This window comes from Dendrobates tinctorius, unplaced genomic scaffold (genome assembly GCF_039654945.1).
Source record: "Dendrobates tinctorius isolate UK_male_01 unplaced genomic scaffold, ASM3965494v1 ptg000134l, whole genome shotgun sequence".
Lineage (NCBI taxonomy): Eukaryota > Metazoa > Chordata > Amphibia > Anura > Dendrobatidae > Dendrobates > Dendrobates tinctorius.
Window position 1 is genome coordinate 3,714,710 of NW_027361802.1, and position 72,089 is coordinate 3,786,798.

General features: G+C 47.0%; 1 protein-coding gene across 1 annotated transcript; it reads right to left on the reverse strand.

Annotated features, from left to right (window-relative positions):
- Positions 1-22,156: 22,156 nt before the first annotated feature.
- On the reverse strand, positions 22,157-54,695 carry LOC141048261 (WD repeat-containing protein 73-like). The gene is made up of 8 exons (XM_073543690.1): positions 54,491-54,695; positions 52,847-52,914; positions 52,484-52,572; positions 50,503-50,591; positions 29,665-29,732; positions 29,330-29,491; positions 22,602-22,967; positions 22,157-22,495 (listed from the first exon to the last, which is right to left on the reverse strand). Exons 1-8 carry the CDS (start codon positions 54,526-54,528, stop codon positions 22,239-22,241), a joined length of 1,137 nt encoding a protein of 378 aa, XP_073399791.1. The 5' UTR covers positions 54,529-54,695; the 3' UTR covers positions 22,157-22,238.
- Positions 54,696-72,089: the final 17,394 nt, after the last annotated feature.

A 72,089-nucleotide genomic window follows, 5' to 3' on the forward strand; every position in this document is an offset into this window, starting at 1 on the left:
GGGGTTCCACTGTTTTGGTACATCAGGAGTTTTCCAAACGCGACATGGTGTCCGATCTCAATTCCAGCCCAAAACGTCAAATGGCGCTGCTTCCCTTCCGAGCTCTGCCATGCGCCCAAATAGTGGTTTACCCCCACATGTGGGGTATCAGCGTACTCAGGACAAATTGCGCAATAACTTTTAGGGTCCTGTTACCCTTGGAAAAATAAGAATTGAGGGTGAAAAGATCATTTTTGTGGAAAAAATATGATTTTTTAATTGTATGGCTTTATGTTATAAACTTCTGTGAAGCCCATGGGGGTTCAAAGTTCTCACCACACATCTAGATTAGTTCCATAGGGGGTCTAGTTTCCAAAATGGTGTCATTTGTGGGGGGTTTCCACTGTTTTGGTACATCAGGGGTTTTCCAAACGCGACATCGTGTCCGATCTCAATTCCAGCCAAAAACGTCAAATGGCGCTGCTTCCCTTCCGAGCTCTGCCATGCGCCCAAATAGTGGTTTACCCCCACATGTGGGGTATCAGCGTACTCAGGACAAATTGCACAATAACTTTTAGGGTCCTGTTACCCTTGGGAAAATAAAAATTGGGGTGAAAAGATCATTTTTGTGGAAAAAATATGATTTTTTAATTGTACCGCTGTACGTTATAAACTTCTGTAAAGCCCTTGTGGGTTCAAAGTTCTCACCACATATCTAGATAAGTTCCTTGGGGGGTCTAGTTTCCAAAATGGGGTCACTTGTAGGGGGTTTCCACTGTTTAGGTACATCAGGGACTCTCCAAACGTGACATGGCGTCCAATCTGAATTCCAGCCAATTTTGCATTGAAAAAGTCAAACGGCGCTCCTTCCATTCTGAGCTCTGCCATGCGCCGAAACAGTCGTTCCCCCCCACATATCAGGTATCTGCGTACTCAGGACAAATTGCACAATAACTTTTGCAGTTCAATTTCTCCTGTTACCCTTGGTAAAATAAAAAAAATTGAACCTGAAGTATTTTTTTTATGAAAAAAAGTTAGATGTTCATTTTTTTTTAAATATTCAAAAAAATTCCTGTGACGCACCTAAAGGGTTAATAAACTTCTTGAATGTGGTTTTGAGCACCTTAAGGGGTGCAGTTTTTAGAATGGTGTCACTTTTGGGTATTTTCTATCATATAGACCCCTCAAAGTGGCTTCAAATGTGATGTGGTCCTAAAAATAAAATGGTGTTGTAAAAATGAGAAATCGCTGGTCAACTTTTAACCCTTATAACTTCCTAACAAAAAAAAATTTTGGTTCCAAAATTGTGCTGATGTAAAGTAAACATGTGGGAAATGTTAGTTATCAAGTTTTTTGTGTGCCGTATCTCTGTGATTTAAGGGCATAAAAATTCAAAGTTGGAAAATCGCAAAATTTTCAAAATTTTCGCCAAATTTCCGTTTTTCTCACAAATAAACGCAAGTTATTTGAATGAAATTTTACCACTAACATGAAGTACAATATGTCACGAGAAAACAATGTCAGAATCACCGGGATCCATGGAAGCGTTCCAGAGTTATGACCTCATAAAGGTACAGTGGTCAGAATTGTAAAAATTTGCCCGGTCATGAACGTGCAAACCACCCTTGGGGGTGAAGGGGTTAAGCAATTTAATCACTGTGTAGAAAAATGTTAATTAATCCCTCCCTTCCCATTTTTTTCTGAATCTCACAAATGTATTCTGTATACAAGCTCAGCACTAACAGAAGACATTTTCTATGTTTCTATGTTTTTACTTATACAGTATATATTATTGTATCTGTAAAGGATGAGATATTAATAATAACACAGTACCGGAGCATGTATATCAATACGACGTATTAAAGGGACGCACCTATTGTCATAAAGGCTGCATAAGTGCAGGACTATCAGGCCATGTCTAGGCCATGTGCTAGGACGACGTTTACACGTTGTAGACTTCTTTTCTGTGCTGGATTTCCCACACTTTGCCTAGTAAAGTTAAAGTCTGCAGGATTTTTACACAATTATGAGATTTCTTATTCCAAATTTGTATTGTTTTATAATACAGTACACAACTAAAACAAACATATCAACAGGTTCAAACAAACATGTACTAACACAGACGCCAGGGGGGTAGCCCCATCAGCCGCTCCAGTAGCCACTGTGCTGGAGGCTGCTTCATCTCTGATAAGTTGTTCAATCCTGGGGTTCAAAAGACTGTAGGCAGAGGCCGGAATAACTTTAAAAATTTCAACTTTATTTTCCTCAGGACACAGCACATCCAACACACCTTTAGGACTCTTGACACGGTCCCAACAATACATCTTCTACAGCAGCACCTAGCTTCTTCCGCTACCACAGGGTGGACCACACAATGACAATGGTACAAGGAGTCTGGTGAAAACGGCACTTCGACCTCTCTTCCTGCGACCGACTTCAGCCCAAGAAGGTACCCGTCTACTAGGTCGTCCACCCCATTTTGGTTTTACTGTCCGTGCACTCTCCGGTGGCCCACTTAACTACTTAATCAGCTCCCACACTCTGGCTGTCATCTCCACAGGGACGCTTCCACTGTCTTCCCTGTCTCAACAGCTCCCAGATCCAGGTTGACTTCTTCCACAGTGACTCATCCACTGGCTTCTCTATCTGGTCAGCTCCCAGTCTCAGGCTGACGTCTCTCCAGAGGCTCTCCCACTGGCTGCTGCTGTAGGAACTTCACTCTTCTTCTCTAACAAGGATGCCTGGGTGACTCTGATTCACACCCTGTGTGTCAGCCAGGCTTCTCAGGAGCAATGCCCTCTGACTAGTACCAAGGCTACCCCCGGCTGAACTGACCTACACCAGGAAAAATCTATCTCCACTCAGTTCCCTTTTAACCACTCCTCTAATGTCCCCCTAGTTAACCCTCTAGTGTCCTCCTAGTGGCTCCAATATGAATGTGCTCAGTGCCCCCATCTTGTGTCCATTCTCTATAACTACTCTATATAATGTACACAAACATGTCAAACATAACAAGGTAAATAATGACAGCAATATCTACAGGGCTAAGCCCTGGCACCTCCTTACAAACACACCATATGGCATAGTAACTACTGAAATGGAGAATTGTTTAGTTACATGAAAAACAAACAACTCCATACGGTATCAACAGTAGTTTGCAAAAGACAACTGGCAACCTGTTAAACTAAATAATAAGAAGAGAAAAGAGAAGTGTTTATAAGGACCATGAGGACAAATCACTAAGGCAGACGGAGTACGTACTAGGATACCGGCATATCAAATATCGTAAAAGGATAAGGTAGCAATTACTTTATCTTAGCATATTTTGGTACATCGATGAGGATAAGGATTCCCAATGAAACCATTTTGCAGCCACTTTGTTAGCTGCCTCTTGTGTATGGGCTATCAGAGATTCCATCCAGTGAACTCTAGCCACCTCCCCAAACCATTCCTCTAATGAAGGCGGGTCTAAGGGCTTCCAACAATTATGAGATTTTTCTCACTATCCCGTGTCTGTGCAGTGATGCAGCTACACAACAAGCTTTCCTGCACATGCTCAGTCCTCTCTACTTCACTACGCGTGCGCCATTGTGTTTTGGTTCTGGAACAGGTGTACACAGGGCCCGTATTTAGAGTTTATGCTGCCCTAGGCACTTTCAGTGCTGCCTCCCCCATTGATGAGTATGACTAAGGCTGGAGTCACACTAGCGAGGAATACGGACGAGTACTATGCGAGAAAAAGAAATCGCATAACACTCGGACCAGTATTAATCTATGGGGCAGCTCACATCGCTTTTTTTTCTTGGCTGTATTATACGTGCGAGTGATTTCACCCGTATATCGGCCGAGACTTGCCAATGCAAGTCAATGGGTGCAAGAAATAAATTAAAAAAAAATTAAAAAAATTAAAAAAAAAAGGTAAATGATAAGATAATAACACACAGGCGCAAATCCACTAGACCAGGAAGCAGGAATGCAATATTCCCAGATGCAGCAGGTGATTAACAGGCTCTGTGCAGGTGCCTGTTTAGAAAAACAGAAAAGCTGGTAGAAAATGATATCACACCGTGCAATACTGGGAAACTCAAAAGGGTGAATCAGATTACTCACTTGTAAATGAAAAAATGGAATGTCCTGAAGCTGTTTGCCTGTACTTGAATATATATGATGCCTTTTAATTAGATGAAAAAGCTGTTAAAATAGAATAAAAATACAACCAGTGATAAAGAAATGAACACTAATGTTTGCCTGAAAGTGAATCCCTAAAGGGTTAAAAACACTGACCTGAACTTGTCCACAATAGTGCATCAGACTAAGTGGACGGCATACCATGAAACAGCTGTAGTATGGATATCAGAAAGAAAGGTGCCTCAAAATCTTGATATGATTTAAAATGCTGAGCCAAAAAATAGATAATGAATAAAGGAAAATACCACCGAATATTAGTTGACTGGTTAGAGGCTGTATGCTAACCTTGCTGGGTGCTATTTTCTAAGCGTCCTCAGTTGAACCAGGAATAGCCTGAATGCTGTGCAGATGCACATGGAGGCAGACCACCTGCAACGTGGATGATTATCAGTAACGGCCTGTGCCCGCTAACGTGGTGCAGGAATATGTGGCACTTACTTGGCTGGCAGGTGATCAGTGGTGCAGGCGTGAGGGTGATAGCCGCTGCTGCTAAACTGTGAAGCAGTGAGAGCCGCCGCTGCCTCGCGTGCTCCGGCCGTGAGCAACGCTAAGGAGATCGGCGCGTGGTGGGGCGGGGTGTAGCGTGACGTCACACTTGGGGAAGGATGGTGGCTCGCAAGTGGTACAAATCTGACGCGTTTCGAGAGAAGGCTTCTCTCTTCATCAGGGATGTGCCTCCCAGTGTGTGAACCATCCTTATATAGCATCCTAAGCCTGTATAGAATGATCACCTGACCCATAGGAGCCTGGCTTGAACTCCTCCTATCTTATATAAATTGACTAGTGTGTCTGCACAAACAAAGCTGATTGTGGCTACTTGTGATTGACCCTTGGTCAAACAAAGAGGGCTTGGAGATAAATCATGTTGGTTCCAAAACTTTTTTTGTAAAATGGACATGAAAAAATAAAAAATGAAAAATACTAAAAAATGGGTAATAACCTTTATTCAGACACATATTAAAAACTATGACTGAAAAAATAAAAAATGTACTAAAAATGTATGTGCACCTATCAACGCCCAATCATAGCGAGCAGGGTGCCTTATTAAGAACTGAATTTGAATCCATGCACACAATTCATGGGCTAATCTCGTAATCAGATGCTGGCAGAATACTGGAAATATATTCAACCTTCAGATATTAAATTCAGTTTGAACCCTATTAGTTTGCTCGATAGGTTCAAAATGTCATAAAAAATATCATAAAAAATGTATGAATTATACACTGGGGGAAAAAAAAAACTTTGGAAATTTTTTTTGAAAAAAAACAACTTTTTTTTATTAATATTTGCCATATCATGAGGTTGGCAGATCATGTTTAAGGATTAAGAAGTGTGAACATACAAAACATATCAAAAATATGTATTAAAACATCCATAAAAATGCCTTGCGAGGGAAAAAGGGAACCTAAATAATTGTAAATATTAAAAGGGCGTAATGCCCTTAGAATAGGTGTGCGAAACATAAAAAGGTGAAGAAGGTAAAAAGGTGAAAAAGATAAAAAAGGTGAAAAAGATAAAAAAGTTAAAAAAGCAGAAGAACTAGAACGCATATAGTTCTATTTCATGATTCAAGCCTATTGGGGCCAAACTATCCAGGGTGTATATCCATCTGGATACTACTCGAGACATAGCTTTGAGATAGCCAAAAGACGAAAGGGGAACAGCATCCACTCCAGGTGAAGAGGTAAATATCTTTTATTCCGCCAAAAATAGATACAACGTAGACCTTATGGTCGAAACATTGTATCTATTTTTGGCGGAATAAAAGATATTTACCTCTTCACCTGGAGTGGATGCTGTTCCCCTTTCGTCTTTTGGCTGTACGTTGGTCCCTTTGGGTCCTGGGATCTTTGGAACGTGCATCCTATTCAATTCGTGTGCTGTTGGCTGCTTCTTTTCTGCATAGCTTTGAGATAGTCACCCCTTCTGAGGTTTGGCCGGACTATTTGTATGCCCATAAAGGAGACTCTTCTACATGATCGCTTATGAATGTCAGCAAAATGACGAGATAGTGGGTGTCCTTTGTATCCTTTTCTAATATTATCAAGCTGCTCCTTGATTCTGACCTGTAGGGGTCTCTTAGTTCTTCCAACATAGATTTTACCACAAGGACATTTTAAAATGTATATAGGCACCCTGCTCGCTATGATTGGGCGTTGATAGGTGCACATACATTTTTAGTACATTTTTTATTTTTTCAGTCATAGTTTTTAATATGTCTCGGAATACAGGTTATTACCCATTTTTTAGTATTTTTTATTTTTTCATGTCCATTTTACAAAAAAGTTTTGGAACCAACATGATTCATCTCCAAGCCCTCTTTGTTTGACCAAGGGTCAATCACAAGTAGCCACAATCAGCTTTGTTTGTGCAGACGCACTAGTCTCTTTGTATAGGATAGGAGTTCAAGCCAGGCTCCTATGGGTCAGGTGATCATTCTATACAGGCTTAGGATGCTATATAAGGATGGTTCACACACTGGGAGGCACATCCCTGATGAAGAGAGAAGCCTTCTCTCGAAACGCGTTGGATTTGTGCCACTTGAGAGCCACCATCCTTCCCCAAGTGTGACGTCACGCTACACCCCGCCCCACCACGCGCCGATCTCCTTAGCGTTGCTCACGGCCGGAGCCCGCGAGGCAGCGGCGGCTCCCACTGCTTCACAGTTTAGCAGCAGCGGCTATCACCCTCACGCCTGCACCACTGATCACCTGCCAGCCAAGCAAGTGCCACATATTCCTGCACCACGCTAGCGGGCACAGGCCGCTACTGATAATCATCCACGTTGCAGGTGGTCTGCCTCCATGTGCATCTGCACAGCATTCAGGCTATTCCTGGTTCAACTGAGGACACTTAGAAAATAGCACCAGCAAGGTTAGCATACACAGTGGCATGCAAAAGTTTTGGCACCCCTGGTCAAAATTACTGTTATTCTGAACAGTTAAGCAAGTTGAAGATAAAATGATCTCTGAAAGGCCTAAAGTTAAAGATGACACCTTTGTTTTGTATTTTAGGCTAAAAAGTAATACACATTGTAATTTTTTTCACATTTTAAAAATTACAAAAAGAAAAATGGTCCGATGCTAAAGTTTGGGCACCTTTGGAGATTTGGTATGCTCAGATAACTTTGACCAAGGTTTCAGACCTTAATTAGCCTGTAAGGGATACGGCTTGTTCACCCTCAATGTTAGGAAAGGCCAGCTGATGCAGATTCCACAGGTTTAGAAACACATAGCCTCCTCTAACCTTGTGCGAAAAAACAGCCACCATGGGTTCTTTTAAGCAGCTGCCTAGCACTCTGAAAATGAAAACGGTGGAGGCCCACAAAGCAGGAGAAGGCTATAAGAAGATAGCAAAGCGTTTTCAAGTTGTCCTTTCCTCAGTTCAATATGTAATTCAGAAATAGCAGTTTACAGGAACAGTGGAGGTCAAGATAAGGTCTGGAAGGCCAAGCAAAATTTCAGAGAGAGCTGCTTGTAGGATTGCTAGAAAGGCATATCAGAACCCCCACTTGACTGCAAAAGACCTTCAGAAAGATTTAGCAGATTCTGGAGTTGTGGTAATTGTTCTACTGTTCAGAGACACCTTATCAAATATGGCCTTCAAGTAAGAGTCATCAGAAGAAAACCTCTCCTGCACCCTCACCATAAAATTTAGCATCAGGGGTATGCAAAAGAACATCTAAACAAGCCCAATGCATTTTAGAAACAAGTCCTGTGAATCGTTGAAGTTAAAATAAAACTCTTTGGTCGCAATGTCAAAGGTATGTGCAGAGAAAAAATTGCATAGAATTTCAGGAAAAGAACATCTCTCCAACCATTAAGCATGGGGATGGATCAATCATGCTTTGGAGTTGTGTTGCAGACAATGGCACAGGGAACATTTCACAGGTAGAGGGAAGAATGGAGTCAATGAAATTTCAACAAATTCTTGATGCAAACATAACACCATGTGTAAAAAAGCTGAATTTGAAAACAGGATGGCTTCTACAAATGGATAATGATCACACACATCAAAATCCACAATAGACTACCTCAAAAGGCGATAGCTAGAGGTTTTTCAATGGCCCTCACAGTCCCCCGATTCGATCATCATTGAAAATCTGTGGCTAGTCCTCAAAATAGCAGTGCATGCAAGACGACCCAGGAATCTCACAGAAATGGAAGAATTTTCCAATGAAGAATGGTTGAAAATCCATCAAACAAGAAATTGGCTGGCTACTAAAAGCGTTTACAAGCTGTGATATTTTAAAAGGGAGTGCTACTAGGTACTATCTATGCAGGGTGCCCAAACTTTTGCATTGGTCCATTTTCCTTATTGCAATTTTTAAAATGTAAAAAATGACAATATATAATTTTTTTGGCCTAAAATACAGAGAAAATGTGTCATCTTTAACTTTAGCCCTTTTAGAGATCATTCCATCTTCAACTTGCTTAACTGGTCACAATAACAGTAATTTTGACCAGGGGTGCCCAAACTTTTAAATGCCACTGTAGCCTCTAACCAGTCAACTAATATTCGGTGGTATTTTCCTTTATTCATTATCTATTTTTTGGCTCAGCATTTTAAATCATATCAAGATTTTGAGGCACCTTTCTTTCTGATATCCATACTACAGCTGTTTCATGGTATGCCGTCCACTTAGTCTGATGCACTATTGTGGACAAGTTCAGGTCAGTGTTTTTAACCCTTTAGGGATTCACTTTCAGGCAAACATTAGTGTTCATTTCTTTATCACTGGTTGTATTTTTATTTTATTTTAACAGCTTTTTCATCTAATTAAAAGGCATCATCTTATTCAAGTACAGGCAAACAGCTTCAGGACATTCCATTTTTTCATTTACAAGTGAGTAATCTGATTCACCCTTTTGAGTTTCCCAGTATTGCGCGGTGTTATATCATTTTCTAAAAAAAATAAATAAAATAATCGCACAGCACTAACACCATCCGAGTGCTGTCCAATTTTTACGCACCGGTGTCCTTTGAAAAGCTGGCAATTCATGTCCGGTGTACAATAAAATCACACTAACAGAAAAGATAGAATAGATATATACACACAAAATACACACACACACACATTATATATATATATATATATATATATATATATATATATATATATATATATATATATATATATATATATATACACACACACACAGTGGGGCAAAAAAGTATTTAGTCAGTCAGCAATAGTGCAAGTTCCACCACTTAAAAAGATGAGAGGCGTCTGTAATTTACATCATAGGTAGACCTCAACTATGGGAGACAAACTGAGAAAAAAAAAATCCAGAAAATCACATTGTCTGTTTTTTTTCCATTTTATTTGCATATTATGGTGGAAAATAAGTATTTGGTCAGAAAAAAGAAATCAAGATTTCTGGTTCTCACAGACCTGTAACTTCTTCTTTAAGAGTCTCCTCTTTCCTCCACTCATTACCTGTAGTAATGGCACCTGTTTAAACTTGTTATCAGTATAAAAAGACACCTGTGCACACCCTCAAACAGTCTGACTCCAAACTCCACTATGGTGAAGACCAAAGAGCTGTCAAAGGACACCAGAAACAAAATTGTAGCCCTGCACCAGGCTGGGAAGACTGAATCTGCAATAGCCAACCAGCTTGGAGTGAAGAAATCAACTGTGGGAGCAATAATTAGAAAATGGGAGACATACAAGACCACTGATAATCTCCCTCGATCTGGTGCTCCACGCAAAATCCCACCCCGTGTGGTCAGAATGATCACAAGAACGGTGAGCAAAAATCCCAGAACCACGCGGGGGGACCTAGTGAATGAACTGCAAAGAGCTGGGACCAATGTAACAAGGCCTACCATAAGTAACACACTACGCCACCATGGACTCAGATCCTGCAGTGCCAGACGTGTCCCACTGCTTAAGCCTGTACATGTCCGGGCCCGTCTGAAGTTTGCTAGAGAGCATTTGGATGATCCAGAGGAGTTTTGGGAGAATGTCCTATGGTCTGATGAAACCAAACTGGAACTGTTTGGTAGAAACACAACTTGTCGTGTTTGGAGGAAAAAGAATACTGAGTTGCATCCATCAAACACCATACCTACTGTAAAGCATGGTGGTGGAAACATCATGCTTTGGGGCTGTTTCTCTGCAAAGGGGCCAGGACGACTGATCCGGGTACATGAAAGAATGAATGGGGCCATGTATCGTGAGATTTTGAGTGCAAACCTCCTTCCATCAGCAAGGGCATTGAATATGAAACATGGCTGGGTCTTTCAACATGACAATGATCCAAAGCACACCGCCAGGGCAACGAAGGAGTGGCTTCGTAAGAAGCATTTCAAGGTCCTGGAGTGGCCTAGCCAGTCTCCAGATCTCAACCCTATAGAAAACCTTTGGAGGGAGTTGAAAGTCCGTGTTGCCAAGCGAAAAGCCAAAAACATCACTGCTCTAGAGGAGATCTGCATGGAGGAATATGCCAACATACCAACAACAGTGTGTGGCAACCTTGTGAAGACTTACAGAAAACGTTTGACCTCTGTCATTGCCAACAAAAGATATATCACAAAGAATTGAGATGAAATTTTGTTTCTGACCAAATACTTATTTTCCACCATAATATGCAAATAAAATGAAAAAAAAACAGACAATGTGATTTTCTGGATTTTTTTTTCTCAGTTTGTCTCCCATAGTTGAGGTCTACCTATGATGTAAATTACAGCCGCCTCTCATCTTTTTAAGTGGTGGAACTTGCACTATTGCTGACTGACTAAATACTTTTTTGCCCCACTGTATATACACATACATACATACATACATATATATACAGACTGACCACAGAAGGTAAATTACTTATTGTCAGCATTCTGCAGCCCAGATATGCACTGAGATTATGTGAAGAGCCCGTACAACCCCTTTAATACCCATGGATCTTCCCAGGCTATGGATATCAGCCCGCAGCTGTCTGCATAGCCATTACTGGCTATTAAAATAGAGGGACCCCCCAAAAAAAAAAAAATTATGTGGGGTCCCCCAATAATTAATAACCAAAAAAGGCTATGTAGACAGCTGCAGGCTGATACTCATAGCCTAGAAAGAGGCAAAGGTAATTGCCCCCCCGGCTACAAACACCAGCTCTCAGCCGCCACAGAAATGGTGCATCTGTAAGATGAGCCAATTCGGGCACTTGGCCCCTCTCTTCCCACTTGCCCTGTAGCGGTGGCAAGTGGGGTAATAGTTGGGGGGTTAATGTCACCTATGTATTGTAAGATGACATTATGCCCAGCTTAGTAATGGAGAGGTATCAATAAGACACCTATCCAAATCTATTACTAATCCTACAGTTGTTACAGGTTAAATATAAACACAGCCAGAAAAAGTCTTTTAATGAAATAAAACAATAAACACAGTTTGCAATCTTTATTAAACAGCTAATCCATGTGACGCCCCCCGATCTCCTGTAATAAATAACAAAGCAACAATATACAATATCTGTCCGCCGTTGTGTCCCATGCAGTAATCCATATCTGGGGAAATACAGTTTGCAACCAGGACAGTGCTAAGATGCTACCTGCCCAGCTGCAAACTACTGGTGAATGAATGAGACATTGCCGGCACAGCCTCAGTTACTATCGGTGATGTTACAGAGCCTGCCCTCCCTGCCAGCCTGACCCGCGCTGAACTCTGCAGCGTGGGAAAATGAACAGGCATTTTCCCACGCTCCAGAGTTCAGCACGGGTCAGGATCGCAGGGAAGGCAGACTCAGCGACATCACCGCTAGTCACTGATGCTGCGCGCCCTCACAGGCTGACCTGAGCTGAAGTCTGGAGTGTTGGAAAATGCCAGTACATTTTCCCACACTGCAGAGTTCTGCGCAGGTCAGCCTGTGAGGGTGCACAGCATCAGTAACGTCACCGCTAGTCACTGAGGCTGCGCCGGCAGCATCTCATTCATTCCCCAGTGGTTTACAGCCATGGCACACATCTTGGCACCATCCTGGTTGCAAACTGTATATTCCCCAGATATGCATTACTGCGTGGGACACAACGGCAGACAGGTATGGTATATTGTTGCTTTGCTATTTTTTGTTTTTTTACAGGAGAACGAGGGCGTCACATGGATTAGCTGTTTAATAAAGATGGCAAACTGTGTTTAGTGTTTTATTTAATTAAAAGCCTTTTCTGGCTGTGCCTTTAACCCCTAAACAACTGTAGGATTAGTAATGGATACCTGTCTTATTGACGCCTCTCCATTACTAAGCCGGGCTTGATGACACCTTACAATACAAAGGTGACATTAACCCCCAACTGCTGCCCCACTTTGCCACTGCTACAGGGCAAGTGGGAAGAGATGGGCCAAGTGCCGGAATTGGCTCATCTAAAGGCCCCATATCACATAGTGAGATCGATGAAGCGTCACTGATTTTGTGACGCAACAGCGATCTCGCTACATGTGACACGCAGCAGCAACCGGCCCCCCTACTGGATATCGCTGATCATGCAGGAATGTACTGGGCCATTTTTTGATCATTGGTGTCCCGCTGGCCAGCATGCATCACTGTGTTTGACGCCAACGAGCTATCTTGTTGGCGACGCAGAACTGGGGGACGCAGGCGGGAATCGTCAGGAAAGCTGCTGTGTGACAAGGTCCGAACGACCACCGAGGTCGTTATATGGATCGCCGGATTGTTACTGCGTCGTTGACTAGATCTGACTGTTTGGCAGCTTACTACCGACTATGTAGCGACGTACCAGCGATCCTTACAGGTCGTATCATTATCGGGATCACTGGTGCATCGCTATGTGAAAAGGGACCCTTACAGATGCCCCATTTCTGGGGTGGCTGAGAGCTGGTGTTTGTAGCCAGGGGGGAGGAGAGATACTGTATATATAGTTTTAAAACTATGGGTATTACTATGCGATTTTAACATGAGCTTTTACATAGAGAGAACTGCTGTATGTAAAAGCTCATGTTAAAATCGCATTGCATGCGGATGTTATACAGATACTAGATGTGAGGAAATCGCATCATCGCAATGCATACGGATTACACATGGAAAACACTCGGGTGATTCTCGACCGCCAAAATCAGACCGATTTTTTAGATGTTAAGTGTGACTGTAGCCTAATGCAGACACTGTCGGCAGTGACTTAGGCTACTTTCACATGAGCGATTTTTGCCATTCGTGGCAGATCACTTACGGCAACACTGCATTTGGCCTCATTCATTCCCTACGGGGCTTACGGACATGTGCGGCACTTGCGGCTTTGCTGCGATCCGGCAAATGCGGTACTTGCAGCAACGGAAAAAAAAAAAACACTGCTAGCAGTGTTTTTTCCTCTCACCGCAATTCCAAAACCGCAAGTGCCGCACATGTCCGCAAGTAGCCATCACTACCTGTCTCTAGTGATTCAACTGCAGGGCATGCTGGGATTTTTAGTCCTACAACATCCCCATAATTAGAATGACAGGACATGTTGTACCTTTAGTTATCCTGCAGCTACAGAATAAAAGCCAGGGAGTGAAGGCACAAGTCCCCCTTACACAAAACCTTTTTGAGAATGCTGGAACTTCTGGTTCTACAGCAGCTCCAGAATCATAAAAACAAGACATGCTGGAACGTGGACAGGGGCGGACACATGCTGCAGAGGCCCCCTTATAGTGGTCAGGACATGGTTAATGTCCTGTTTCAGCGATGTCCCTCTCAGCCCCTTCCCCCTCTATTCATATCCTCATGATTGTCAGCAGCAGGGCACAGGCAGCAGAGGGAATCACAGCTGAGGCTGTGTGACGCTCCTTCCCTACCCGCAGACAGCAGCATCAGCACTAACAGGTGAGGGGCAGAATCCTGTGTAGTCTGCAGCAGAGCGGCCCGGTCTCTCCTGCTAGCGCTGAAGCTGCCACCGGCTGTGTGAGTAATTATGCATCACGATTACTGTGTGATTGGCAGGCGAGTCTGGCTGGGACTAGTAGTTGTATTGTCTGACCTGGACACAACAATCTCTGCATCATCCTCCCCCGCAGCTGCTCTATCAGCGCTGTCTCTGGACTCAGGTACTGGAACTGAACTTGGCGCCACAGCGAGGAGGGGGCGGGGCCTGCAGTGTAACATGTTTCCTCTTCCTTCCTGTGCAGTACAGACAGCAACATGTGGGATCCGAGAGCCCCGCAGCAGCCGGAAGACGTAGGTGGGAGTGAGGGTGGGAAGATTGTTATTAGGTGGGCGGGCCCCAGACTATATGTGGGGGAAAAAAACGGGAAAAAAAAAAAAAAACAACCTTGCTCAGGTGCCGCCCCCCCGCATTCTCCCGCCCTAGGCACGGGCCCTCAAGTGCCTAGTGGCAAATACTGCCCTGGGTGTACAACAAACTTGTATCTTCTGTAGATGTTCCGCAGTGCGCTCTGCTTCACTGCGCATGTGCCTTTTGGTTCTGGACCAGGTATACAACAAACTTGGATCTTCTGTAGACACTCCCCTGTGCGCTCTGCCTCACTGTGCATGCGCCATTGTGTTTTGGTTCTGGAACAGGTATACAACAAACTTGTATCTTCTGTAGAAAGTCGTCAGTGCACACTGCTTCACTGCGCATGCGCCATTGTCTTTTGGTTCTGGAACAAGTATACAACAAACTTGGATCTTCTGTAGACGCTCCTCAGTGTGCTCCGCTTCACTGCGCATGTGCCATTGTATTTTGGTTCTGGAACAGGTATACAACAAACTTGGATCTTCTGTAGATGCTCCCCAGTGCGCTCTGCTTCACTACGCATGCGCCATTGTGTTTTGGTTCTGGAACAGGTGTACAACAAACTTGGATCATCTGTAAAAAGTCCTCTGTGCGCTCTGCTTCACTGCGCATGTGCCATTGTATTTTGGTTCTGGAACAGGTATACAACAAACTTGGATCTTCTGTAGATGCTCCCCAGTGCGCTCTGCTTCACTACGCATGCGCCATTGTGTTTTGGTTCTGGAACAGGTGTACAACAAACTTGGATCATCTGTAAAAAGTCCTCAGTGCGCTCTGCTTCACTGCACATGCACCATTGTATTTTGGTTCTGGAACAGGTATACAACAAACTTGAATCTTCTGTAGCCATTCCCCAGTGCGCTCTTTGCATGTGCCATTGTATTTTGCTTCTGGAACAGGTGTACAACAAACTTGGATCTTTTGTAGACATTCCTCAGTGCGCTCTGCTTCACTGTGCATGCATTACTACTTGCCTGAATTTCAATTTTACAAGTTTTATCATGTGTAATGTTTTAATGACACCATGACAAGTGCATTCTGTTTCCTTGCACATGCGCTGTAACTACAGGACAATGGCACGTGGATGGGATTTCAAAGGCTCACTGTGACGCAAGTCACTTCTCACGGCTAAGCCGTGAATCAGAGTGCTCAAGGAGTCTAAGGTCAGAAGCCAGGAGGGTATGTCATAAATAGAAGGGACAAAAGCGTACTCAGGTGAAGTTCTGAGGTCAGAGTACTGGGAGGATAACGGATCAGAGCTGAAGGGGTTAAACAGGCGGATGGTCAGAACGAAGTCCAAGGTCAGGCAACAGATCAAGCATACAGAACTCAAGGCATAGGGAAACCTCACAAGCAGAATGTACGTCTGGCAGAGTTCAGGGAGACACAGCTAAGTTAAGAAGCATGGCAATTAACTGGAATAATGAACACTTGGAAACAGCCGATGCCTCAGTCTCAGATTGGATAGTTGAGCTGTCAATCAACACACTGACAGATCAGCATGCCCCTGTACCAAATTGGATGGCCAAGCTGTCAAAGTACAGACAGCTTCAGAACGCCCCTATACCAGATTGGACAGCTGAGCGGTCAGTAACTGCATCCCAGAGACACTGAGTGGTGGAACTGTGACAGCAACCATTCTTCTAGGGAGGACCACTGGACCCTCAGGCTTCCCAGGAAATTTTAGATGGAAAGCCCTGACTAACCGATCGGCCTTCACATCTCGAGAGGGGACCCAGGATCTGTCCTCTGGTCCATATCCGCTCCTGTGGATGAGGTAATGGAGGGAATTACTGACCCACCGGGAATTCAGAACTCTCTGAACCTTATACTCCAGGCCACCGTCTACTGAAAGCGGAGGAGGCGGTGATGAGGGAGACAATGCAGAAAGGACATACTCCTTTAATAGGGATTTATGGAATACGTAAGGGATGGAGGAAGCTTTAATCTAAATGCCACAGGATTGACCACCTCTAGGATCTCATATGGACCAATAAACTTTGGACCCAGCTTCGCCGACGGCACTTTAAATTTAATGTTCCCAGAAGACAACCAAACCTTTTCTCTAATCTTAAAAACAGGACCCACCGAACGTCTTTATCAGCCTTTCGTTTTTGAGCAATCCCAATATTCTTTTGAACCTCCCTCCAGACATCCCCAAGTCTCTGCAATACGACCTCCACCCCAGGGCATTCAGAACTAATCCTAGAAAACTCACCAAAATGGGGACGAAAACCATAATTTCGGAAGAACGGTGAGGTTCCAGTAGACTGATTTACTCGACTGTTAAAAAGCAAACTCAGCGAGAGGTAAAAATGAAGACCAGTCCTCCTTCCACAAAGCACCTTAAAATTTGTTCCAATGCTTGATTTGTCCTCTCAGTCTGACCATTGGTTTCAGGGTGATAAGCAGATGAAAATGACGAGTCAATCCCTAGTTTACTGCAAAAAGCTCTCCACAATTTAGAGACAAATTGTACTTCCCTATCAGATACAATGTTCAGTGGGATCCCATGTAACCTTACAATGTGAGAAATAAACACCCTGGAGAGTGTCTCTGCAATAGGTAATCCTGACAAAGGAACAAAATGAGCTTGTTTTCTGAATCGATCAACTACCACCCAAATATCGGTCTTCCCATCAGACAGAAGCAAATCTGTAATGAAATCCATGGACAAATTAGTCCACGGTCTTTCATGAATAGGCAATGGAGCCAATTCTCCATCCGGCCAGCTATGACTGACTTTGGCGCATGCGCAGACTTCACAAGCAGATACAAAATCTTTAATATTATGTATGGATGACCACCAAAAAAGTCTAGCAACGGATTTTCTTGTGGCAGAAACCCCAGGATGGCAACTTAAAGCGGAATCATGAAATTCCTGTAACACCTGCAATCTTAGGTACAGAGGTACACATAATTTGGACGCTGGGGAAGTTGAAGGAGCCAACGACTGGATTTTACGAATCTTATCTTCCAATTCCGGGCTTACCATAGACACCACAATACAGTGAGGAATAATAGCAGATGGCGGTTCTGCAGGAGAAATGGAATCTAGACTACGAGCGTCAGCTTTCACATTCTTCCTTGCCTGAAAGTAATGGAAAAGTGAAACCAAGAGAAAAACAAGGACCATCTGGCTTGTCTAGGAGTTAACCTTTTAGCCGTTCAATGCAAGCTAAATTCTTGTGATCACCATAACTTGATGAACCGCCCCCCTCCAAAAAATGCCTCCATTCCTCAAAGGCCAATTCGACGGCAAACAACTCCTGATTCCCAACATCATAATTTCTCTCCGCCGGTGAAAATTTTTTATAAAGAAAAGCACATGGACGCAGGTTAGTCAGAGTTTTAGGCCCCTGCGATACGACTGCCCTGATTGCACCAGGTGACCAAACCTTGAGATTCACCCCCTTACCTGTAAGGTCAGTAAGTGGTTTAGCAATCTGTGAAAACCCCTTGATAAATTTTCTATAACAGTTGGCGAATCCCAGAAAACGCTGCAAAGCCTTAAGATCACAAGGTTGAACCCAATCAATTATTGTCTGCACCTTTACAGGGTCCATCTTAAACCCTTCTGCTGACAAGATAAACCCCAAGAAAGAGATTTCTGGCATAGATAAAAACACATTTCTCTATTTCTCTGATTTAGCAAACAGAGCGTTCTCCCTCAATCTCTGTAACACAACACGGACATGTACCTGGTGATTGTCCAAGTCTGGCGAGAAAATTAGAATGTCATTGAGGTAAATCAAAGAAAATCTTTCAATGCAATCAGAGACAATATCATTCATGAAATTTTGAAACACAGCAGGTGCCTTAGATAATCCGAAAAGCTTGACATGGTTTTCAAACAGACCCTCAGGCGTTAAAAATGCCGTTTTCACTCATCACCCTTCCGGATCCGTATCACATTGGAAGCCCCTCTAAGATCAAGTTTAGATAACACCCTGACCCACAGAAGCTGATTGTATAGGTCGGGGATGAGTGGAAGTGGGTATTTATAATTGTGATCTTGTTTAGTTCTCAGAAATCAAGGCAAGGATGGAGACCCCATCTTTCTTTTTAACAAAGAAAAATCCAGCAGCTACAGGGGAGGAAGGATGGATATGACCCTTCCGTAAACTTTCGCTAACATATTCTTTCATGGTGGCCCGCTCAGGCCCCGTCAAATTGTAAAGGCGAGCTTTTGACAACTTGGCGCTAGGTATAAGATCAATAGCACAATCGTAGGGACGATAGGGAGATAGTATCTCCGCCTCTTTTTTCGAGAAGACATCTCTGAAGTCCTTCAGGTACCCCAGAAGACCCTCCAGACTAGGAGAGCATATTTCTACATTTTCTAGACATTTCTTGGAACAGTTGGGGCTCCATTTCACAATCTCCTTCAGACACCAATCAATAACTGGATTGTGAATCTGCAACCATGGAAACCCCAGCACCAATCCAGCAGGTAAATTATCTAACACAAATCAGGAGATAGATTCAGTGTATAAACGACCTGGATTCTGTCAGGTTCGTCATATATGAGACCTAAACTGTCAACAAAGGCATCAACAGAAAACTGTTCTGGGGCTTGTGGGGACAAAGAAAATGCCCAGGCCTGAGGACCCCCTCGCAGTAGGGACATGATTATTCCCACCTGCTGGAACTCTTCCCCTGACGACCGGGGACACAGGGTCAAAAATAACTTGCAGCTCTCCCTGAATACCCTAAACTGGTCTTTCTCTCCCAAAAATTTATCAGGGAGGGATATCACAGGTTCAGGATAAACCAACTGTACATCAGAGGATACTGACGTCACAGCCACTGCTGGCAGTGGGGGGCTTTGGGAGGTCTTCATCAAGTTATTTATCTGACTCTGCAACTGATATTACGATGACTAATCCTTCTCTAGATCCTGTGTCATCTGCGTCAAATTCGCCACCTGGTCACAAAGCGTGTGAACAGGATCCACACTGGCGAAAAAAAAAAGTATTGGCCAGACGTAATGTGACGCTAGTCACTTCTTACGGCCAAGCTCTGAGTCGGAGTGGTCAAGGAGTCCAAGGGTGTTCTGACCTTATAGACCCCTCTCCATTACTAAGCTGTGGGCTGGATGTCACCTGACAATACAAAGGTGACATCAACCTCACAAATATGAACCCCACTTGCCACCGCTACAGGGCAAGTGGGAAGAACCTGGTAAAGTGCCACAATTGGCGCATCTTTGGATGTGCCAATTGTGGGTGGGGCGGTTGGGGGCTGCTACTTTTAGATTGGTGAGGACCAAAATCCATGGACCTCACCAGCCTGAGAATACCAGGCCGCAGCTGTCTGCTTTTTCCTTGGCTGGTTAACAAATATAGGGGGACCCCATGCCATTTTTTTTGGAGGGGATCCCACTATTTTTGCTAAACATCCAAGATAAGCAGACTGCTGCACTCTGGTATTATCAGGCTGGTAAGGTTCATGGATATTGGATCCTTACCAGCCTGAAATACCAGTCCCAGTAGTCTGCTTTACTCTGGCTGGTTAACATATATAGGGGGACCCCACACCATTTTTTTAAAATTATTATTAATTTAAAAGGAGGGGACCTCTCTCTGTGCTTTCCTCCACTTCCTGTGTCGTGTACATCCGGCTGTGTCACAAGATTCACCATTATGTAAATTAGTGCACATCCATAGGAAGCTGCGTTCCCGCACTTAATACGCATGTGACGAGGAAGATAATGCTGTTTTACCGCATTTAATGAAAGTGTATGGGTAATTTACACAGCGGAGTCTGAGCGTCTCCACTACATAAATTGACATGCTGTGGTCTGGAAAGACACGCCGCATGTCTGTCCCTGCGGGTGAGCCGTGGGCGTCGGTACGTACATAGTGGACATGAGATTTCTTGAAATCCCATCCACTATGCTGTTACATCTGGATGCTGCAGGTTGCGGATGTATGCAGCGTCAAACACGCAGCATTTACTGACCGTGGGAACATACCCTTATGGAACCAGGGCCTCCATCGTCGTGGGATTATGTGAAGCCTACGACCACTCTAATATTTCGGTCTTGGAGAATTATGTTTTTCTTATTTCACAGTACAAATCTATAAGGGTCTCACGAGAAGGAAATATCTCACAGGAATACACTGTATACACCCAGGCTTCCGTCTCTTTATTTTTCTGTATTCTCTGCAAGCGGAGGTGACATTCTTATACGGGATGTGTCACGAGAAGGTCGCATGAAGGTCGGACAGTGCAGAATGAGCCGAAACAGCAGAAAAGAGAAACAAACAAATCACTGAATGTTACACAACCGCTATTCTGCTGGGCGACCTGATGTCCTACAGACCCGGTCAGCAGCCATATGGATGTCATCGCTGCAGTACTCCGCAAACTGGCCATTTTACTCTGAGAAAGTCAAGATCTATGACGGCAGCCATGTTACAGGTGTGGAACAAAAATACCAGAGTAAGAACGGTATCAACAGTAGAAGATAACAGTTTATTAATTAAAGAAATATGTAAAGTGAATCAACAAAAAAGAGACGTACAGCCCATCAATATTCGGTGACTGCCCATCCCCTCCATCGGTTCTTTTAATTACATGCCCAAAGTCTGGGATTTTGTTGGATTCTATTTGAGTGTATCAGTAGCCAATTATACCAAACTGGTAATGATCATTTCCATATCCAGGTTGAAACACATTAACTGAAACAGAAACAGCTGTGTAGGAGGCTTATCATTTGGTGAGGAACAGCCAAACTCTGCTACAAAAAGGCGAGGTTGTGGAAGACATCACAGGTCATACACCACAGCAAGGCTGAGACCAGCAACGAGACAAGGTAATTATACCGCATCAGCCAGGTGTCTCCCAGGCAGACTGGGGATACACGATGTGCTGGTCAAGATCTGTAGAAGCACCAAAAATGGACGACATTGAGGACTATAGATGCACTGGCGAAGGAAACTCAGAACTGGCAGCAACCAGTGGGACCAGCTACACCTACCTAGAGGAAGCCTGGACCAAAGTCTTTATGGAAAAATTCCAGGAAGTCATGATGAAGGTGACGACCGGTCACCAGATACTGATGATGGAAGTGACGGCCGGTCACCAGATACTAACGATGGAGGTGAAGGGCGGTCACTAGATACTAATGATGGAAGCGAAGGGCAATCACCAGATATTGATGATGGAGGTGACGGGCGGTCACCAGATACTGATGATGGAGGTGACGGACGGTCATCAGATACTGATGATGGAGGTGACGGACGGTCATCAGATACTGATGATGGAGGTGACGGCCGGTCATCAGATACTGATGATGGAGGTGACGGTCGGTCATCAGATACTGATGATGGAGGTGACGGTCGGTCACCAGATACTGATGATGGAGGTGACGGTCGGTCACCAGATATTGATGATGGAGGTGACGGGCGGTCACCAGATACTGATGATGGAGGTGACGGACGGTCATCAGATACTGATGATGGAGGTGACGGCCGGTCATCAGATACTGATGATGGAGGTGACGGCCGGTCATCAGATACTGATGATGGAGGTGACGGTCGGTCACCAGATACTGATGATGGAGGTGACGGCCGGTCACCAGATACTGATGATGGAGGTGACGGCCGGTCACCAGATACTAACTATGGAGGTGAAGGACGGTCACTAGATAATAATGATGGAGGCGAAGGGGGATCACTAGATACTGATGATGGAGGTGATGGGCAATCACTAGATGCTGATGATGGAGGTGGCGGCGGGCGGTCAAAATTCCAAATTCACACCATTTTTATTTATGTAACAAAATTTCTTTTAATTAGCAAAGCTAAAATATTATATACAATAAATATATTAACCCTTCCTTCTCCTTAATTATCACAATTATCATTATCCGCTCCGCATGGGCCGTCCAGCCAGTCCCAGATATGTAATGAGCTGTCATTAGCGGCGGATACCAGCATCCTCTCTTTCCACGGGTGCCAGGAGTGGACGGTGACCCTGGGGACGCTCCCATCCTCACACTGTCCCATAGCGGAGTGACCCCTGTGAATGAACAGTGCATCCACCTCCTTCATGACGGCGTCCCATGGTTCCGTATTGTAAATCTGGACAGTTCCATCAAGGCCTAAGAAAAATAAAGACTCTATGTGATCAACAGATGCCTACCAGTGAGAGCAGGGTATATAGGTGGGTGGTCACTCCTCTTATGCCACCCATAACAAACATTTTACCTGAGATGGAGATGCAATCTTCCAGTCGAGGGGCCCAGCAGATACACATTAGATCCTCGGGGGTGGGACCATTGGATGACTTGACTTTGCCACATTTCAGTGGAGCCCCCATATCACGAGTATCTGTGATGGTGATGTGGCCTTCAGAAGACAGACTTGCAATCTTGGTACTGGTGTCTTGGCTGTCTGTCTGTACAGTGGCAACCCATCGTCTATCCCCAGACATACTGGGGGCCACGTTTCCCTCACTGGCGATCCCCGGTTGCCGGATGTCAGCAATTATCTGCCGGCCGTTCAGACAGCACAAGTGGACGGTACTAGAATCCAGAAAGGAAAGTGATCCGATCGCCTCGTTGCTAGATACACCTAGGGAAAGGAAAGAAGCTCATTTGCAGCTCAGACAGTGGGTGAAATAAGTATTGAACGCGTCACCATGTTCCTACGGAAAATCTATTTCTAAAGGTGCTATTGACGTGAAATTCTCATCAGATATCGGTAACAATCCGTCCAATCCACACAGGCAAAGAAATCACCATAGAAGTCCATAAACATTGTTTAATAATGAGAAATGACAGAGGGAAAGACTAATGAACACATTTACTGAAAATTATTTAGTACTTTGTACAAAAGCCTTTGTTGATGATGAAGCTTCAAGATGGCTCGTGTGGAGAAACTAGTCGCAGACATTGCTCAGGTGTGGTTTTGGCTCATTGCTAAAAAAAGAAAAATAAAGCACGTTCAAGCGATTAAGGTTTGCTCAAAAATATTTAGACAAATCTGTGAAATACTGGGAGAATATAGTATGGTCAGATGAGGTCAAAATTAAACTCTTTGGATGCCATAATACACACATGGAGGCCAAAAGGTACTGCATATCACCCCAACATCACCATACCAACAGTAAAATTTGGAGGTGGAAACATCATGGTGTGGGGCTGTTTTTCAGCATACGGAACTGGCGAACTTCATATAACTGAAGGAAGGATGAAAGGACAAATGCATTGAGATATTCTTGATAACGAAGATGGGCATTTCAGCAAGAAATTGATCCCAAACACACAGCCAAGGAAACTCTAAATTGGTTTCAGAGACAATAAAGCTGCTAGAGTGACCAAGCCGATCACCGCACCTGAATCCAAAAGAAAATGTATTGAAGGAACTAAAGCTCAGAGTTCAGAGAAAAAGCCCTGTTACGAACTGGTCACCGAGGAGGATAGCCGGGGAATAGGCTAGGCCAGCAGGAAACCAGAAAGGTTGGTAACTTAGCGGATTGCAGACCCCTAATCCTAACACAACTAGCAGTAGCTATGGGGCGTACCTACGATGCCCTAGACGCCTCGGCACAGCCGGAGAGTTAACTAAGCCTAAAGCAAGAAAGGGGAAAGCTAAACTGCCCTGGAGTAGAACCCCAAAGGAATAGATAGCCCCCAAACATATATTGCCGGTGAGAAGCACAAACACAGGCAGAAAATAGACTGAGCAAATGATGGGGCCCAAACTGTCTAGATAGTATCTTTCCTGTCCTATTCTATCTGCAATCACGCAAAAACCCTAAAAAATCCAACACGTCTGATGTACAAAAAAACACTGAGGTCTCACGACCTCTCCCCCACTAGATCAGCATTCTGGTGTGAACTGGAAGCAAAGCAAAAGAGACTAATATAACAGGGGATTAGCAATACTGAACAAACTGACACAAGCTGTAACATATGGAGCGGGGTGCAGCACTGCCCCAGCAGGGAACACGCTGAACCCACACAGCAAAGCAGAAAGCAGAGAAAGGCAAAAATCAGATCAGATGCAAAGGATTCAGCAAATGAACAACTTATCTGAAAAATGCAGGATCAGGCAGGAGACAAGCAGACCTCAAAATGCACAGGAAGAAAACCAATCACCAGCAACAACTGAGAGAAGCTTGCTCACTTAAATCCACCCAGTCAGTGACCCCTGACCTCCACTCATCCTCTTCAGGTGATAGATCTCTGTCAACCCGGCCAGCTCCACTACCCGCAGCAACCAACAGAGGGAGCTCAACCTCAGGAGTCAGGTCCAGAGCGTTCACAATATAATCAAACCACTGTGTTGGGGGTGTTGGGGGGAAGGGTGGGATGGATGGTGATACAGTTGTTTTTCACTTGTTTATTATAACGAAAATGTGAATAAAAACTATCCGATTAAAAAAAACCACTGTGTTGGACACTTGTTATTAGAAAAAAACGGGACGGCTTAATCTATAAAGAAGCCTTTATTTTAATCAGTTGGCAATAGAAAACAATGTGCAAGAAAAAAAGAAAAGTGCCTATATGGCACACCAATTCATTAAAATCAATTTGTAAATGTACATGGGACCTGTCAAATCCTTTGCATAAGTATTTAAATAAGTTCTAATATAATGTATTATATATATGCAATATATGTCATAGCTACTATACCGCAAAAATAAAAAATATTTTATAGTGAAATTGTAAACCGTGCAAAGAATAATTTAATATATGTGAATAAATAATTACAAATATATTCAATACGTTGTGAAAAGTGCCACGTATTTTAGATAAAACAAAATCATACAGATATACCTCCACTGAACATCAATGTGTAACTCCACTGTGGAATGCGATAGTAAGCCAATTGCACAGAAACAATATATAAATATATTACATACCAGCGGTATAGTTACAGCCCCGTGTGGTGGTGCCAGGCACTCCCCGACGCGCGTTTCGTAACTAGCGTCCTTCGTCAGGGGGGTGACATACTTCCGAAATGTCCCGGTTTAAATAGGGATACATCAGGTAAAAGATAATGAACGGACACCAACCGGCACATGTGCAGCGGGGGCAACCCGGAAATCCATGAACAGCGCAGCGTCATGTGATCTGACGCGTCAGTGAGAAAACACATAGAGACGCCCACTGCCATGGCTCCCGGAGCACATACCGCGCATGTCCGATCATGATGTAAGCCACTGCAATTACTAAATGAACGTAAACATAAACAGTGTTCACACCCACAACCTGGCCGCATTAATATGGGACTAAAAAGACAAATTAAAGCATATAATCTGCACGTGAACGATAAAACTATAACAATATCATGTGTTGGGTGACACAAATAAGTGAGATCAGGAAATCAAAAGTGAAAATTTATTATAATAGAATAATTTACAGTGATTAATACAACAAAAGTGAAAATAGGTGTGTGTAAAGGGAGTGCAAAGAAAATTATATATATATATATATATATATATATATATATATATATAATCACAATGATAATGATATAATATAATAATCAAATATACCTAATAAATCACATTTAATTAGCATAATATATATATTAGAACTGACATCTCAATCCAAATCTATACATGAATACCATTATCATGTAGATACATATAAATCCAAAACTCATAATACATAATAAAAACAAAGGGAATCTATAAAGTCAAAAATAAAAATAAAATATAAACAATAAATATAAAATTAAAAAATAATAAAAAATTATAATAATTATTTAAAAAGTAATAAAATAATATAAAAAATGAATAAAAAAATAAAAAAAAATAATATATATAATAAATACTAATATATATCTCTCATGGATTGACAGGGATGTAATCCACATGTTTAGATTTCCCAAAATTAATTCACAATTGATATTTAAATGACATATATAATAGTCCATCATGTCAATACTCAAAGCACTTTTATTGTACAAATTCTTCATAATCCTTTCTTATTAATCCTTCATGTTTAGAAAAATCTTCAAAAAAGACCAAATTGCTTCCTGGACACAATCTTTCAACATAAATGCTATAATAGAAATTAAAAAATTAAAAGTACCTAAAAAATGCACAAAAATTTTTTTTTATTAAAAATTTTTATATAAAAAAAAAAATCTTTCTTCTATCAAAAGAATTTTTTCACATGAAAAAAATCTTTTGATAAACACCGGTTATAAAAATGGGACAAAGGATATATTTTCATTGAGACCAAATGGAGACACAGTATTTAGTGTCCAAATCCACTTGGTCTCGAGTCTAGCCAAGGATGTGCTGATATTACCTCCTCTTATAGTAGATTTAATCTTATCAATCCCTCTTAAGAGTTTTGGATTTATATGTATCTACATGATAATGGCATTGATGTATAGATTTGGATTGAGAGGTCAGTTCTAATATATACATTATGCTAATAAAATGTGATTAGGTATATTTTATTATATTATATCATTATGATTATCTATATATATATAATTTTCTTTGCACTCCCTTTACACACATACACCTATTTTCACTTTTGCTGTATTAATCACTGTAAATTATTCTATTATAATAAATTTTCACTTTTGATTTCCTGATCTCACTTATTTGTGTCACCTCACACATGATATTGTTATAGTTTTATCGTTCATGTGCACATCATATGCTTTAATTTGTCTTTTTGGTCTCATATTAATGCGGCCAGGTTGTGGGTGTGAACACTGTTTATGTGTACGTTCACTTAGTAATTGCAGTGGCTTACATCATGATCGGACATGCGCGCATGCGCGGTATGTGCTCCGGGAGCCATGGCAGTGGGCATCTCTATGTGTTTGACGTGCAGGGTTTTCTTACTGACGCGTCAGATCACATGACACCGCACTGTTCATGGATTTCTGGGTTGCCCCCCCTGCGCATGCGCTGGTTGGTGTCCATTCATTATCTTTCACCTGATGTATCCCTGTTTAAACCGGGTCATTTCGGAAGTATGTCACCCCCCTGACGAAGGACGCTAGTTCCGAAACACGCGCCGGAGAGTGCCTGGCACCACCACACGGGGCTGTCACTATACCGCTGGTATGTAATATATTTATATATTGTGTCTGTGCAATTGGCTTACTATCACATTCCACAGTAGAGTTACACATTTATGTTCAGTGGAGGTATATCTGTATGATTTTGTTTTGTATAAAACTAGCTGAAGAGCCCGGGCATAGTAACTAACTGTGGTTAGTTATAACAAATTATAATTATCCTCCATCCTATAGTCCCATGCCAATATACCCATCATACATATACACCCTCCCATAAGCTCGTGCCCATATACCCATCATACATATCCTCCATCCCATAGTCGGGTGCCCATATACCCATCATACATATACTCCATCCCATAGTAGAGTGCCCATATACCCATCACACATCCTCCATCCCAGTCCCGTGCCCATATACCCATCATACATATCCTCCATCCCATAGTCCCGTGCCCATATACCCGTCATACATATCCTCCATCCCATAGTCCAGTGCCCATATACCCATCACACATCCTCCATCCCATAGTCAACCATTATGACATCAAAATGAGCGGCGGGGCTTGCAACCTATGATGAATCAGCATCGCCATGGCAACCATTATGACATCATGAGGGGCGGGGCTTAATGCGCACACACTTTTTCCCCATTATGTAGATAGGGGCAAAATTGTTTGGTGAATTGGAACGCGCAGGGTTAAAATTTCGCCTCACAACATAGCTTAGGACGCTCTCGGGGTCCAGACGTGTGACTGTGCCAAATTTTGCGGCTGTAGCTGCGACGGTGCGGATGCCTATCCCGGACATACACACATACATACACTTGAGCTTTATATATTAGATACGTGGCACTTTTCACAACGTATTGAATATATTTGTAATTATTTATTCACATATATTAAATTATTCTTTGCACTGTTTACAATTTCACTATAAAATATTTATTTTTATTATTATTTTTGCGGTATAGTAGCTATGACATATATTGCATATATATAATACATTATATTAGAAATTATTTAAATACTTATGCAAAGGACTTGACAGGTCCCATGTACATTTACAAATTGATTTTAATGAATTGGTGTGCCATATAGGCACCTTTCTTTTTTTCTTGCACATTGTTTTCTATTGCCAACTGATTGAAATAAAGGCTCCTTTATAGATTAAGCCATCCCAGTTTTTCCTAATAACAAATGTCCAACACAGTGGTTTGTCTATATTGTTAACCGAATGGTATGTCATTCATTTAGGGTGACACATCTGTATTACACTTTAAAGCTTAGATCTGGTGCACTATTTTAATTGGATTTTATTGTGTATTTATATAAATATTTGTGCACTATTAATTTAATTTTTCTTCAGTTGTGTCCGATCGTTACTAATATACCAGAGTGTTCACAACAGAGCCCAAAGGACCTTCAGGATGTGAAGAGTGTTTGTGTGAAAGAATGGGACAAAATCACAGCTGAGCAATGCCTGCATCTAGTTTCTCCTTACAAGAGGCATCTTGAAGCTTCATTATCGACAAAGGTTTTTGTAAGAAGCATTAATTACATTTTAGTAAACGTGTTTCCCTGTGTCATTTCTCATTATTATGGACATCTATGGTGATTTCTTTGCCTGTGTGGATTGGATGGATTGTTACCGACATCTGGAAGAATCTCATGTTAACAGCACCTTTAGAAATAGATTTATTTAGAAAATTGGTGACGAGTTCAATACTTATTTCAGCCACTTCAGACACAACTAAAACTGTGCTTGCATTTTTGGCATCGCAACAGTTCTGCGCAGTGGCCAAGATTGAAGAGAAAACAAGCAGCATTATGAATGCAGCTCTGGGGTTTGTGGTAAGAGCAGTGCTCATACCAAGGACTACATCACCTACAATGCAGCACAGCACCCCTCCATGTATAAGGCTACGCCCCGCCACTCACCTAATGTGTAGAGGCGCCCGGCTGTCTCAATCTCTGTGACGTTGACGCCATTGACATGAGATCCGTGAACCACACAGGGCGATGCGGCGCTCGACACGGCAATCTTCGTCCATGTTTCTTGGCTGATAGCGGACAGAATGGACGTCGTCGGCTGAATGACATCTGTAGAGCAAGTAACAGAATGTAAAGGCAGAAAGCAGCAGCTACCAGAGAATAATAGCTGTACACAATGATATATTATAGGGAATTTATCTCATAGAAAGGAAAACATCGGACATCACAAAAAAGAAGATCAGGAGCTAAGAAAAGACATGACACGGGAAGATGACTACCACCTTTATCTTCAGCTCCGATCTGCCAGATCTGAACGTGGGACGGAGACGGAGAAGTGGTCGCAAGGAGCCTGAAAGAAGGAACACCGGAAGAGGTCACCTGCACAGATATACACAGAGCCTTGAAAAAGTATTCATACCGCGTGATCTTTTACACATTTTTTCACATTACACCCAAAAACTTAAATTTATTTTATTCGGATTTTCTTTGACACCAACACAAAGTAACAAGTATTTGTGATGTGTACAGGAAATTATACAGCGTTTTCTAAATATATTAAAAATATAAATCTCAGCATTGCGCCGTAGATTTGTAGTCAGCCCTCTAATAAAATCTTGAGTGACCAATCACCTCCAGAAGTCACATAATTCGTACATTGCGTCCACCTGGGTGTGATTTCTTCTCAGTATAACTACCGCTATTCTGTGAAGGCCTCAGAGGTTTGAGAACATTATGGATCAAACAGCATCACGCAAACCAAGGAGCCCACCAGACAGGTCAGGGAAAACAGTAAAGCTGGGTTAGGTTATAAAGAAAAATAGTCCAAGCTCTGAACATGTTGCAGAGCGCTGTTTAATCCATCATCCAAAAATTGAAGGCGTATAGCACAACTGCAAACCTACCAAGACATGGCCGTCCACCAACTGACCTGACATCCCAAGCAAGGAGAGCACTGAATACAAAAGCAGCCAAGAGGTCCATGGTCACTGGAGGAGCAGCAGAGATCCATAGCTCAGGTGGGATTAATCTGTCCACAGGAAAATTATTTTAGTTGTATATTCCACAAATCTGGCCTTTATGGAAGAGCGGCAAGACAAAGCCATTTTTTAAAGCCTGAAGAAGTCCTGTTTCTAGTAAGTCATGTAGAGGACACCGTGAGCATGAGGAAGAAGGTTCTCTGGTCAGAAGGGACCAAAGGAGAACTTTATGGTCTAAATGCAAAACACTATGTGTGGTGGAACACTAACACTGCACAACACCATGAAAACACCCTGATGGCAGCATGATGCTGTGGGGAGGCTTTTCTTCAGCAGGGGCAGGGAAGCTGGTCAAAGGTGATGGGGAAAATGGATGGAGCTAAATGCAGGACAATTCTGGAGGAAAAAAACTGTTAGAAGCTGCAGAAGACTTTAGACTGGGGCGTAGGTTCCAGCAGGACAGCGACCCTAACCAACCTGCCAGAGCCACAATGGAGGGTTAGATCAGAGCATATTACTGTGTGCGACCTGCGCTGTCACCGTCCAGACTGCAGAGAAAGTTGAGAGAGACAGACCCCCAAAAGACTGCAGAGAAAGGTGGGAGAGACAGACCCCAAAAGACTGCAGAGAAAGGTGGGAGAGACAGACCCCAAAAGACTGCAGAGAAAGGTGGGAGAGACAGACCCCAAAAGACTGCAGAGAAAGGTGGGAGACAGACCTCAAAAGACTGCAGAGAAAGGTGGGAGAGACAGACCCCAAAAGACTGCAGAGAAAGGTGGGAGAGACAGACCCCAAAAGACTGCAGAGAAAGGTGGGAGACAGACCTCAAAAGACTGCAGAGAAAGGTGGGAGAGACAGACCCCAAAAGACTGCAGAGAAAGGTGGGAGAGACAGACCCCAAAAGACTGCAGAGAAAGGTGGGAGAGACAGACCCCAAAAGACTGCAGAGAAAGGTGGGAGAGACAGACCCCAAAAGACTGCAGAGAAAGGTGGGAGAGACAGACCCCAAAAGACTGCAGAGAAAGGTGGGAGAGACAGACCCCAAAAGACTGCAGAGAAAGGTGGGAGAGACAGACCCCAAAAGACTGTAGAGAAAGGTGGGAGAGACAGACCCCAAAAGACTGCAGAGAAAGCTGGAGAGACAGACCCCAAAAGACTGCAGAGAAAGCTGGAGAGACAGACCCCAAAAGACTGCAGAGAAAGGTGGGAGAGACAGACCCCAAAAGACTGCAGAGAAAGGTGGAGAGACAGACCCAAAAGACTGCAGAGAAAGGTGGGAGAGACAGACCCCAAAAGACTGCAGAGAACGGTGGTCCTACAAAGTACTGACTCGGGGCTGAATACAAATGCACGGCACAATGTTTAGATTTCTATTTGTTATCATTCCTTTTACATCACAGATACTTGTCACTTTGTGTTGGTGTCACAGAGAATCCCAATAACTTACATTTAGGTTTGTGGAGGAAAAAAATGTGGAAAAGTTCACGGGGGATAAAGACTTTTTCAAAGCAAATTAACTACTACATTTATGCCCCTATTAGGACACATTGGAGTGAATTAGTCGTTGGTAGCTACAATGTAATTATTCCTCTTCTCCGCTCACTGGTGTCAGAAACCAGAGGACCTCAGTATACAGACAGCAGCGAGAGGGAAACCAGGACCGATCATAACAGGAAGGGCCGAGCGGGAAATTACTGCTGGATCCTGTGCAGATCAGATACTGGGAGAGTTCGGGCCGCACCACAGAGCAGAGGGCACAAGCAGCAGTGTCACCCCCCGAGCACCGACACCTGCGCACCCAGAGCAGAGCACAGCACTGCAGCTCCGTATACAAAGAGCAGAACTCCCATCATCCATACACAGACACCGTGAGAAAGCTCCACTGATAATGTATGCACACAGTGACTGCACCAGCAGAATAGTGAGTGCAGCGCTGGAGTATAATACAGGATGTAACTCAGGGTCAGTAATGTAATGTATGTACACAGTGACTGCACCAGCAGAATAGTGAATGCAGCTGTGGAGTATAATACAGGATGTAACAGGATATTTTCTGGGACTTTGTGGATAAGTTTTTGATCATTTATCTGGATGATATTTTGATCTTTTCCAGTGATTGGGATTCTCATGTGGAACATGTCCGGACTGTGTTCCGGATTTTGAGGGAAAATTCCCTGTATGTTAAGAGATCGAAGTGCCTCTTTGGTGTACAGAAGATTTCATTTTTGGGATTTATTTTGTCCCCGTCTGCTATTGAAATGGACCCGGCCAAGATACAGGCCATTAATGATTGGGTTCAGCCCACTTCTTTGAAGGCTCTCCAGAAGTTTTTGGGTTTTGCTAATTTCTACCGTAAATTTATAAATAATTTTTCTGGTATTGTTAAACCACTGACTGATTTGACCAAAAAAGGCGCTGATGTGGTGAATTGGTCTCCAGAGGCAGTCTCGGCATTTCAGGAGCTTAAGCGGAGATTCACTTCTGCTCCGGTTCTACGGCAACCTGATGTTTCACTCCCATTTCAGGTGGAGGTAGATGCTTCTGAGATTGGTGCAGGAGCCGTTTTGTCCCAAAGAGATCCAGTGACTTCTAAGATGAATCCCTGTGCCTTCTTTTCTCGAAAATTCTCCCCATCTGAACGTAACTATGACGTGGGGAATCGAGAATTGTTGGCCATGAAATGGGCATTTGAAGAGTGGAGACATTGGTTGGAGGGAGCTAGACATCAAGTTTTGGTCCTCACCGACCACAAGAATTTGATTTATCTTGAATCAGCCAGACACTTGAATCCTAGACAGGCTAGGTGGGCCTTGCTTTTCACGCGTTTTAATTTTGTGGTCTCTTTTCTTCCGGGCACTAAGAATGTTAAGGCAGATGCCCTTTCTAGGACTTTCTTTGTGGATTCTCATGATGTGACCTAGCCTATTACCATTCCACCATCTCTCCTAATTTGAGATGTACTCTGGAGGAATTTCAGGAGGATAAACCTGAACGATGCCCTGTGGGAAAATTGTATGCCCCTGACCAGTGGAGGAAAATAGTAATGTCTGAAATTCATTGCTCCGCGTTGGCTGGTCATCCAGGTATCTTTGGTACCAGATATTTGGTGAGTCCGTCTTTTTGGTGGCCTGTCTTATCTCGTGATGTCAGGAATCTTGTGCAGTCCTGTGGGTCTTGTTCTCGGTCCAAGCCCTGTTCTCGTGCTAGTGGCTTGTTGATGCCCCTGCTGGTGCCCAAGAGGCCATGGACCCATATCTCAATGGATTTTATCTCTGATCTCCCTGTCTCTCAGAGAATGACTGTTATTGCAGTGATCTGTGATAGATTTTCTAAGATGGTCCATCTTGTACCACTCCCAAAGTTGCCATCTTCTTCTGGGTTGGTGCCCTTGTTTTTACAAGTGGTTCGTTTGCATGGGATTCCTGAGAACATTTTGTCAGATAGAGGGGTCCAGTTTGTTTCCAGATTTTGGAGAGCTTTTTGTTCCAAACTGGGAATTCAGTTGTCTTTCTCCTCTGCATTTCATCCTCAGACCAATAGGCAGACAGAGAACAAACCAGACTTTGGAGTCCTATTTGAAATGTTTCATATCTGCTGATCAGGATGATTGGGTCTCATTTTTGACCTTGGCCGAATTCGCGCTAAACAATAGGGCTAGTTCTGCCACTTTGAGGTCTCCTTTCTTTTGTAACTTTGGGTTTCATCCACGATTTTCTTCGGGGCAGGTGGAAGCTTCTGCCTGCCCAGGTGTGGATTCTGTGGTAGAGAGAATGCAGCAGATTTGGGACCAAGTAGTGGATAAGTTGTCCCACTCTCATGAAAAGGCCTAACAGTTTTCCAACCAGCATAGGACCATTGGTCCCCCGGTTTAAAGTGGGTGATATGGTTTGGTTGTCCTCAAAAAATATTCCCATGAAGGTTGCATCTCCAAAATTCAAGCCAAGGTTTATTGGACCTTATAAGATTTTGGAAATCCTTAACCTAACCCCGTTTCTTTCCATTTGGCTCTTCCAGTTACATTTAAGATTCATAACGTTTTTCATAAATCTTTGTTGAAAAGGTTTGTGGAGCCAGTAGTTCCCATGACGGCGCCCCCTGACCCAGGCTATGCAGCAGCAACAGGAGGCCATGCGGCAGCAGCAACAGGAGGCCATGCGGCAGCAGCAACAGGAGGCCATGCGACAGCAGGCTATGCAGCAGCAGGCTATGCAGCAGCAGGAAACCAATCAGCTGTTGATACAGCATATCACGACAGCGCAGACAAAAGGAGCTGACCGGGGAATCCATGAGGTCTGGAAAGCGGTTCGTATAGCGATTCCCAAGATGGAGAAATCGGATGATGTGGAGGCGTACCTGGAGATGTCCAAGGAGTCGCTGAGAGAGAGAAGCTACCCCGGGACCATTGGGCGGATGTCCTCGCTCCGTTTCTGACCCCAGGACCTTTGAAGGCGTTTCAGGACCTAACCCCAGAGCAAATGGCGGACTACACGGTCGTCAAGGGTGAGATACAGGCAGGTCTTGGGGTAAATGTGTTAGTGCGGGCCCAGCGGGTACACCAGTGGGAGTTTAACCCCTCCAAGCCGGCCCGGTCCCAGTATTACGACCTGTTGCACCTGTTACAAAAGTGGTTGCAGCCTGAGGTGTTGTCCCCCACGGCCATGCTGGACCGCATAGTGACTGATAAATTTTGGAGGGCTTTGCCCCACTGCCTCCAGACATGGGTCGGACAGGCATCCCCTACTAATGCCATGCAGATGATAGACCTCATAGAAAGGTATGGGGCTACCAAAGAGCTACAGGGAGAGACCCCCCGGAAGGTAACAGGAAGGTTCCCTAAGTCCCCACCCCTGGTTCGGCGAGCGGAGCCCAGGAGGGCCGCTCAGGACTTATCTGGGGAAGGAGCCCCATAATCTGCTGGCAGTGACAGGAACCAGGTCATAGGAGAGCTGACTGTCCCCACCTGACTGAGCCCATGGACACAAATTTTGGGTACCGCCAGTCCCACTATGCAGAACCGATGTGTGCAATGGGTACCCCGAAAGGTCCCAATATGGAACATTTATGTCGGGTTGAAGTAGAGAGCACCCCGGCTGCGGTGCTATTGGACTCAGGGAGTCTTGTAACCCTGGTACGAGCCAGCTGGATACACACCGAGTATACGGGTCGGAAAATTGGGGTGTTGTGTATACATGGAGACTTAAAAGACTATCCCACCGCACTAGTGGTAATCAGCACGCCAGCGGGGAGGCGGTGCCACGAGGTGGGGGTTGTGACTAATTTACATTATGAAGTGATAATTGGAAGAGACTTTCCGTTGTTTTCTGTGCTGTGGCCGTCTGTTGTCCCACCCACTGAGCAACTGCCGACACCAGAGGCAACCAGGTTACATTCTCCAGAAGTGGGGCATGAACCTGGTGGCCCGGAGGAAGAAGTGCTGGCTGTAGGAATAACCTTCCCTTCAGTGGAGGAGGGGGAGAATTCTCCCAGGGAAGTACTGGCTGGAGAGGTGGAAGACTTGCCGCCGGGACCTGAGTTGTCAGACTTGAATGTATCAGGTGACAATTTTGGTACAGCGCAACTCCGAGACCTTACTTTAGCCCGGGCCAGAGAAAATGTACTGTTTGTCAATGGGGAACCCCAACAACCTGGGGCAGATACAGTGTTACCATGCTTTGAGCTGAACCAGGATTTGTTGTACCGAGTGGAGAAAATACGGGGGGAAAAGGTAGAACGATTACTGGTACCTCAGACGTATCGGGGGCTGGTAATGGATTTAGCGCATGCGCATGTACTTGGGGGGCATTTGGGCCAAAAGAAAACCCTAGACCGAATTCTGCAGCGATTTTACTGGCCAGGGGTCCATGAAGAAGTTAAACAGTACTGTAGCTCCTGTCCAGTGTGCCAGGTAACCAGTCCCCAGCCTCACTTTCGGAGCCCTTTGGTGCCTTTGCCAATTATAGAGGTGCCCTTCGAGAGAGTGGCCATGGACCTGGTGGGGCCTCTCAATAAGTCGGCAAGGGGATATCTGATATCCTGAGGCCATTCCTCTGCACCACACATCAGCTAAGCTTATAGCAAAGGAACTCATGGGTATGTTTTCACGGGTGGGAATTCCGCAAGAGATTTTAACAGACCAGGGAACCCCCTTTATGTCAAAAATTATGAAGGAAGTCTGCCGGTTGTTAAATGTTAAACAGTTGCGCACATCGGTCTATCATCCCCAAACAGATGGTCTGGTAGAAAGGTTCAATTAGGCCGGTTTCACATTAGCGCTTTTTCAGCGCACGCACGGCCGGGGGTAGCTCCGCCCCCGAGCCGGCTCTCTGCCCGGCGTGCCCGCCCCTTGCTAGTAGCGCCGCCTACTAGCGGACAGCGGCGCCTGCGATCGGCGCACCCTATCTTTAGCATAGGGTGCGTAGATCGTGCGCAGGCCGTGCGCTAGTTGCGCTTTGACCTGTGCTGCGCACTTTTGACGGTGCGCCGTGCGCGCCAAAATCCGAAAAGTTTGATTTTGGCGCGCACGGCGCACCGTCAAAAGTGCGCAGCGCAGGTCAAAGCGCAACTAGCGCACGGCCTGCGCACGATCTGCGCACCCTATGCTAAAGATAGGGTGCGCCGATCGCAGGCGCCGCTGTCCGCTAGTAGGCGGCGCTACAAGCAAGGGGCGGGCACGCCGGGCAGAGAGCCGGCTCGGGGGCGGAGCTACCCCCGGCCGTGCGTGCGCTGAAAAAGCGCTAATGTGAAACCGGCCTAAGACGCTGAAGAGCATGTTAAAAAAGGCAGTTCCCAAAGCTGGGAAGGACTGGGATCTCTTATTGCCATATTTGTTGTTTGCATTACGGGAGGTGCCTCAGGCATCTACGGGGTTCTCGCCCTTTGAACTATTGTACAGCAGACATCCACGGGGCTTACTCGATATAGCCAAAGAGGCCTGGGAGAAACAACCTACCCCCCACAAAAGTGTGATAGAACATGTTGCAAAAATGTAAGAGAGAATGGAGACAGTCCTACCCTTGGTCCGGGAACATATGGAGGCAGCACAACGGTCACAGAGTCAGGTCTATAACCGGGAGGCTCGGGTAAGAACCTTTAGCCCTGGGGATCGGGTGTTGGTGCTTGTGCCTACCGTAGATAGCAAATTTCTCGCAAGGTGGCAGGGACCCTACGAGATCATGGAGAAGGTGAGGCCAGTAGACTACAAGGTACACCAGCCAGGACGGAGAAAGCCAGAACAGGTTTACCATAATAATTTGCTTAAACCCTGGAAAGATAGAGAGCACCTTGGTGAGGATAGTCCGCTGCCAGCGTTTCAGATGGAAAAGGCTCCGCTACCTCGGGGCGAGGCAGAAGCCCAACCCGCTGTCAAAATTGCAGATACTTTGTCTCCTAGGCAGGTTCAGGAGGTCCGGGAGTTCATTAGCCGAAATACAGATGTTTTTTCGGAGCTCCCTGGACGCACCTCCCTAATCCAACATGACATTGTCACAGAGCCACAGGCCAAGGTCCGACTAAAGCCTTATCGGGTGCCTGAAGCCCGGCGACAAACCATCTCGGAAGAAGTAAAAGCTATGCTACAGTTAGGGGTCATAGAAGAGTCTCAAAGTGAGTGGGCCAGCCCAATAGTCCTAATACCCAAGCCTGATGGGTCTCTAAGATTCTGTAATGATTTTAGAAAACTCAATGACATATTCAAAATTTGACGCCTACCCCATGCCCCGCGTTGACGAGTTGATAGAGCGTTTGGGCAAGCACGGTATTTTACAACGCTGGACCTCACAAAAGGGTATTGGCAAGTCCCCCTAACAGAGGCGGCGAAGGAAAAAACGGCTTTTGTAAGACCTGAGGGGCTGTTCCAGTATAAGGTGTTACCCTTTGGGTTGCATGGCGCACCAGCAACGTTCCAGCGGTTAATGGATATTGTGCTCCATCCCCATCGCCGCTATGCCTCAGCCTATCTAGACGATATCATTGTGTACAGCACCGACTGGGAAAGCTACTTCGCAAAAGTACAGGCAGTGATAGACTCTCTGCGACAAGCAGGGCTAACTGCCAACCCAAAGAAGTGTTCCATAGGTTTGGAAGAAGCTCGGTACTTGGGTTATGTCACTGTGAGAGGAGCTCTCAAGCCCCAAGTAAACAAAGTAGAGGCAATCCAGAACTGGCCCCGTCCCCTCACAACAAAACAGGTAAAAGCTTTTTTAGCTTTGGTGGGATATTATAGGCGGTTCATTCCCAACTTTGCAACCCAGTCCGCGCCTTTAACAGATTGCTTAAAAGGGAAAAAATCTGTGATGGTTGACTGGAATCATCAGTTAGAGGAGGCCTTTACAAAGTTAAAATGGGCACTGTGTGGTACACCAGTCCTGATCACTCCAAATTTCAAAAAAGAGTTTGTTGTGCAGACTGATGCCTCTGAGGTAGGGCTCGGTGCCGTGCTGTCTCTGGAAGTTAACGGGGAAGAGCATCCCGTTAGTTTCCTAAGCCGGAAGCTTACCCCAGCTGAAACCCGATACAGTATTGTGGAGAGAGTGCCTTGCCATCAAGTGGGCACTGGAGTCAATGCACTACTATTTGCTGAGGAGAACATTTCGGTTGGTGACAGATCACTCCCCTCTTACGTGGATGAGTCAAGTTAAGGAGAGGAATGCCCGAGTCACCAGGTGGTTCTTGTCCCTGCAAAATTTTAAGTTTTCAGTGGAACATCGCGCAGGCAGACTACAGGGGAATGCAGATGCCCTGTCCAGAGTTTACTGTATGTCATGTGTCCACCCCCTTAGGGTTGAACATAGGGGGGAGGTATGTGGTACAGTAAAGGGTGTTTTACTGGATGGGAGATATGTTTCTCCCAGCAGATTAATGTTTGGCCGGGTTTATTCCTAAAGACAGGACCTGCGATGATGTCAGGGTCACGTGATCAGCCCATGTGATGTCTATCTCACTGGTGGGAGGGGTTGGGCCCTATGTAATGGAGGTTGGTAATTGCCACAATGAGAGTGTGCTTCTGGAAGCTACAGGAACTTGGCTGGACTCAGCCTGAAACTTGAATACAGGATCCCCGTGCTGCAGGACTATAGCAGCAAGACTCGGAAGAACCCCGGGAATGGCACCTGGCGGATGCCGCAGGATCTGGCAGCCGCTTAGTTAAGCCCGTCCTGTGAAAGGGGTGAGTCTGGGACCAGTGGTTCTCCAAGTTGGAGTCTGTTTGGTTTTTCCTTATGTTCTGTTAACCTGCTGGTTACTAAGTGACATTAAACCACTGTAACTGGACTTTATGCCTGTGTGTTGCCATGTTACTGCCGCCCTGCCATTACCAACCAGAGCGAATCCCTACACCCTGTACTGGTTAAGGGAATTTGGAGTATGAGGTAGAGAAGATATTGGATTCTCGTCTGGCTAGACAGAGACTTCAGTACTTGGTCAAGTGGAACGGTTATGGCCAGGAGGATAATTCTTGGGTCTCTGCGTCTGACATCCATGCCAAGAGATTGATTTGTGCCTTTCTCCGGGCCCATCCTGATCGGCCTGGATGAGGGTTCGGTGACCCCTCCTCAAGGGGGGGGGGGTACTGTTGTGAATTCGCTTTCTGGCCTCCCTCTGGTTATTACTGAAGGTAGTGGAGCTGGTCAGATTGACAGAGGGGTTGCGTGTTCTCTTTCTGGGCTCCCTCTGGTGGTTACTAGAGGTAATAGAGCTGATCTGATTGACAGAGGCTTGCCACCTGATAATGATGACGATTGGAGATCAGGGGTTTCAGATTGGGATTTAAGACAGCCGACTCCATCTATCCCTGCTGGTGATTTTCTTCCTGTGCCACCTGAGGTCTGATGTTTTCCAGCTCTGTCCCTGCATGTTCAGCTAAGTGGTTCATTTGGTATTTTGTATGAATTTGATCTGGTTTTGTCTATCTCTGCTTTGTGCAGGTCAGCCAGCTCCAGCTGGGGCTGTGGTGAATCTCCGCCCATATGTTACTGCTTGTGCCAGTTTGTTTTTGTCCTGTTAGATTGTTTTTTTTTGCTCTGCTTCCAGAATATACCAGAGTGCTGATATAGTGGGGGCGAAGTCGTGCGACTTCAGTGTTTTTGTGCATCAGATGTGTTGGACTTTTTGCAGGGTTTTTTCCGTGATTACAGAAAGTGTCTTTCCTTTCCTGTCCCGTCTAGTCAGTGTGGGCCCCATCATTTGCTCAGTCTATTTTCCTGCCTGCGTTTGTGCTTTCTTCTTGTCTCACTGACAATATATGTTTGGGGGCTATCTATTCCTTTGGGGTCTGCTCTGGGGCAGTTTAGATTTCCCCTTTCTTGCTTTAGGTGTAGTTAGCTCTCAGGCTGTGCCGAGGCGTCTAGAATCATCGTAGGTACGCTCCACTGCTACTGCTAGTTGTGTTGATAGGATCAGGGGTCTGCAATCCGCTTAGTTGCCAACCTCTCTGGTTTTCTGTGGCTTTGCCTGGGCCTGCTCTCCTCCTCGGTGACACATTCATAACAATGTACACAGTGACTGTACCAGCAGAATAGTGAGTGCAGCTCTGGAGTATAATACAGGATGTAACTCAGGATCAGTAATGTAATGTATGTACACAGTGACTGCATCAGCAGAATAGTGAGTGCAGCTCTGGAGTATAATACAGGATGTAACTCAGGATCAGTAATGTAATGTATGCACACAGTGACTGCACCAGCAGAATAGTGAGTGCAGCTCTGGGCACGCCCAGGAAGAGGAGGAGCGTCTGGGCTGAGCTCTGCAGGCTAGGCTTTTGCTAAGCTCCTGGGAAGGGAGGTTTTTTTTTCCTGCAAGGACTTTCCATCTGCCCCCTTCCCAGGAAAGAGGACTCTCCCTGGGACTGAGCGCCGGGGCTGTGCCCCTGGCTCCCACCCTCCGGCAAGCCAGCTGGGGGTGGGGGGCCTCATCCACCACCAGGAGGCCCAAGGCACAGTCAGCCAGTCCCAGGGATGGGGAAAAAGCGGACCCCAGGGGGCCGCAAGGCTCCAGGGTCCGGGACCCCTGAAGTGAAGGCTGTGGCGGGCCCTTCCCCCGGAGGTGCAGCAGCCGGCAGAGGTGAGGCGGGGCCCCCCCTTAACATCTGGGGCTCCAAGGTTGCGGGAGAGCCAGCTACCACCTACGCCTCCCGCATTCATGCCCACCTCTCCGAGTACGAGGAGGCCGGCAAGCAGCTCTGGAGACTCCGGGGGGAGTTGGAGGGAGCCCGGGTCATCAGTAAAAACAGGCTCCCTGCCTCAAAGAGAGCGGAGGTCACCGCCAAGGTCAAGCGGCTGAAAGGGGAGATTCGGGCCCTGGAGGACCGGCGAAGTACCATCATGGCCGGCAGCGGCCCCTTCCAGAAAAAGCTTCAAAACGAGGACCGGTTCAGGGCCATGGCCGGTGGGTCTCCTGGGGGGTCAGGAGTCCCCATCCAGGTGGAGGAAAGCGAGGAGGAGGAAGAGCAAGATGGCGCCCACACCACATCCGGGCCACCTCCACCTGAAGACCTGGCGGACACCAGCGTGAGTCAGGTAACATGCAGCGGGATAGCCCCCGAGCAGGTGGCCCTCCCGCTGGACTCCAGTAACGCGGAGGAAAGCGGGAGCGAGGGGGAGGATGGAGGGAGCGGGAGTAGTTCTGAGGGGGGCTGCCTCATCCTTAAACAAGTACGGCAGACTGAATCCCCAGCACGGTTTGGCACGCTGTTGTTTGGGTATGAAGTCTGCCCGGAGGATGAGGCAACCGGGAAGAGGAGAAACAGGAGGCGCAGGCGTAAGGCCTCTGAAGGCGTGGAGGAACAACTGGTTTTTGCTCCTCTTCCCGGGGCCCCTCTGTCCCGCTGTGTGGAACCCGCTACCCACCCCGGCTCGGGCCCTGTGGTGGGTCCGCAGCGAGGGAGCGGGGAGAGAGATGACTGTTGTGACCTGACTGTCGCATCTGGTGACAGTTCAGACCAGGGCAGCGACATGGAGGTCGGTGCTGGTTGTGGTGTTGGTGGTGGTGTCCAGGCTCAGCCCTCGGTGGCAGGGGAGGCTGGCCTGGCACCAGGTAAAGTTGGTACAGCCAGGGCCGCACCTCCGGCGGCGAGTGCTGGGGCTTCTGGACCCCCCACGTACGGATCCGCTAAGTCTGGATCGCTAGTGGGGGTCCAGAAGCCTAGGAAGGGCGAACAGAACATCAAGCAGCAGCTGAGGCGGTGCAAAGTGCTGGTCGCTCCCATGTCGGCGCCTGTGGTGAGAGCGGGGTCTCCGGCACGTCGACCCAAAAAGGGGTCCGTGCAGGGGGCTCCGCCGCCGCTGGGCGACGAGGGGGAGTGGCCGGCCTTGCCTGTCTCAAGTGGTGGGCATGGGGTGGCAGCGGTGGTCCGTGAGGGGGGCGTGGCCTCCCCGAGTGTTGCCCGGCCTGCAAAGGCTGTGGCGTGCGGGGGGGGCATGTCCTCCTCGGCCGTCGTCCCACCCGCTGCGTCTGCGTCGCCCGGGGGGGCATGGCCTCGCAAGGGGTCGCTGCTCTGCCCGTGGTGGCTGTGACTGGCGGGGGGGCGTGGCCTCAGCGGTCGCGACTCCGCCCGCTGTGCTCGCGTCACCCGGGGGGGCCGTGGCCTCGCAGGGGGCCGCGGCTCTGCCTGGGGTGGCTGCGACCGGCGGGGGGGGCGTGGCCGCTGCGGGCCCGCTGCCCTCTGTCCCACCCACCCTTCCAAGTAATGCTGTACTGCCCCCAAAAGTTGGCGGGGAGTTGTCGGGGTCCCCAGCCCACCTACCTTCATCTGAGGGTGCGGGGACTCTGGCGCTCCCTGGCAAGCCGGCGGCGGGGGTGAAGAAAAGTGCAGAGCAGGGAGCGGTGCCAGTGGCCGTCCCTGCCCAGAGTAAACAAAACTCAGCAAAAGAAAAAAAAAATGGAGCTGAAACCAGGAGCTGCTGTTGCTCCTAGGCCCAGCCAGGGCAGAGTGCATGATGTCATCAGCACTGAGGCATTTAAAGGGGCAGCGGCGCTCCTGGACAGGAGCTGGAGTAGCTCCCAGCAAGAGAGCTCAGGGCCCCCAGCAGGCAAAGAGAGGAACTACACTGGTTTGGGAAATGTTAAAAATGTAAAAAATGTAAATAATGTTGCTATGTTCACCAATTGTGCGAGTGAGAGTGAGTACGAAAGCGGAGTGGATATATTTGAGGAGATGTTTGCTGAAGTGAATGGTGATATGAGTGACATGGATGAGGGAGTGAGTGCTACTGTGAATGTGGGTGAGTGTGCTGGAGTGAATGCAAATAATAAAAGAGTGAATGGGAGAGTGAGTGGGAGGACGAATGAGGGTGCTGGCACAAGTGGTGGTAGTGGGGGGAGGGCTGGCCCGTCTGCCCCCCTGGCCGCAAGACCCCAACATAGTTATGCGGGGGCCGCGGCTGGGGGTCGGGGTGGTCCTGGGGGGGTCTCCTCGCCTCCGGGCTCCAGGGACGGCGCTTTGCACCACCGTTTCCTGGAGGCCCTCAAAAAAGGAGAAAGGTCGATAGTGGTAGAGGGGAGGACAGTGGACTTGTCTTTCTGGATAGAGAGACACGGCCTTGCTGCCTTCCAAAACCAAAGGGAGGGAGGGACTGTTTGGTCTCTCCCCACAGCCGGGCAGGGGCCGCAAAGGAGGAATGTGGTCCGTCTTAGGTGGGGGGGGCAGTGAAGCTTGTCCACCTAGGAGCAAGGTGGTGGAGCTCCTCCTTAAGATGGGCTTCGGGGCGAATGACATCTTTGCCCTGATACATCCTTCGGCGTCCCGCTTCTTCGACGTCAGCTTTGTGCGGCCAGAGGGGCTTGAGCTCTTCTGGTCTAACTATGAGCTGGTGCGGGAAGAGCCCGGATGGCGAGACTTCGTTGCGCAAGCGGTGTCTCGCCAAAATTCCGTCAAGCGAGTGACCGTGGTCACTTGTAACGAGTCACTTGCCGGCGTGGACATTATGACGTGGCTTTCCCGTTATGGGGAAGTCACCGAGGTCCCCAAAAAGAACAGGGACGAATTCGGCATCTGGTCGGGGGGGCTGGACCTTCATGGTTAAACTGAAGGTTTCCGGCGGCACGGTCACCCACATCCCTTCCTCGGCGTTCCTGGGAAGGGACAGGATCCTGGTCTTCTACCAGGGGCAACCGAAGGTCTGCCACAAGTGCGGCGACCCCACTCACTTCAGCGCTAGCTGCAAGGTACAGAAATGTGCCTTGTGTGGTGGGGTAGGTCATCTGGCCGCCTCGTGTAAAGACATTCGGTGTCACTTGTGTGGTGACCTAGGTCACCCTCTCAGCCGCTGCCCTCGCTCCTTTTCTAATGCCGCTGCAGGCCCGGCGGGAGGAGTCCGTGAGGGAGAAACCTCTGGCGGCGCTCCTGCAGCTGTGGCAGGTGGTGGCGGAGGGGAAGGGGCTGAGGGACCGGTGAGGAAGGGCAATGCCAAGGTGAGGGGCCCCGCGTATGTGCGGAGGCAAGAAAAACGCCATGGGGGTGGGGGGCAGGTGAAGTCTCGGGCAACCGGGTCGATGCCTGCTCCTCCCTCCAGGCCCGTGGCAAAAGCCTCTGAGGTCCTGAGGGAGAGTGTGGTGAGAGAGGAGATCAGGAGGATGGAGAGGGAGGATAAAGCGGCTGACTCGGACGGGTCCTCACAGTATGAAAGTGTTGATGAGGAGGTCCAGGAGCAGCCTACAGCAGCGGGTGGCAAAAGTAAACGTGCCAATCGTAACAAATCGGGGGGGAAGAAGGCTGGCAAGCCTTCAAAATCTCCCCTGCCCCCGACCACCAGGGTGCGCACGGAAGGGCCCGCTGACCCCCCTCTGATTGATCTCTCCAACCGGTTCAGCGTCCTCGGAGGCTCGGATGATGGGCCGCAAGACGAGGATGCTGGGCCGGGGGTACCACCGGAGGGTCCTTCGGGGGATGGTGGGGTCCGTCCCTCAGGGGGCAGTGTTCCTCCTGGGGGGGGACAGACCTGGAACCCGGGGGCGAGGACACCGGGGGGGTGGGATGGACACAACGGGAGCTGAAAAGGAAGGTGTCCGACCCCTCCCCAGGTGGAGGTGATAGCAGTGGTAAGAAGTTGGCCATCCAACTTGATCACCCATGATGGCGGAACTCGCCCCGTTGACGCTGGCATCTATTAATGTTGCCAGCATAAAGTCAGATGCGGCTCGCTTTACGGCCTTTGATTTTTTCTCCCGGATTGAGGCAGAAATTTTATTCTTGCAAGAGACCAGACTAACAGACATGGGGGCCATCTATAAAGCACGGAGGGAGTGGAGGTGCGGGCCCTCATACTGGTCTCTTGCGGCCGAGCCGTATAGCGGGGTGGCAGTCCTTTTTAAGACTGCAGCTGTTGAATGCCGACGGGTTACTGAGTTGGAAATGGGGAGGTGCCTGATCCTAGATGTCTTCATGAGGGGACAAGAGCTCCGGCTCATCAACATCTACGGCCCGCAGTCCAAGTGGGACCGCAAATGTCTCTTCCTGAGGATCAAGCCCTTTCTTTTTACGAGCCGGCAGGTGGTCTTCGGTGGGGACTTCAACACCATTATGAGGTCCCGTGACCGGGGGGGTCCCGGAGATCGCCTGGCTTATGATAGCGTCGCGTTGAATAGCATAGCCAGCGAAGCTCGCCTGGTGGATGTCCACATCCGGCACACCCCAGGTCACGGAGGTTTCACCTACCATAGGGGTAGCTGTAGGTCTAGAATAGACAGGTTTTTTTTGAAGGAGGACGCCATCTTTTCTGCTGTGTCCGCCGTTGAGGTGGAGTTCTCCGATCACTGTCTAATTTTCTTTTCTCTGAATGTTGCAGAGACTCATCGGATGGGAAGAGGGCTGTGGAAGCTCAATTCGTCCCTGCTGGAAGAAGCGGAGGTGAGACAATCCTTCGAGGACTTTCTTCAGAGCCAGGTACCGCTGTTGGATCTCTGTAGTAGTAAGTCAGAGTGGTGGGAGATCTTCAAAAAGCGGGTGGCGGGGTTCTTCCGTCAGCTCTCGAGCCTCAGGAGTCTGAACAGGCACCGCTTGTACCAGGCCCTGGGGAGGAAACTCGAGCAGCTTGTCTCGACTGGAGGTGACCGTGAGGAAATCTCCAGAGTGAAATCTTTGCTCAAGAGGTGTCAGTATGATAGACACACATCTTTAGTTTTTGAGAGGGACTTCGGGAAGTACCGCTCACCCGACCCTTACAGAAACTGTAAGATGTCAGTGAATTGTAAGATGGTGACAGGACTGATCGACAGTACGGGGTCCCTGAACAGATCCAAATCAGGGATCCTGGAGGTGGTCAGATCCTTCTACTCACACCTCTTGGAAAAGAAGGATCTGGATCGGGACAGGATGGCGGCTTTCCTGGCTGAAACCGTCCCTGAGCCAGGGGGTGATCCCTCTCTTGGTGTTTTGGCAGAGGAAATCAGGGAAGAGGAAGTGAGACTGGCCATTGATGGGCTTCGGCCCAAGAAATCGCCAGGTCCGGATGGCTTAACATCCGAGTTCTATAAGACTTTTAGGGACTCCTTGGTCCCCCTCTTGACAGGGGTATTTAATGAGTGTCTCTCCTCGGGCACTCTTCCCGACTCAATGAGGAAGTCAGCCCTCATTATTCTGTCAAAGGGTAAGGATCCGTCCCGTATCGAGAATTGGCGTCCCATAGCGCTTCTCGATACGGACCGGAAGGTTCTGGCCAAGGTGCTGTTTAATCGGCTGGTGAAGTTTGCACCCCGGCTCCTTTCAGGGGCCCAGCATTGCTCTGTTCCGGGCCGCAGTACTTTTAGTGCTGTGCTCAGTGTCCGAGAGGCAGTGGAGCAGGGTAGGGCAGGTCACTGGAAGGGGTACTTGCTGTCATTAGATCAAGCGAAAGCCTTTGACCAGGTCAACCACGAGTACCTCTGGTCCGTCCTTTTGAGGTATGGTCTGCCTGGGAGGTTTGTAAAATGGTTAGAGATCTTGTACCAAGGGGCTGAGACTTTTCCGCTGGTGAACGGTTGGTCAGGTCGCCCTTTTGAGGTGGGTTCTGGGGTCCGTCAGGGCTGTCCGCTGAGCCCGCTTTTATACGTGTTCGCGATCGATCCCTTCCTAAGGAGGGTAGATCGTGGACCGTTGGCGGGAGTCGGGATGGACCAGGCGGGCTCTGGGTCCTCTCTGAGGGTGGTGGCGTATGCCGATGATGTTTCCCTTTTCGTGTCCTCGAGAAGGGAGGCGGATTGGGTCATGTCGGAGGTAGTGCGCTACTCGGAGGCATCCGGGTCCATGATCAACCGGGATAAGTGTGAAAGTCTCTGGCTGGGAGGGGGAGATCCCAGGTTTGATCTCCCGGACACCCTTCCAGGGCCCCAGGCCACCGCCAAAATTCTAGGCATCGAATTTGGCCCCGGGGATTACCCCCAGCAAAATTGGGAGGGCAGACTTAAGATCGCCGCCCAAAAGGTGGACCAATGGAAGGGTTGGTCTTTAACCCTGAGGGAAAGGGTTGCCCTGGCTAAAGGCTTTCTGCTACCTTTATTAATATACCTGGGCAGTGTGTGCATCTTGCCGGAACCTCTCTGGACACGGGTCTATAGCCTGTTCTTCCAATTGTTATGGGGGAATAGGCTTAACCTAATCAAGAGGGAGGTTACATACCGTACGAGGAGACTAGGTGGGTTGGGTATGGTCAACCCGGTGGTGTTTCTAGTAAACACCTTTCTTAAGACTAACATCTCCAACCTCTGGCTAGAGAGGGCTCCTCCGTGGGTAGTCTCCTGCAAGGGTTGGCTTTGGCCTTTCTTCCAGGAATGGGAGACAGGAGGGCAGGTGAAGGACCTACGCACACCTCATGGGCATCTCCCGGCTTACGCTACCCCGGTTCTGAAGGTGATCCGCCGGTGGGGTCTGGGAATGTGGGAAATCAGGACCATGTCGAGGCAATCCCTTGACAGGAGGGTCCTGTTGACACATTTCCAGAAGCCCCTGGCCCTTAAGGATTGCCCAGGCCGGGATCTGGAGGTCGGGCTGGGGCTTTTAAATTCTAAGCGGATCCCCATGAAGTTTTGGGACTTGACCTGGCGCTGCTTCCACGGGAGGCTGTATGTAAAGGATAACTTGAAGTGCAGGAAATCCGATGATCGGGGTTGTCCCCGTGAGGAGTGTGGCGACGTGCTGGAAAGCATGGAGCACTTCCTGCTTCATTGTCCCTTTAATGCAGAGGTTTACAACAGGGTGGGTGCTTCCATACGTTGGCCGCGGCTGGCGTCCCTCTCCTACGCTGAGTGGGCCTATGGAGTGTTCAGATCCCTGGGTGGCCGGGACCCGTGCACTTTATTCCTAGTCAGTGTAGTGGTTAGGTTCTACACTTGGAATGCACGGTGCCTAGTTTCGACGCGGAAAAAAACCCTTCCGAGGGATGAGGTGGTAGGAAACATCTTGGGTGACCTGGTGAAGGTCCGTTCTTTGGAGTTCGAAAGGTTGGGTGTGAGGAAGGCCTCTTGGCTTTGGAGGGGCCTCTCCTTTTAGAAACGCACTCAAGGGAGAGCTAGCTCCGTGTGAATGAGGGTAGGGATAGCATAAGTTTCACTGGGTGTTAGGGACAGAATTAGGGGCAGATAGGGACAGGGAGGGACAGGCACTGAGGGACAGATAGAGTTAGTTATGATAAGTTAGGTAGAGTAGGGGCAGGTAGGGACAGTTTTTTTTTTTTAGGGACAGAAGTAGGGACAGTCTTAGTTGTTGAGGGACAGGGTGAATGTGTTAGTGAGGGATGGGGCCTCCAGAACTCCTTTCCTGGTGTTGGGCTGGTGCATGTCACTTTAGCTTTTTGTTTTGGAAGCATGAAATTTAATGGATATTGGGCTTGCAGGCACCAAACTTGGGCCTGTGGCAAGGTTTTTGGAAATGTGGTTAATACTTATTGTTTGGGTAATATTATCAATGGTTATAGCAGGTCGTATCTTAGGTGTATAACAAGTGTAGTATGTGCTTTTTGTGTATCTGTACATGTATGCAGTATTGTATGTATGTCGCTAGGATGGTGCTTTTAAAAAAAAAATGTATATATTATAGTTAGGAAAGGGGGAAGGGGTACAGTCAGGTTGGGTGGGGGTTTCTTGCGGGAGGGAGGGGGGAAGTTTGGACCCTGGAATGGACCCTGAGAAATCAAGGGCCGAAGATCAGAAGGAGATGGCCTGGGAACTACACCAAGGACCATGGGAAATATATAAGGAAATGTAGATACGGGCCATAAACTTTCCTGGACCCTGAGGTGCTGTTTTTTTTTCTGAGGCCATAAACTTTCATGGACCTAGGTGTGGAAAAGGCTACGAACTTGTGGACCTGTGGTGTGGGTGGTGGGAAAAAAAAATAAAAAATAAAAAAAGGGAAAAAGGGGGGTGGTTTCTTGCTGTGTTGAGGGGAAGTAGTTGAGGGTCTGCCAAGATGGCTGTTTTTTCTGTTTAAGGCAGTGGGCCAGAAAAAGTGTTTACTTTCCTGTTTTAAATCCAGTATATAGGAATGAATGGGAGCATGAGTGAAGGTGTGAATGGGGTTGAATGTGAAGGAATGGATTTTTGTTTGTTTGTTTGTTTTCTTTGTTTTTTTTTTTTTTGGAGGTTCCTGCTGGGGGTCCCTCAGGCTGCAAAGCCTGGAGACACTGCACTATGTTCTTCAGAGATGGACTGTCGTAAACTAGCATATTTGCACAAGTTTTTTTTTTGTATGTCGGTGTGGTTTATTTTAGTTCATGTATCGTGGTTTTTGATTTCTGGAATGTTGTTTTTGTCTGTCTTATGTATTGTGTTTTTGATATTTTTATAATAAAAGAGATACAGGATGTAACTTAGGGTCAGTAATGTAATGTATGTACACAGTGACTGCAGCTCCGGAGTATAATACAGGATGTAACTCAGGATCAGTAATGTAATATGTTTACACAGTGACTACACCAGCAGAATAGTGAGTGCAGCTCTGGGGTATAATACAGGATGCATCGCTGTGATTATTACTCTGTGTCGCTGTGATTCTGTGGATGTAAATAACGCGGCTTCTTCTCACTGACAGGAAGCAGAGATCCTATATGTGGTGATAGATGGGTTGGAACGTTTCCTGATACAGTGATCACCGCCGTTTCCTCTATCCCAGCGCCGTCCCTTCACCGCGGGTGGCGGCTGCACTCGGCGGTGCCGTTATTAGAGCTGGGCGTCTCGTACCTTCTTCCTGGGACGTGTCTCAGGCTGTAGATGGGATGTTGGGAGAATCCTCCATATTGCACCTTCAGATCCCTTTCTGGACACAGGCCCTGGCAGAGGGGGAGACAAAAGTGCAAGTGAATTTCCCGAGGTGGAAGACAGCAGAAAACAGTTGCGGAGGGGATGGTCAGAGCCGTAAACTCTGCATGTGACGCATCATGGCACTATTCATTTTGAAAATCAGATGTGGCCAAGATGGATTACAGCGTGGGGCAGTGTGGATTTATCTTCACGTCAGACAAGTGAGGGATAAGGTTGTCTATTATTTTTATTTATTTTTTTTTACAGGGGACAAGGGCTTCACTGGATTAGGTGTAAAGGAGAGTATAACTAATTTTTTTTTTAAATAAATGTGTAAAACACGGTGTTTTGTTATAATTCAAACAAAGGATTTTATTCTTGCTGTGTTTGTTTCAATACTTACTATGTGGTTGGTAATAAGGGCATCTTATCGAGCTGATATCAACCCCATAAATATTACCCTACTTGACACAGCCATAGAGCAAGTGGGAAGAGCTCGGTTATGTGCCAGATTTTGCGCATCTTATAAATGCGACATTTCTAGGGTAGCTGAGGGCTTATGTTGGTAGAATGGGAGGGAGGCCAATATCTCTGGCCCCTTCCCAGGTTATTAATATCAGGCCACCGCTGTCTGTTTAGCCTTTGCTGGTTTGCATTTATAGGGGGAGGCTACGTCATTTTCTTCCTGGGGTTCCCATAAATTCATCAGTAAATGCTAAGCAAACAATAGTGAGCGGTTATTAATAGCCTGGGAACCTTTTGGGATATTGTCCCCTTTCCCAGGTTATAAACATCAGCCCCCAGCCGTGGGCGTTCCCTCTGCTGGTTATCAAAATTACGTGGGACCCCACACTATTTTTGTATTTATTTCTTCATTTTACACAAGATGTACACAGGCGGTGCAGAATACAACTCTCATCATTGTCGCCTGGTCACGCTGATCTCAGGAAGACCAGGCAACAATGTTGAGAGCTGCCTTCAGCTGTCGGCGCCTGGGATAAGAAAGAACTGTACTGCTTTTCCCAGGCACTGGTACGTGTCACACAAATGTGAAACACGGACAGCAAACGGATACACAGATGTGACATACATATGGATGTCACACGGACACGGACCACGGATCTCACCAGTACTGGGTTTTCATGTACAGGAATCCCCAGAAAGAGTGAAGCTGCCCTTATTGTGTGCGCACAGGAGGATTAGCCATGCAGGATTCTGGGAAAGCGGGGTACGACCCCATGTACTACTGTAACTTGGGATGGTCACTGCTAGTATTAAGAGGAATGAAAACATGTATGAGAGTAACACCGCCACCTGGTGGTGAAAATTGAGAATGCAGACTCAATCTTAGGAACAGATGGAACCCATTTTCCGTTGCAGCAAATTTTTAGTTTTTCCTTTGCCTTTTTTCCATGAACCCTAGATAGTGTCGGCTGCAAAATCTGGATTTTTTTATTTCTGCTTTAGGATCTTAAGTTTTGTTTTTTGTTTAATATTTTTCCAAACTTTCTCTTTATAACTTTTTACTGTGTCTTTTCGTCCCCTCTGGTCACTTCTCCAGCGGCATTTATTCGGCTCCGTCCATGATGGCAAACCATCGGGACCCCGCGATTACGTGAGGAGTGGACAGATGGGTGTCCTAACAGGCGCCGCTCCAGGATCATGCTAGTTACACACAGCGCAGGCGTCACTGACCGGACCCCCACCCATTCTTCTCTGCCCTGGCCCAAAAGCGGGGTCCGGAGGAGGGGGCAAGTCAGTGTCTACTGCGCTCACAGCTGCGTCCTAACAAAAAATGGGGTCACCAACTCCGGTATGGATCTACCAGTGATCGGGCATCTGGAAGACCCTTTAAGTAGAAAGATAAAGAAGAAAGCCAAGAGCTGAAGCCCCCGGAGCCACTGCAGCCGCCGCCCGTTACCTGGTTCTGCTGCTCCAGGAGCTTCTGCGGGAAGAGCAGCTGCAGGATCTCGTGTCTCCGGCCCCCCGTGAACCCCGCGATACAGAGACCTGCAGGACAGAACCATCAGTAACGCAGAGGCCGACGGACCCCCCGTACTGTGCAGCATAAAAGGGACTTCGAACTGCAACCGAGCCGGGCCGGAAATCTATACAACAGGACGGAGCTACTGACTGCAGCACACGTGACACTACAAGTCTCAGCAGGCCCTGAGGCAGTGTTGTGCCAGCATGATGAGAGTTGTGGTTACCAGCAGTAATGTATATACACAGCCCCCAGGTAACAAGAGACCCCCGATACAGGCCGTAACAGCCATGTACGCACCGGTATCAGCCGTCCAATCCACGACTCTCGTCGCCTCCTGCAGCTCAAAGTCGTGAAGATCCCGATATCTGAGGACACAGAGAACAATCACTGAGTGCCGATAATGTACGGACCCCCATAACAGCGTCACCCACAGACCCCCATAACAGCTCCACCCACAGACCCCCCATAATAGCGTCACCCACAGATCCCCCATAACAGCGTCACCCACAGACCCCCATAACAGTGCCACCCACAGACCCCCATAACAGTGCTTCATCCACAGATCCCCCATAACAGCGTGTAACCCACAGATCCCCATAACAGCGTCACCCACAGACCCCCATAACAGTGCCACCCACAGACCCCCATAACAGTGCTTCATCCACAGATCCCCCATAACAGCGTGTAACCCACAGATCCCCCATAACAGCGCCACCCACAGACCCCCCATAACAGTGCATCACCCACAGATCCCCATAACAGTGCATCACCCACAGACCCCCATAACAATGCGCAATACACAGATCTCCATAATAGTGCATCATCCACAGATCGCCCATAACACTGCATCCTACACAGATCCCCCGTAACAGCGCATCAGCCACAGATCCCCCACAACAGCGCATCAGCCACAGATCCCCCACAACAGCGCATCAGCCACAGATCCCCCACAACAGCGCATCAGCCACAGGTCCCCCACAACAGCGCATCAGCCACAGATCCCCCACAACAGCGCATCAGCCACAGATCCCCCACAACAGCGCATCAGCCACAGATCCCCCACAACAGCGCATCAGCCACAGATCCCCCACAACAGCGCATCAGCCACAGATCCCCCACAACAGCGCATCAGCCACAGATCCCCCACAACAGCGCATCAGCCACAGATCCCCCACAACAGCGCATCAGCCGCAGATCCCCCACAACAGCGCATCAGCCGCAGATCCCCCCATAACAGCGCATCACCCGCAGATCCCCCCATAACAGCGCATCACCCGCAGATCCCCCCATAACAGCGCATCACCCGCAGATCCCCCCATAACAGCGCATCACCCGCAGATCCCCCCATAACAGCGCATCACCCGCAGATCCCCCCATAACAGCGCATCACCCGCAGATCCCCCCATAACAGCGCATCACCCGCAGATCCCCCCATAACAGCGAGTGATCCACAGATCCCCCCATAACAGCGCATCACCCACAGATCTCCCATAACAGTGCGTCCCCCATAATAGTGCGTCCCCCACAGATCCCCCATAACAGCGTGACCCCCATAATAGCGTGTCCCCCGCAGACCCCCATAATAGCGTGTCCCCCGCAGACCCCCATAATAGCGTGTCCCCCGCAGAACCCCATAACTGTGTCCCCCGCAGACCCCCATAACAGTGTCCCCCGCAGACCCCATAACAGTGCGTCCACACAGACCCCCATAACAGTGTGTCCTCTACAGACCCCCCATAACAGTGTGTCCCCCGCAGACCCCCCATAACAGTGTGTCCCCCGCAGACCCCACATAACAGTGTGTCCCCCGCAGACCCCACATAACAGTGTGTCCCCCGCAGACCCCCCATAACAGTGTGCCCCCCGCAGACCCCACATAACAGTGTGTCCCCCGCAGACCCCACATAACAGTGTGTCCCCCGCAGACCCCCGGGCACTCACAGTCTTATAGACTCCAGCATCCAGTCCTCACTTTCCATTGTTGAACGGTAGAAGCGAAATCCTCCAACTTCTTCCTGCAGAAGGTCACGTGACACACCAAATCACGTGACTCCACAGCGGCTCTCCGCCCCTTGTTGGACTTCACAGCTGTGTGCCCCTAACGAACACGGCCGGAGGCGAGTTTGCACTCTGCAGGCCAGTTTTTTAGTGGGCGTGTCAGCGCGCTCATAAATGCACCGCCTTCACTGCCCTGATGAACCAATCAGCGCTGCAACTCACAAACACTGCCACCCCCCCCTGACACGCCCACTAAAGAACTGGCCTGCTGAGTGCAAATTCGCTGCCTGCCTCAGGGACGCTTCATGACGTCACAGGAGCACGAAGGCACCAGCGTCCCTCGTGACCGCTATTGTACCACGTGATCTGAATTGGGCTATACATAGCCCTGCGTAGCGCGCTAATCGCCGTTTTCAGTTCTCGGGCCTGCCGTGCACTGGGAAGCAGCAGCGGGCGTGTGACTGGCCTGAGTGGCCTCGTAATGGCGCCAAAGTGACAGAAACTGGAGTCACCAACTATAATAGCAATCACTGCACGTGGCCTGTTAGTGAGACCCTGCACTCCAGGGCGCCTTTGTGACCAGGGGGCAGGGCAGGTGCTTGTGGATTTCACACACCATTTTTTTTTTATTGATTTTGCTCCCTATTCAGTCATAAAAGCGGGATCGCTGCTGAGTCACAACTTTTGTGACGTAACAGCGATCTCACCAGCGAGATCGCTGTGTGTGACAGCGATCAGCGAGCGGCCCCCCCTGCCGGTATCGCTGATCGCTGCAAGAAACCTCTGGACATATTTTTCGTCGCTGATCTCCCGCTGGCCAGCACACATCGCTGCGTGTGACAGGCGAGAGACCAGCGATCAGCTGTAAAAAATAATTAAAAAAATATAGTTATTCTCCCCTTCCGACGTCCCACGCAGCCTACCCGCCTCTCTCCACCCTCCCGGTCCCAGTGATCCTTTGCAAGAATGACCGCGAGAGCGGACGTCATCGCGGTAATTCTCGCAAAGGATCACTGGGACCGGAGTGTGGAGAGAGGCGGGTAGGCTGCGTGGGACGCCGGAAGGGGAGAATATATTTTTTATTTTAATTCTATTTTTTTTACAGGGATATGGCATCAACGCTAACGAACACAGCGAGGCCGGGCGCGCGGCGTCGCTGTGCTAATCGCTGGTGAAGCTGTCTGACAGCTCACCAGCGATCATATAGCGACTTACCAGCGATCCTGACACGTTGATATCGTTGTCGGGATCGCTGGTAAGTCGCTATGTGTGACTCCAGCTTTAGGGAAGAAATTAGGAAGTAATTAATGGAGGAGGACAGCGGGGTCTGAGGCACAAAGGCACAAAAAGGGGAATAATGCTCAGAAGTGGCTATTTCAATCTGTTAAAGGATCGGCGTGATTGGGGCCCTTTATGGCCTTTAATACCATTTTTTTGTGCACAAATAGTTTTTCACCATTTTATGTTACATTTTGTTCAGAATTTTGGAATAAAAATAGACACCGTAGAAAGGGAATATTAGAAATAGAGCGGGCCTGAGAGACAAATGCACATAAAGGAATAATGCTCATAAGGGTCGATATACCGCACGCTAGTATAGACAATATGGAGTGAGTGTTGTGTGCACGTATGAATGTCTCTGGTGACTGACTCATTAGGCCTGTTTCTCACTTCCGTTTGTCACCATCAGTCAAAATCCGCCGTTTTGCAAAAAAACGGATCCGCCATTTTGCTTGGCGGATCCGTTTTTTTCCCCATTGAGTTGCATTACCGGCGGATCTTGACGGATGGCCATCCATTGGATCTGTTTTTTTGCGGATCCGCCAAATTTTTGCCGTCCGCTGAGATCATCGAACGGAGCCTGTAACTTTTTTTGCCCTGCGGATCCGCATTTTCCCTTTTTAACCCTGAATCTTTTCTGGCTGCTGGAAGAAAATTCTCTCTCTCTCTCTCTCTCCGCGATTCCTTTAAATTTTTATCTTCGGCGGATCCGTACATCCGCCAATCCGCTCACCCCCGTTTCTGTCAGTCCGCCTGCAGATCCGTTTTCCTGCTTTTTTGGCGGATTTTGACTGACAGAAAAAACTGAAGTGTGAAACAGGCCTTTTGAAACCCCTACCCTTGGTACGCATGTGTTCTTCAGCCTTGCTAGGTAGTGCCTTGGCTGATAGTGCAGGTAGGAGGCAGAGTCAGGGCGTCAGTGCCAAGTAGTGGCTTTGCCTGTTCGCCACTGTGCACTTGGTCTGCACTCCACAGTAGCCAGCGTCTATTAGTGGCGTTCGCAGGTGCGACGCCGTGGGTCTAGAGAGGCTCTAAGGCTGGAGTAACACTAACCGGCGCAAAATATGGTCTGTATTTTACATGCGTAATACGGATGACAGACCCCTAAACAGTGCTCCGTATGTCATCCATAATCAAGGTGTGGTCGCGTATTTTGCGCATGTCAGCATCCGTATGTAATCCGTATGGCATCCGTATGGTGAGATTTTCTCGCAGGCTTGCAAAATGGACATATAATGGAGCCCTATGACAGTTTTAATAAAGAAATGAAAGAATAGATTTAGACACATAGAATACATATATATATATATATATGCATTCTACGTGTCTATATCTATTCTTTCGTTTCTTTATTAAACCTGTCAGTGTGAGTTTACTGTATAGCGCACTGAATTGCTGGCTTTGCTAAAAGACTCCTGGTGCGTATTTCTCGCAAGTCACATGTGTGGTCCGTGTGTAATCCGTATTTTTTGCGCACCCATAGACTTGCATTGGCGTATTACGGGCGTAGTACGCTGACAATCGCAGCATGCTGCGAGTGGCACGGAGCGTAGGATACTGAGGAGAAATATACGCCTGGTGCAAGGGACCCCATAGAGAATCATTGGTCCGTGTCTAATGCGTGCTTTTTGCGCCTCTCACTCTCCCGTATTCCTCGCCAGTGTGACCCCGGCCTTACCCTGCGTCCTTGGGGCAGAGTCTGTACACTAGCGTTGACTCAGCTGTGCCCTGTGACAGTAAATGGTACGGTATTTGTGTTACGCGGTACCGTGGCTCTGTGAAGCAACAGAACCCATCACTACTACATACTGGGTAGTGTTTAACCCACGTGTGTCCAGTGCGATACCGCCATTTAGTGTCCGCCATTACCGAGCTGCAGGTAACATCTCTACACGGTGTAACACGGGCTGCGAACGCACCTTATTACCACCTTATTATTTGGTGCGTTCTGCCAGCCCTAACAATTAGGATTGGCGGAACACACCAAATAAGAAATAATAATAAGGTGCGTTTGCATTGCAACCCAAGGTCCACCATGCGGTGATGGAGAAACTGCAGCTAGCACAATGGCAGAGCCAGGCTGCACAAGAACACAAAGCACACTGAATTAAATGTCACTCAGTGTGCACAGAGCGCAAAGTAACAAGCTCTGTTACACCACAGAGCGGTACAATAAAGCAAAGCAAAAAGGACTATACCCTGTTAGACTGTATAGGCATATAGAAAAATACTAATTGGGTTCCCTGTAACTTAACCCACCAGGGAAGACTAAGCTGGTGGTTGAGCCTGCTCTGACACACGGTGTGCTTTGGCACTTGCGCCTGAGGATGCCCAGAGCAGATGCTAAGTTCAAGTGGGAGTTCCCACCCTACACTGCCTGTCTAGTCAAACACTCGCAGTGCTATTAGCGGCACACATGCACACAGGGTGGTAAAGTAGCCACCAACACACAAAACACATGATACTGGTGCACAGTCGTGCGCCATTCAGAACTTTTTATACCTTGCTCAAGTCCAAACAAACAGGACCTTGCCTGTGGACCAATCTGAGTTGCCACTTCACCAGAGCACCAATGGGAAGGCACCATATCGTGGACATGCTCAGTAGGGGGAAATCTCGACTTAGGCTCCAGAGCACAGCGCTGCACATGTAAACTAGTAGTCACCGTAGGCTTAGCTGGAGAGCCAGCAGCAGCTACACATGCAGCATGAGCTTGGGTAGGGTACTAGGATCGAAGTCTGTCCTGAGTAATCATTCCAGCGGCCGAGCCTGAATGGGAGACCACAGCACCAGACAAGGCTTGAGATCCATCCAGTGGCGTAGCCACTGTTTGTGGCGCCCGGCACGGTCGAAAAATTTGCCGCCCCTTTGGTCGTTGATAATCCGGAAGCATCCGAAGAGCCCACACTACACTCAAAGATCTAATTTTTAGTCTGCTACTAACTCTGCTGTTGTTATTTCTATCTAGACTTTCATCTTCTTGCTGTTCTCTCTATATATGTATGTATTAGCTTGATGATGCTGGATGAAGACCTAATGGCTTTTTTAATAATAATTTTTAATAATGTGACAGACCTTACATATTGGATTATATAAAGCCCTGTTTTTTATTACATACCGTCCTGTCTTGTTAGCTGTATAATGCAATGATGGCTGATGGAGCATGGGAAAGCGTCCTTTCTAATGGAGGAGCTGACGGACTGGTCGTCTGATCACCGTCTCCTCGATCAGCAGTCATTTTATATCTAAAAAGAGAGGGGACTATGTAATAAAAGAGGGCACTGTAAATAACAAAATTAACAAGAATACACTATGTAAGAGACAGCACTGTACATAACAGCAGAGGAAGCTATATAATAAGGGACGGCATCATATATAACTAGAGAGGATGGTACGTAATAAGGGATGGTGTTATACATAATAAAAGAGGAAACAATGTAACTAAGGATGGTGTTATACAGAATTAGTGAGTACACTATATACTAAGGGACTGTGTTAGACATAGTGAGTACACTATATACTAAGGGACTGTGTTAGACATAATAAACGATAATGTCTTCCTCCACCTCCCCCTGTTCCTAAGGCCATTATAAGTCCCCCTTCCTCCCATCCCAATCCCCCACACCCCTCATTGTCCTCCTCCCCTCGCATCCCAATATTGTCCTCTCCCCCACCCCATCATTGCCCTCTCCACCACCTCCATCATTTTCTTCTCCCCCACCACTTTCTTTGCTTTCTCCTCCACCACCCCATTTATTGCCCTTTCCACCACCACCACTGCATTCTCCCCCACCATCATATATTTTTCCCCCACCACCCCATCATTGCCCTCCCCATCACCTCCATCATTGCCTTCTCCCCATCACCCCCACCCTTGCCTTCTCCTCATCATTGCCTTCTCCTTCACCCCATCACTGCCTTCTGCCCATCACTCCCATCATTGCCTGCTCCATCACCCCATCACTCCCATCATTGTCTTCTCCATCACCCCCATCATTGCCTGCCCCATCACTCCCATCATTGCCTTCTCCTGCACCCCATCTCTGCCTTCTCCCCATCACTCCCATCATTGCCTGCTCATCACCCCATCACTCCCATCATTGTCTGCTCCATCACCCCCATCATTGCCTGCTCACATCATTGCCTTCTCCTTCACCCCATCACTGCCTTCTCCCCATCACTCCCATCATTGCCTGCTCCATCACCCCATCATTGTCTTCTCTCCATCACTCCCATCCATGCCTTCTCCATCACCCCATCACTGCCTTCTCCCCATGACTCCCATCATTGCCTGCTCCATCACCCCCATCATTGCCTGCTCCATCACTTCATCACTCCCATCATTGCCTTCTCCATCACCCCATCATTGTCTTCTCCCCATCACTCCCATCCATGCCTTCTCCATCACCCCATCACTGCCTTCTCCCCATCACTCCCATCATTGTCTGCTTCATCACCCCCATCATTGCCTGCTCCATCACTCCATCACTCCCATCATTGCCTTCTCCTTCACCCCATCACTGCCTTCTCCCCATGACTCCCATCATTGCTTGCTCCATCATCCCATTATTGTCTTCTCCCCATCATTGCCTTCTCCATCACCCCATTACTGCCTTCTCCCCATCGCTCCCATCATTGTCTGCTCTATCATCCCCATCATTGCCTGCTCCATCCTATCATTGCCTTCTCTGCATCACCCCCATCATGGCCTTCTCCCATCACTCCAGGCATTATGGCCTTCTCTCCCCATCATGGTCTTCTCATGTCCCCATCTCCTCCAGGGCCAGGCTAACCTACACACACACACACACACACAGATACACACAAAGACATACACATACACACAGACATACATACACACAGACACCACCTCTCTCCTCTCACCTGTCCGCAGCATCGCCCGCGCTTCCTCGCTCACACAGCAGCGGCCGCTGAATGATGACGTCATTCAGCGGCGCTCCTCTGTGTCAAACAGGAAGCGCGGGCGGCGGGCAGGAAGCAGGACGGGTCCTTGCAGCTGCGCTCCTGCTATTCCTGCTTGCAGGCAGCGGAGCTGCTGTGATTGCTCCCTGCCCGCCGCTGCACTGCACTGTGCCTCGCTGCCTCCGCGCTTCTCCCACAGGGTGAAATTGCCGCTGCTGCGCCGCCCCCACACATGTGCCGCCTGGGGCGGAACGCCCCCCCCCCCGCCCCCCACACGCTACGCCACTGGATCCATTTCAAACAGCGGGAGAATCCTGGCGCCTAACATTGCCCCCCTCTAACACCCCGTCCCCAGCAACAATTGTCATGCTCAGAAGCCGCTGTATGCCGGGAGGCATGGAAGTGTTTTTGCAGATAGGCTGAAATTCTAGATGGTACCAAAACTTGCCCGGGGTTACATGGGCTTTTAGACACAAGCTCTTACAGAAGCTACCCCATTATTATATGCTCCTCATTGCTCAATGAATCTGGGGGGAATGAAGACGCAGCCAGGATAACCCCAGAAGTACCTCATCCATACACTCAGAGATAAATAGAAAGGAGATTATCTCCTGATGCTTTGGAGACACGGTGAGGGTAAGGGGCGCAGTCCGATGGAAAATTGGGGTTGGCAAAACGGAACCGTTAGCTACCCAAAAAGACATCGGCTTAGGCAGCATAACTAATAGGATAGCGTGCCGTTGGGCGAAGGTAGTGGACATGAAATTGTCCTCAGCCCCGGAGTCCACGCAAGCCTGCACTGTGAGAGTAGCCATCCCAAACGTCAGAGAAACCCCAAAAGCAAACTTGGGTGACATCTCAAAAGGAACTAGTGAACCTCTCCCCAAGGCCACTTGACGCTGTGACTCTCTCTGACGCTTGGTACACTTATTGGCAAAGTGACCGACTTGCCCAGAGGCAAAACAAGTCGACGGCGGATGTTCAAAGCGGGGGATTGGCTCCACTTGGGAAACATCCATAAGCTCTACAGGGTCATTTACCTGAGTTAGGGGATACATGGAATTAGCAAAGTTTGGAGCCAACTGAACTCTGGGTTTAGTATGAGCTCGTTCCAGACCACGCTCAACATGCCGCAAATCTATGCGGGTGGCCACAGATATTAATTCCTCCAGGGTAGTTGGAATCTCTCTAATGGTCAAAGCATCCCTGACATGATCTACTAATCTCCTCCAGAAGATAGGTATTTAAACCTTATCAGGCCACGCCAACTAGGTAGCCAGGGTACGGAACTGAATTGTAAACTCACTAGCCAAAAACAAACCTTGAGTTAAAGCCAGGAGCTGCAGAGCGGTATCATGGGTAACTTGTGGCCCTCAAAAAATGAGTGACGCTAAAGATCAGGTGATCATCTTGTTCCCATAAGGGTGTAGTCCACTCCAACACCCTGCCTGACAAAAGGGAAATAATAAATCCCACCTTGGTACGCTCTGTTGGAAATCATGAAGCCAAAAACTCCAGGTGGATTGAGCACTGATTCACAAACCTTCTACAAGCATTGTTGTCCCAAGAAAATTTTTCGTCCAGCGAAAAACGTGGCACAGAGGAAACAGGAACCGCAACAGTAACCTTAGTAGTGGCTTCGGCAGCTGCTTGTGCTACCAATGTAGCAAGATCTACAGCTGTAGATGCCCGCTCGAGAGTAGTCAACCTGCTCTCAAGCTGCTGGATGTACCGCTGAAGACGCTGATCGTCCGCCATTGCTAGCCAGACCCTGGCACTAATATACTGTTAGGATCGGCAGAACGCACCAAATAAGAAATTATAATAATAAGGTGCGTTCGCAACCCAGGGTCCACCGTGCGGTGATGGAGAAACCACAGCTAGCACAATGGCGGAGCAAGGCTGCGCGAAAACACTTTTAGTACACTGAGTTAAATGTCACTCAGTTTGAACAGAGCGCAAAGTAACAAGCTCTGCTACATTACAGAGCGGTACAATGAAGCAACGCAAAAAGGATTATACCCTGTTAGACTGCATATGCGTATAGAAAAATACTAATTGGGGTCCCTATAACTTAACCCCCCAGGAAAGACTAAGATGGTGGTTGAGCCTGCTCTGACACACTGTGTGCTTTGACACTCACGCCTGAGGATGCCCAAAGCAGATGCTAAGTTCAAGTGGGAGTTCCCACCCTACACTGCCTGTCTAGTCAAACACACGCAGTGCTATTAGCGGCACACATGCACACAGAGTGGTAAAGTAGCCACCAAAACACCAAACGGTCATGATACTTGCGCACAGGCATGCGTCATTGAGAGCTTTTTATACCTTGCTCAAGTGCGGACAGACAGGACCTTGACAGTGGACCAATCTGAAGCTGCCACATCACCAAAGCACCTGACGTCCGATCACCAATGAGAAGGCACCATATCATGGACATGCTCAGTAGGGTGAAATCTGGACTTAGGCTCCAGAGTACAGTGCTGTACGTGTATACCGGTAGTCACTATAGGCTTTCAATCAAAAATCAAACCAATCAAATCAAATTTATTATCGCCAAGTACATATTACATATATACAAGGAATTCTTTGTGGCAAAGAGGCAACATAATATATAACAACAGATACAACAAGTAACATCTAACAAGACAGATACAGTATATAGTCTACACATGACGATTTAATTGTTGAACAGAGAGTGGATAGAAGCTGTTCATATGGCGGTTGGTACTGCATTTGGGGACTCTGAAGCGACGTCCTGAAGGGAGTAGTTGGAATGAGGAGTGTCCCGGGTGAGAGGGATCGGATGAAATTTTCAATGCGTGGGATCGAATACTCTTATCATAAAGATCCTGGATTTTAGGCAGGGGGGAGCCTATAATTCTCTCTGCTGTTCTGAAAGTCCTTTGTAAGCGGAGTTTGTCATGCGCAGTGGCTCCCCCATACCAGACTATCAGAGAGGAACAAATCACAGATCTGATGACAGCATTAAAGAATAAGATCAGCAGATTCTTAGACAAACCATATCTTTTCAGCTGACGCAGGAAGAACATCCTCTGTTGTGCTTTTCTTATAACAGCATCCACGTTTTTCCCCCATTTAAGATCATGAGAGATGATAACACCAAGGAATTTGGTCCCTGTGACCCTAAGAACCACTTCGTCATGGATGTAGATTGGAAGTATCTCATGTTGATCTTTCCTAAAATCCACAACCATCTCAGCAGTTTTTTTAGTGTTGAGTACAAGATTATTGGCTTTACACCAGTCACATATTCTTTCCACCTCACTCCGATACAAGTCTGCAGCATTTCCCCTGATGAGACCAATCAGTGTCATATCATCGGCAAATTTCAATATTTTTACTGAGTCTGCTGAAGAGATGCAATCATTCGTATAGAGAGAAAACAGTAACGGGGACAAAACACACCCCTGAGGTGCCCCGATGTTTGTGACCAAGGTGTCCGAAGTGAATGGTCCAACTTTTACACTCTGTATCCTGGCTGTCAGGAAGTTATAAATCCACAAGCATAAGCTTAGCTGGAGACCAGCAGAAACTACACATGCAGCACCAGCCTGGGCAATGTCCTGGGACCGAAGTTTGTGCTGAGCAGTCATCCCAACAGCCGAGCCTGAATGCAAGACCACAGCACCAGACAAGGCTTGAGAGCCATCCCATGAAGTGGGAGAATCCTGGGGTCTCACAGGGGATCAAATAATTATCTGGAAACAAAATTTTAATTTATGGGCTTTGTGAAAAAAAATGTAAGAGAGAACTCTACAGACTTTATGTATATTGTACATTTAGTGGGTCCGTTGAGTGGATGACAGAAAACTACTTGTGTCCAGCAAAACTAATGGGCCCCATGTTTGCATATTATTGTCTGTTAAATAGGGCCCATTTATCAGAGGGCTGTTGACATGGAAGTCCCCTTAATTGTTTTTTCCTTTAAACCCTGGCTACACCATAACGCAGTCTGAGCATAACTAATTTCTGTTAACTTTTAAAGCTAAGTATTAAAATGAAAAAAAAAAAAAAAGAACTAAAATATAATAAATATGTATTTTTCCACTGTATAAAGCTTGTAAATTTGATGTGACAATTCCATTTAATTAAAGTGACTGGAGCTCGAAAGCTATTCAGGATATGTCACAGAATATTTGTTGGAACTACTTCTACCTTATCTTGAACCTTCTTTCAAATACCTTTCTTTTTGGTTGAATTAATTATTGGACTGCAGGCCTATATTCTTTTACTTTGGAGCTACAACATCTAATCTTTACTTAAACAAGCTCAATTCCTCTGGCTTGTCAAAAGTTAATTGCACAGTTATGTGCTTCCAGCATGGGACTGCTAAATTGGCCAATAGTAGAATAAGCTGCTACTGTAAAAATTAAAATAGCTCCTAAATTCGTTCAGTAACTGGCTACCTAGTGCTAATTACTTTTCAATTATTTATGCCCTTATGCATATTTTCACTATGTAATATTAAAAGAGAGAAGTGTAAATACTATAAAAACAAGTAGAGAATTTGCTTCCAATTCATTTGCAAAATGAAAACAATTTCAAAGTAGTGGAACGTGAATATAGTAATTATATTGCAAGAGTGCAAATGCATAAAACAGATTTCAGTTGTTAAATTATTCATTTATATTCCCCAAATACAATTCTATGTTTGAAAACAACCTAATAATTGCACAGTTTATGCATTTCATTTCACCATTATGTAGGTCTCCAGCTTTCATGCTTTTATGACCTATTCCCATTACTTCTCATTTTTTGCTTAATTTTTCTGTTCCTGCTTAACCCCTTACTGCCATGTGACGTACTATTCTGTCCATGTGCCCTGGGACTTAATTCCCAGGGACGGGATAGTACGTCACAGCGATCAGCGGCACCCACGTGGTGAGCGCCGCTGATCGCGGCCGGGTGTCAGCTGATTATCACAGCTGACACCCGGCACAATGTGTCAGGGGCGGTCATGGACCGCCCCCGACACGTTAAACCCTTGCACACCGCGATAAAACACGATTGCGGTGTACCGGGGGTTAAAGGAAAGCATCGGCAGGGAGGGGGCTCCCTCCGTGCTTCCCTGAGCCCCCCGAAGCAGCGCAATGTGCAGCGCTGCTGCGGGGGGCTCCATCCCTGCAGGTCCCCGAATCCAAGATGGCGACGGGGACCTTCAGGGGCCTGCAGTGAGCTGGCTTCCTCAGTGACTGCAAAGCGCAGGCAAAGAGGAAGCCTTGTGCAGTGCCTGTGACAGATCGCTGATCTGTCACAGTGATCTGTGATGTGACAAATCAGCGATCTGTCACAGGACAGTGATATCCCACCTGGGACAATGTAATAAAGTAAAAAAAAAAGTGTAAAGAGAATTTTAAAAGAATCGCTAAATAAATAAAAAAAAATAAAAAATCCCTAATAAATTCATTTTTTGGAAATAATTAAAAAAAAGAATAAAAGTACACATATTTGGTATCACCACGTCTGTAACGACCCGCCCTATAAAACTGTCCCATTAGTTAACCCCTTTAGCAAACCCTTAAAAAATAAAAATAAAAAACGAAGCAAAAAATAATGATTTATTATCATACCGCCGAACAAAAAGTGCAATAACGCGCGATCAAAGAGACGCATATAAATATCCATGGTACCGCTGAAAACGACATTTTGTCCTGCAAAAAATGAGCTGCCATACAGCATCATCAGCAAAAAAATAAAAAAGTTATAGCTCGCAGAATAAAGCGATGCAAAAATAATTATTTTTTATATAAAATTGTTTTCATCTCATAAAAGCGCCAAAACATAAAAAAAGACATAAATGAGGTATCGCTGTAACCGTACTGACCTGAAGAATAAAAGGGCTTTATCAATTTTACTGCACGCGGAACGGTGTAAATGCACCCCCCAAAAGAAATTCATGAAACGCTGGTTTTTGTTCATTCTGCGTCCCAAAAATCGGAATAAAAAGCGATCAAAAAATGTCACGTGCCCGAAAATGATACAAATAAAAACATCAACTCGTCCTGCAAAAAATAAGACCTCACATGACTCGGTGGGTCAAAATATGGAAAAATTATAGCTCTCAATATGTGATGATGCAAAAAATATTTTTACAATAAAAAGCGTCTTTTAGCCTGTGACAGCTGCCAAACATAAAAACCCGCCATATATAGTAAATCAAACCCCCTGTTATCACCCCCTTAGTTAGGGAAAAATAATAAAATTAAAAGAAAATGTATTTATTTCCATTTTCCCATTAGGGCTAGGGCTAGGGTTAGGGCTAGAGTTAGGGCTGAGATTAGGGTTAGGGGTGTGTTGGGGTTCGGGTTGGAGTTATAATTGGGGGGGGTTTCCACTGTTTGGGCACATCAGGTGCTCTCCAAATGCAACATGGCGTCTGATCTCAATTCCAGCCAATTCTGCGTTGAAAAAGTCAGATGGTGCTCCTTCCCTTCCAAGCTCTGCCATGCGCCCAAACAGTGTTTTACCCCCACATATAGGGTATCAGCCTACTCAGGACAAATTGCAAAACAACTTTTGGGGTCCAATTTCTCCTGTTACCCTTAGGAAAATAAAAAATTTGGGGCAAAAATATCATTTTTGTGGAAAAAAATGATTTTTTTATTTTTCACGCCCGGGCGTTATAAACTTCTGTGAAGCACTTGGGGGTTCAAAGTGCTCACCACACATCTAGATAAGTTCCGTGGGGGGTCTAGTTTCCAAAATGGGGTCACTTGTGGGGAGTTTCAATAGTTTAGGTACATCAAGGGCTCTCCAAACGCACATGACACCCGCAGACCATTCCATCAAAGTCTGCATTCCAAAACGTCACTACTTCCCTTCCGAGCCCCGACGTGTGCCCATACAGTAGTTTTCTCCCACATATGGGGTATTAGTGTACTCAGGATAAATTGGACAACAACTTTTGGGGGTCCAATTTCTCTTTTTACCCTTGGAAAAATAAAAAATTGGGGACTAAATGATCATGTTTGTGGAAAAAAACGATTTTTTTATTTTCATGCCCGGGCATAATAAACTTCTGTGAAGCCCTTGGGGGTTCAAAGTGCTCACCACACATCTAGATATGTTCCATAGGGGGTCTAGTTTCCAAATTTGTGTCATTTGTGGGGGGTTTCCACTGTTTAGGTACATTAGGGGCTCTCCAAACGCACATGACACCCGCAGACCATTCCATCAAAGTCTGCATTCCAAAACGTCACTACTTCCCTTCCGAGCCCCGACGTGTGCCCATACAGTAGTTTTCTCCCACATATGGGGTATCGGTGTACTCAGGATAAATTGCACAACAACTTTTGGGGTCCAATTTCTCTTGTTACCCTTGGAAAAATAAAAAATTGGGGACTAAATGATCATGTTTGTGGAAAAAAACGATTTTTTTATTTTCATGCCCGGGCATAATAAACTTCTGTGAAGCCCTTGGGGGTTCAAAGTGCTCACCACACATCTAGATAAGTTCCTTAGGGGGTCTAGTTTCCAAATTTGTGTCATTTGTGGGGGGTTTCCACTGTTTAGGTACATTAGGGGCTCTCCAAACGCACATGACACCCGCAGACCATTCCATCAAAGTCTGCATTCCAAAACGTCACTACTTCCCTTCCGAGCCCCGACGTGTGCCCATACAGTAGTTTTCTCCCACATATGGGGTATCAGTGTACTCAGGACAAATTGGACAACAACTTTTGGGGTTCATTTTCTCCTGGTACCCTTGGGAAAATAAAAAAATTGGTGACTAAAAGATCATGTTTGTGGAAAAAATACGATTTTTTTTATTTTCACGCCCGGGAGTTACAAACTTCTATGAAGCAAGGGGGGGGGGGGTTCAAAGTGCTCACCACACATCTAGATAAGTTCCTTGGGGGGTCTAGTTTCCAAAATGGTGTCATTTGTTGGGGGTTTTCACTGTTTTGGTACATCAGGGGCTTTCCAAACGCGACATGGTGTCCGATCTCAATTCCAGCCAAAAACGTCAAATGGCGCTGCTTCCCTTCTGAGCTCTGCCATGCGCCCAAATAGTGGTTTACCCCCACATGTTGGGTATCAGCGTACTCAGGACAAATTGCACAATAACTTTTAGGGTCCTGTTACCCTTGGAAAAATAAGAATTGAGGGTGAAAAGATCATTTCTGTGGAAAAAATATGATTTTTTTAATTGTACGGCTGTATGTTATAAACTTCTGTGAAGCCCTTGGGGGTTCAAAGTGCTCACCACACATCTAGATAAGTTGCTTAGGGGGTCTAGTTTCCAAAATGGTGTCATTTGTGGGGGGTTTCCACTGTTTTGGTACATCAGGGGTTTTCCAGTCGCGACATGGTGTCCAATTTCAATTCCAGCCAAAAAAGTCAAATGGCGCTGCTTCCCTTTCGAGCTCTGCCATGCACCCAAATAGTCGTTTACACCCACATATGGGGTATCAGCATACTCAGGACAAATTGCACAATAACTTTTAGGGTCCTGTTACCCTTGGAAAGATAAAAATTGGGGGTGAAAAGATCATTTTTGTGGAAAAAATATGATTTTTTAATTGTACCGCTGTACGTTATAAACTTCTGTAAAGCCCTTGTGGGTTCAAAGTTCTCACCACATATCTAGATAAGTTCCTTGGGGGGTCTAGTTTCCAAAATGGGGTCACTTGTGGGGGGTTTCCTCTGTTTAGGCACATCAGGGGCTCTCCAAACGTGACATGGCGTCCAATCTGAATTCCAGCCAATTTTGCATTGAAAAAGTCAAACGGCGCTCCTTCCCTACTGAGCTCTGCCATGCGCCGAAACAGTGGTTCCTCCCACATATCAGGTGTCAGCGTACTCAGGACAATAACTTTTACAGTCCAATTTCTCCTGTTACCCTTGGTAAAATAAAATAAAATTGAACCTGAAGTATTTTTTTTGTGAAAAAAAGTTAAATGTTCATTTTTTTTTTAAATATTCAAAAAATTCCTGTGACGCACCTGAAGGGTTAATAAACTTCTTGAATGTGGTTTTGAGCACCTTAAGGGGTGCAGTTTTTAGAATGGTGTCACTTTTGGGTATTTTCTATCATATAGACCCCTCAAAGTGGCTTCAAATGTGATGTGGTCCGTAAAAATAAAATGGTGTTGTAAAAATGAGAAATCACTGGTCAACTTTTAACCCTTTTAACTTCCTAATAAAAAAAAATTTTGGTTCCCAAATTGTGCTGATGTAAAAGTAAACATGTGGGAAATGTTACTTATCAAGTTTTTTGTGTGCCGTATCTCTGTGATTTAAGGGCATAAAAATTAAAAGCTGGAAAATTGAAAAATTTTAAAAATTTTTGCCAAATTTCCATTTTTTTCACAAATAATTATTTGAATGAAATTTTACCACTTACATGAAGTACAATATGTCACGAGAAAATATTGTCAGAATCACCAGGATCCATGGAAGAGTTTCAGAGTTATTACCTCATAAAGGGACAGTGGTCAGAATTGTAAAAATTGGCCCGGTCATGAACGTGCAAACCACCCTTGGGGGTTAAGGGGTTAAAGGGAACTTGTCAGCATGGTTTACATATGGAAATATTAGTATGGCAGTATAGCTGCCTGTCCCATGATAAAACATTTACTGTTTTAATGGAGATCGAGTGTAGAAGTAGAAACCATATACAAATCAGACTGTAAGAGCTTTGGGGATGTGACGGTCGGCTTCTTCTGAGTACATTGACATACACATCAGGCAGGTAATGCACTGGGGAATCTAGCTTCTAAACTACAGTTATCATGACTGGTACATCAAATCCCTACATCTAATATATAATTGCCAATCGGCTCTGTCACAGCTGCCGGCGATTGTGTCGCTATCCCACAATCCACTGCGCCGCACCAGAAGTATGCTGACCACCATATTGGAATACCCAAGTGATGGGTATTCCAATATGGCACCCGCTGGTGGTACCAGGCCCTTGCGCAGTACCACCAGTGGGACCCCCGCGGGGACACCCGCCGCAGCCGCTGCCGGACCCCCACCGGGACCCCTGCCACCAAACTCCCACCGTGACACCCGCCGCCGGACCCCTGCCGGGACACCCACCGCTGCCGGACCCCTGCCGGGACACCCATCGCCGAACCCCCACCAGGACCCCTGCCACCGGACCGCTGCCGGAACACCTGACGCCACCACCGGACCCCTGCCGCCAGACCCCCACCGGGACAACTGCCGCCGCCTCCAGACCCCCGCCGGGACACCAGCCATCGCTGAACCCCCACCGGGATACCCACCGCCGCCGCCAGACCCCCGCTGGGACACCCGCCCCCGCCAGACGCCCGCCACTGCATCCCTAAGTTACCTGCCCACCCACCTCCATGCAGTCACAGCTGGCAGGTGGCGCAGCACCCTATCTCCAACACAGGCAGCAAACCACCATCTTTCCTGCCGGCTGTGACTGCACGGAGGTGGGTGGGCAGGCAGCTGCGGGACACACAGCCCACACACAGACACACACACTACAGACATGAATGTACATACACACATACACACACGAATGTACACACACACATACATACATGTACTCACATATATACACACACAGACATGCATACGTATACACACAGTATAATGTCCCCACACGCACTTACACATGCACGCACTTATACACAAACACATGCATACACAGACACATACATACACAGACACATACATACACAGAGTATAACGTCCCCACATACACACACAAGCACGCACATACACTCACGTGCATGCACACACGCATATATATACATGCAGACACACACATACTCACACACAGTGTAATGTCCCCACATACACATTCATGTGCACACACATACACACTTGCAAGCACGCACATACAAACACACATACGCACATGCATACACACACAGTATAATGAAACCACACACACACACGCCCGTGCATACACACACGCAGATATACACATGTAGATACACACACGCACATACAAACATGCATGCACACACAGTATACAGTAATGTTCCAACACGCACATACACACAAACATGCATACACACACAGTATAATGTCCCCACATACTCATACACACACGCACATTCACTCACATATGTGGTGCCCCTGCGGGTCCGGTAGCCACAGAGGTATATATACCATGCTGGGTTCTATTATACCATGCTGGGCTGTATTATACCATTCTGGGGGGCTATAGACCTTGCTGGGCTGTATTATACCATGCTGGGCTGTATTATAGCATACGGGGGGGGCTTTATACCATGCTGGGATCTATTATACCATGCTGGGGGGGCTATATACCATGCTGGGCTGTATTATACCATTCTGGGGGGGGCTATATACCATGCTGGGCTGTATT

Bases quoted from the DNA above. Each gene is read 5' to 3' on its own strand.
- LOC141048261 (XM_073543690.1), bottom strand. From the start codon at position 54,528: ATGGAAAGTGAGGACTGGATGCTGGAGTCTATAAGACT. The intron at 52,915-54,490 runs GTGAGTGCCCGG...CTGTGTCCTCAG, and splicing joins ATGCTGGAGTCTATAAGACT to ATATCGGGATCTTCACGACT. The intron at 29,733-50,502 runs GTACGAGACGCC...TCCTTCTTTCAG, and splicing joins AGACACGTCCCAGGAAGAAG to GCTCCTTGCGACCACTTCTC.